The sequence below is a fragment of the Vitis vinifera genome, chromosome 6 (genome assembly GCF_030704535.1).
Source record: "Vitis vinifera cultivar Pinot Noir 40024 chromosome 6, ASM3070453v1".
Taxonomy (NCBI): Eukaryota; Viridiplantae; Streptophyta; class Magnoliopsida; order Vitales; family Vitaceae; genus Vitis; species Vitis vinifera.
This window is the reverse complement of record NC_081810.1, coordinates 287,092-355,987: the sequence shown is the minus strand read 5'-3', so window position 1 is coordinate 355,987 and position 68,896 is coordinate 287,092. Positions and strand designations below refer to the sequence as shown.

At 35.9% G+C, this 68,896-nt stretch overlaps 6 protein-coding genes across 17 annotated transcripts; 3 read left to right on the top strand and 3 right to left on the bottom strand.

Annotated features, from left to right (window-relative positions):
• Positions 1-3,395: 3,395 nt before the first annotated feature.
• LOC100260393 (myb-related protein 2) lies at positions 3,396-6,699 on the bottom strand. Of its 6 annotated transcripts, none has more exons than XM_019220833.2 (7): positions 6,376-6,519; positions 6,096-6,235; positions 5,953-6,029; positions 5,814-5,871; positions 5,601-5,673; positions 5,430-5,496; positions 3,396-4,098 (listed from the first exon to the last, which is right to left on the bottom strand). In XM_019220833.2, exons 2-7 carry the CDS (start codon positions 6,229-6,231, stop codon positions 3,712-3,714), a joined length of 798 nt encoding a protein of 265 aa, XP_019076378.1. In that variant the 5' UTR covers positions 6,232-6,235; positions 6,376-6,519; the 3' UTR covers positions 3,396-3,711. The 6 variants fall into 6 exon arrangements, 5 of the variants coding, with proteins under 5 accessions (XP_019076378.1, XP_010651406.1, XP_059593293.1 ...); XM_010653104.3 differs by having other exon boundaries at positions 5,430-5,499; positions 6,376-6,516; XM_059737310.1 differs by having other exon boundaries at positions 3,396-5,343; positions 5,430-5,499; positions 6,376-6,500.
• A 14,768-nt stretch (positions 6,700-21,467) lies between these two features.
• LOC100255312 (glucosidase 2 subunit beta) lies at positions 21,468-32,233 on the top strand. Of its 3 annotated transcripts, none has more exons than XM_002283726.4 (16): positions 21,468-21,778; positions 21,877-21,996; positions 22,354-22,449; positions 22,713-22,952; positions 25,123-25,340; positions 25,805-25,894; positions 26,016-26,114; positions 29,343-29,670; positions 29,792-29,896; positions 29,986-30,087; positions 30,202-30,259; positions 30,382-30,450; positions 30,984-31,071; positions 31,429-31,490; positions 31,572-31,623; positions 31,701-32,233. In XM_002283726.4, exons 1-16 carry the CDS (start codon positions 21,652-21,654, stop codon positions 31,761-31,763), a joined length of 1,917 nt encoding a protein of 638 aa, XP_002283762.2. In that variant the 5' UTR covers positions 21,468-21,651; the 3' UTR covers positions 31,764-32,233. The 3 variants fall into 3 exon arrangements, with proteins under 3 accessions (XP_002283762.2, XP_010651407.1, XP_059593291.1); XM_010653105.2 differs by having other exon boundaries at positions 21,477-21,778; positions 31,713-32,233; XM_059737308.1 differs by having other exon boundaries at positions 21,477-21,778; positions 31,572-32,233.
• A 561-nt stretch (positions 32,234-32,794) lies between these two features.
• On the top strand, positions 32,795-36,443 carry LOC100255318 (pyruvate kinase, cytosolic isozyme). Of its 2 annotated transcripts, XM_019220712.2 has the most exons (4): positions 32,795-32,940; positions 33,065-33,314; positions 34,819-35,280; positions 35,394-36,443. In XM_019220712.2, exons 2-4 carry the CDS (start codon positions 33,069-33,071, stop codon positions 36,204-36,206), a joined length of 1,521 nt encoding a protein of 506 aa, XP_019076257.1. In that variant the 5' UTR covers positions 32,795-32,940; positions 33,065-33,068; the 3' UTR covers positions 36,207-36,443. The 2 variants fall into 2 exon arrangements, with proteins under 2 accessions (XP_019076257.1, XP_002285763.2); XM_002285727.5 differs by having other exon boundaries at positions 32,795-33,314.
• Positions 36,444-37,073: 630 nt separating this feature from the next.
• Positions 37,074-39,411, bottom strand: LOC100250148 (E3 ubiquitin-protein ligase SIRP1). 3 transcript variants are annotated; one of them, XM_002285730.4, is made up of 3 exons: positions 39,174-39,411; positions 38,934-39,015; positions 37,074-38,378 (listed from the first exon to the last, which is right to left on the bottom strand). In XM_002285730.4, the coding sequence occupies exon 3, from the start codon at positions 38,344-38,346 to the stop codon at positions 37,240-37,242; it is 1,107 nt and encodes a 368-aa protein (XP_002285766.1). In that variant the 5' UTR covers positions 38,347-38,378; positions 38,934-39,015; positions 39,174-39,411; the 3' UTR covers positions 37,074-37,239. The 3 variants fall into 3 exon arrangements, with proteins under 3 accessions (XP_002285766.1, XP_059593289.1, XP_059593290.1); XM_059737306.1 differs by having other exon boundaries at positions 39,170-39,319; XM_059737307.1 differs by having other exon boundaries at positions 37,074-39,015; positions 39,174-39,323.
• A 1,811-nt stretch (positions 39,412-41,222) lies between these two features.
• Positions 41,223-49,035, bottom strand: LOC100245017 (uncharacterized). Its single transcript, XM_002285732.4, has 5 exons — positions 48,589-49,035; positions 48,098-48,291; positions 44,941-45,256; positions 43,427-43,522; positions 41,223-41,587 (listed from the first exon to the last, which is right to left on the bottom strand). Exons 1-5 carry the CDS (start codon positions 48,682-48,684, stop codon positions 41,552-41,554), a joined length of 738 nt encoding a protein of 245 aa, XP_002285768.1. The 5' UTR covers positions 48,685-49,035; the 3' UTR covers positions 41,223-41,551.
• Positions 49,036-49,186: 151 nt separating this feature from the next.
• On the top strand, positions 49,187-68,398 carry LOC100250144 (RGS1-HXK1-interacting protein 1). Of its 2 annotated transcripts, none has more exons than XM_059737305.1 (8): positions 49,187-49,460; positions 55,738-55,804; positions 56,337-56,414; positions 66,303-66,355; positions 66,733-66,869; positions 66,951-67,015; positions 67,898-67,956; positions 68,075-68,398. In XM_059737305.1, the coding sequence occupies exons 1-8, from the start codon at positions 49,269-49,271 to the stop codon at positions 68,162-68,164; spliced, it is 741 nt and encodes a 246-aa protein (XP_059593288.1). In that variant the 5' UTR covers positions 49,187-49,268; the 3' UTR covers positions 68,165-68,398. The 2 variants fall into 2 exon arrangements, with proteins under 2 accessions (XP_059593288.1, XP_059593287.1); XM_059737304.1 differs by having other exon boundaries at positions 49,188-49,460; positions 67,880-67,956.
• Positions 68,399-68,896: the final 498 nt, after the last annotated feature.

Below are 68,896 nucleotides of genomic sequence, written 5' to 3'. Positions count from 1 at the left end.
CTCACCGATACATAAATTTTAAAAAATAGCCTGTTTGAGGTTGCTATTATATATATGACACAAAGTCACTAGGTTGGGAACAAGGGTTTAACAGGGGAGGAAAAGTTTGAGAGAAAATTGATTGGTTTATAGAGGAAGTATTATATCTTGGCTTCTGACTGAAATTTTATTTTGGAGCACCGAGATTAAGGAAAAGCATAGTTTACAATTCTTTGACTAACTACTTAGTTTGTTCTATCCCTTTCTCTCCCATCCTCCATCCTTCTCCCTCTCCAATAGAAGGAATTTATGAATGAATATACTCTAAAAGTATACAAGGACAAAAAGAAAACAGATGATAACATGATATCAAATCATGGCTTGACACAAAGAATTCACAAAATCAAATAAGGTGGCAAGTAACCCAGAACATATATAGTTGAAAATTGAAAGTTTTCCTTGCTGAAATTAGAGAGGTAAAATCCTCAAAAGGTTTTACTGTTGTTCTCTCCAAATACTCCAGAAGATAAGAAGATGAGCCACTTTACATGAATTAATGAAAGCCCAAATAATCCTTATACTGCCAACATTTCCAATGATCTTCAACTGATTTTGGGAGAACCCAGTATGCACCCAAGATGAGATGTGTTACATATATAAACCTAATTGTGGGCTATGACATAAATGTCTTTCCCCGCTTAATAATATTCAAACTAATGTGCGCAGGGATATAAATGCTGATTGAAAACTTAATTGTAATAAATAAAGGACAGATTCATTACAGTGTCTCAACACTTCCTTGTAACTGAAGCATTTGTGCCTTCCATTCCAGTTTGGGTTGCACGTATGACTTTTAACTCGGCTTTGATAGATTGATTGGGCAGCTGATTCTGACTTAATGAATATACTGTTCTCTCTGGAATCCATATAAAATTATTATTAGTAATATATATGGCTGCCTGGTTGTTACCTTTGACACTTCTATTTATGTATAAAATCTTGTGTTTGTGTGAAAATGCTGCACTAAATACATCCTTTAATCAATCTCATTCCTGCCACTTCCCTGAGGCATTATATCATCAATATATAAAATCAACTCAATATATTTATATTCATGAAGAAACACTGAATTTGAGCGACCATGATACCAGCATGATCGAACATATAAAGGAGGCATTAGGGGAATGCTTTCTTTGGCCTGCACACTTCCTATTAATGAGATGATGGTGAACTGGCAGTGGTGGTGATATGGTCTCAACATTTCATGAAGTTTGAAGAGGATTTGAAATATACAAATTCTAATGAGGTGATCCATGGGATTGGAACAAATTTAGAAACTTTTGTGCCCTAGTTTATTGCTTTTCCAGCTCTCTAGTGTCATGTTTGTTTGCTGAGAACATGGGAGAAGAACCCGGAACTTGGAAGTTGGAAGATTCTAAGTTCTTTCTTTTTCTATGGCTTCTTGGCTATTGAAGTGCATGAAGAGTACAGGATTGAAGGGTAACTCATGCAAGTTTCTATGTAAGGGAATCCATTTCCCCCCCTCTTTTGTTCCTATTACAATTTGACTATTTTAGACACAAGAAAATAGAACTGGATATCTTTGATGTGTTGAACATATGTTGTCACAACTAGGGCTGAACAAGTAGAATGGGGTGGCACTGGGTTAAGTAATTACTTGGTGCCCTGAATATGAAGGTTGGGATGGAATATTATTTGTCAAACTGTGGATATGAAACATACATGCATTTTGATAAAATAGAATGATATTGCTTACATATTTGCTATTTCTGCAATTTCTTTTGGGCATGAGCAATTTTTTCTTTTTAAATGGAGATATTTCTCTTCTTCCTCACAAAATAATTGAACTAATATTGACTTTTAATTACCTTTTTTGAAGCTTGGTGGTAACTAACTTTTGTTTGTCATAGCCATACATTTCTGTTAAGCAGTAAGCTTGAACTTGTTGGCCACAAGCAGGAAAAATGCAGCAATTAGAACAGAATTCTTTGAGTGCTTCAACTGTTCTGCTTATCATTTGTGCTTATGAAATATAAACTTGGGAGTACTGTTCAGATATGACAATTTAATTTCACCTTATGTTTGGGTTGCAGTTAGTCTGATGGATGACTTTCATAAATTCCATGTGGAAACATTAGCTAGTCTTTTGCTTATTTCAAGTCTTTAGAATCTTTAATCATGTCTTTTTTGGGAACTTGGAAATATGGACATGCTTGATTTAATTACAGGTTATGTTTGCACTCCCAATCAGTTTGATGGATGGCTTTAGTTGCAGGTGGGAGCTTAAGCTAGTAGTTTTGCTCATTATCAGTCTTTAGAATTATTTTTTTTCATGTATTTTATGCTTCTTTGATGATTTTGACAATGCAATGTTTCTTTTTCAATATGTATATATATTGCCCTGTTTGATATGAGAAAGTTTTTGATAATTCTTAGGAGCCACAATAAATTTTCAATGGAGATTATTGCTGGATCATTAAAGATTCTTGTCAAATATGGCTGTTGTTGATTGTCACTGGTTGGTGGAGCAAATGGCTGGCACGGATGGTCATCCTTGATTGGTGCTAAGCACAGTATTGAGCATATCATTATAGCTGTATGTGACTGTTTGGAGGATGATCTGGGAAGCAGATGTAGAGTTGTTCATCTTCCATGTGTAGAGTCATTTTTTTACCTGAATATTCTTGTTTTAGAGGGACTTGTTGTGGAGAATTTTCACCATGAGGTAAAAGGGCAAGATGAGCAATTGTATTCTTGCCTCCATTTTCTTTACAGCCAGAAGGGAGAAAAAGGAAGGAGGGTTAGAATTGCTGTCAGTAGAGCTTAAGAATTCTATTTCCTTTATCAACTCGTAACCACTTGAGCATCTCAATTTAGCATCCTACATTTACCTTTTTCATTACACTTCAATCTACTGTTTTTAGTTTTCAAGTATTATTTTGTTTATGAGAGCAATTCTTTTGACTTGAGAAAGGAAGGATTCAGGAATCAGACTGGAATTTTAGAAACTAGCTGAGAGATGATCTTTCACATGCTCAGCCCTCTCTGAATGAAAATTTCATTTTCATGTATTGTTAGTATTTTAGTTCCTATTACTGTGTAGTGTTACTATACGATATTTTGAAAACTCATTGATTAAACTTGACTCAGAGTTTATGTCCATTAGTCAATGTTAACCACTTTTCAAGGAATTCAGGTTAATATATGTGACTGCTTCGCAGATATTACTTCTCTAGTTTTTAAGGTTATTGCCATTTTAGACTACCTTTTTGAGGAAAAGCCTTGTGTTTTAGGATCCACTCCACTCTTTTGATCATGAAAAGCAGTACAATTGCAAAATGAACTAAATTATCAAACATGTGAAAGGAGTAATCATAAACTCTATTGAAATTAAGTAGCAAAGTGCCTTGTTTGAGCAATATCTGTTATTTATATCTTGACACTACAAAGATGCCTACAACATTATGCTTTATTAGCTAAAACCAAATTTATTCTTAATGGCGGCATAATATCCGATTCATAGTTCACAGTACTATCCATTATCATGGTTTTTCTGTTTTATTTTCCTGGTTGATTTTGATTGCTGGCAGAAGTTTTCAGTGAAACAAAGCAACCTAGGGTTTATTGGTATTCTCTTTATTGATAATTGAGCTGCAGGGGTGATGCTGCTGCTGCTGCTTTCTTTATAGCCTTGAAGCCCTATGCTTGTAATTAGTCAGAGGTTCTCCATTTTCCAACGTCTTTTGGTGCTAGGGGTACATCATGGTGATAAGCTTCCAAGTGCACTATGTTGTGGTGCATCTTTTTATCACTTTGATATTCTTCAAACAAGGTCGGACAGCTATTCTTTGAAAAGTTAGGAAAATGGTTCATTTGTGTTTCTTCAGCACACAGACCTGGCAATTCTGTGAACTTAGGGTGCAAAGCATCCTGGTATCTATCTGGAATTTTGAAGACTAGTCGAGAGGGCTGGTCTCTTGCACCTTTACCTCCCTCTAGGCTGGGATTCTCTCTTCCCAGTGTTCGGTGGACTCCCTTGAAAATAGCATGCGAGTATTTCTCCTGGCTTTCCACCTGTACTTGTAAGTGTTGCTGCACCTTTTTGAAGTTCAATACAAGACCTTGTCAGAAAGTACATGTTAATCTTTAAACAACTTATAATTTGGAGGAATAATATGACTGTTGCTTTGTAACAAGTGCTCACCATGGAATGGGGTTCCTCCTCTTCAGGGAACTGAAATTTAATTATCATATTTGATAACATGTTGTCACTATTCCGTAAGGGAAAAAAAAGGACATAAGGGTGTTTGGTAAATCAAGTTAATGATTTAATAACTTAATTTTTAAGTCATTATATGAATTAAGCATGTTTGATAAAATAATTTAATATCACAATTTAAAGTAAAAAAATAACTATAAGTATTAAGTTAAAATAACTAACTTATTTTTAATTTCAAATATCTTTTGCTTTATTTGTTCATGTTAAGTGAGAGTATATTTTACAACGCATCTTTTATATTTATGCATCGATAATACTTTAAATATTAAATATGGATGTTTAACAAATTATTGCTTAAGATTAGTGAAAGTATAAATATTAGTTAAAATTCATTAGGGTAAAATATATCGATTTAATGATTTAAAATAAATTTTAATGAAACTTTACCAAATAACCTTAATACTTAAAGTAAAAATTGAGTAATGAGTTTTAAGTTAACAATTTAAGAACAATTTAACTTAAAGGTATTATTAAGTAACACCCTCATGATGTCTTACTGAATATATACAGGTATGCCTTCTTTGGTTCGTTCAGATGTGGGTGGCATTTGTTAAAATATAAGAGCCTGGATCTTAGGCTCAATAACTACTATGAGATGCTTGTTTCTTTCCCAATAATAATAATTTAAACTTCTCCTGAAATGGTGTCAAATGTAATGAGCTCTAATTTCTATAGAATTTACAGTAGTATTGTCAGTCAACTGAAAGCAACTGAAACTATGTAACATAAACACTTCTAATTTCTAAAGAAGATCTGTGTCTGAAATCCCTGAAAACGTGTTGGACTGATCCCAAATTAAATACTTCTTTTGTCATTCAAAACACATTTTAACGTAAAAAGAATATAGTTCTAATGATTTTAAAACAAGAGAGGAGTAATAATTGCAGCATGTTTGTGTGTTCTGATGAGTGATGTTTTCAAAGTTATGCTATAAAAATTTAGATAAGCTAGTAGAACTTATATATTTGTGGCACCCATACACAAATTGAGTGTCTATCTCCTAGCTTTTCAGGAGATGTAATATTGGGTCATTCAATGTTCCATGTCAACTGTCTGCTATTTTGCTGAAAAACATATATATACATCATCAAATATGGGATATGGTAAATATCAAAGATGTTAGAAATCTAGAATTAAAATTGTGGAGTACCTCAAGCTGTTCATGGGGTCTTCTCGGCACTTCAATTAGCATCTGTAGTGCTGTACTCTTCTGTAAGCTTCTATATTGTAACATAGATTGTTGGTATACAATAGATATGGTAGAAGTATTTAGATACTGAATGAAAACTGTAGTGAATATAAAAAGTTTCCATTCTCTCACTTATTTGTGTGGGAACCTAGGGGTATTTTGTAGATACTCTCTCCATTGGCTTCAAACCTCCTGTCTCCAGTCACTGCAGCAATACCATCTAATATTATTCCTTGGTACTTCAGAAAAATTATACTCCTTTCAGCATGCAAAATTGCAAATTTACTACGTTTAATAAATTGATCTTAAAAGTGATAAAAGAACTTTATGAACTTGTTATGTTACCATTCCTTGTGTTCTCAGTACTAGCTTGTCCAAGGAAATGCTCACTCATTCTGTACTTCTGAGAGCAAACAAGGGTTTAGTTTATGTGATATATAATCTGAGAAATCTTAAGTGAAACAGAGAGTCTGTGATAACGTACCTGAAGATGGCTTTTTATGTGGTTTAGAGTAATTCCCTGAATCCCCATTTGCTTCATGATTGTTTTTGGAGTAGCTTCTGCAACATAAAAATTCCCAAGTTAGCTGAAGTTTTTAGTCTGGGGTCATCATTGTGTACACTTACTATATGCTCCTCCAAGTTGATTGACTGCTTCCATAAAGCGCTCATGAAGCTCTGGTGTCCATTTGAGCCTAGGCTTACTGTCAGCTAAGAGAACCGGTCCTGTATTTCCTTGGTTATGCCTCCTATTCTGGTTCATCTCCCTTCTCGAGTGTTTGACATTCATTAAGAAGTGGAGAAATTTTTTATGAGATTATCACATGTTGGAAATGAGTTCATGTTTATTACTACAATCATAACCATGAAAGATCAATTCTCATAGCTTGGCCAATCTATGCCTTACCTTGTTTTCTTCTGGACCCCAGTACACTACTTCACGAATTCTGGGGTCTTGTTGTGCTAGGTCGAATGGACCAAGATCCACTGCTCCTCACCTGGTTAACTTTCAAATGCTTCACTTTCTCTTCATCACAGCCCCTCACTTATATAGAAAAAAAAATGTAGGGACTGCAACCTAGAGTTACTTTCGGTATAGGCCAAAAGAAGGCCCCATGAAGTCCAATCTTCTAAAGAAAAAGCATTTTACATTCCTACTTTGGGTTACCTGTGGAATGTGGTCCCTGTTTCCATGTTAATAAATAACTTCCCCACCAGTATTTTCTGCACTTACTTTTGGCATGCTTCACATCCTTTGGAATGGTTCAACCTGAGCCTCATATCCCTTATTCCCTTTAGTGAAAGCAGGGACCTAATACTCTGAACAGGATGGAATTTTTGGACATGCAGGGGGGGGATACGTGGTCTGTCATGTGTGGAAACCTTTCCATTCCCGAGATTGTTTAAATTGTAATTTCTATAGGCCCATCTAGAGATTGGGTTTTTGGATTTTCATTTATGATGCTTTAGAATTCCAGACTTACCAACCACTCTGGTGAGGAAAATTAGCCTAGATCATCAGAACACAAAATTTTTGCTGTCTGCGTTAAACTATCACTTGCCCCAAATGCTTTTGTTTAGAAAATTAACATATACAAACAGTAGGGAACAAGGAGATGGGTTGAACTCAAGACCTTTAGACTATGTTTGGTTCCTAAAAAGTTTGAAAGAAGATGTGAGGGAAAGAAAATAGAATGAAAGATAAAGTGAAGGAAAATTATATAAAAAAAAAAGGTTTAAAATCAATCAATTATTTTTATATACTAATTCAAATTCTTTTTAACTTATTTAGCTCTTCTATAGAAAGATTGAATAATTTAAAAAATATAAGTTTCTTAATAATTTAAATTATCTTTAACTTTTATTCATATGTTCCACAGTAAAGTCAAACACGAGAAAATCATTTTCCTTTACGTTATTTTTTTCTTTCCTTGGTACTTTCTAGGAATCAAACATAACTGTGAAAGGAGCTATCTTATCATGTCAAAAAATCACTTGCCTCAAAGGCTTCAGTTGTTGGTAGGGAATGGAACAACAATGTATACAAGTTCAGTGTTTTTACAACCTTGGAGGAAATAAGAAGAATTTTGAGGCTTGAGTTAACAGTCCAAAAGTAGTGGGCAGTGATCAACTAATGCGAGAAAAGACATATCATAAGATACCACCTTTATTTCAAAGTGTCCTATTGTTAAGTTTGCATGGGTCTGTAGTACCACACGTTACTTGTTTGTATATTTCCTCTTCAATGCAAAGACATCCTACAAAACTAATTTTCCAAGTACTGACGTGATAACAGCATTCCAAGATATCCTTAAACTTATTTTTAGGTATTGCCAACAATGGATTAAGTTTCTAAAATGTTTATAGATCTCTAAAACTACTCATTGCACTTGACTTATCGTTGAACTGATTTTATGATTGCATCATGCTTGTTTGTGACTCTGTTTTCTTGTTTTTTTTCTTCTTTTTTTTCAGGATTCTGTTTGTTCTAAAATATCAATTTAGTTCAAGGTGCCCATATATTTCTTTTCACTTTCTGCTCATGTAATGCTTCACTTATGTTTCTGCTTTTGTATTTATACGTTTAGATGTCAATCGAAAATCAATGCAGAAAGTGAATGAACAGATCAGTTAGAACAGTGTAACACCTTTGTGCTCCTGCTAGTTTGGCTGAGAACCAAGGCCTACAGTATATATGCACTACTTCTCAACATATTCTTTGCACTGAAGTTATGCAACGTAAACCCACAGAAATTTCAATTACTCAGTTTATATCTTTGTTACTTAATGAATCTGTTGACACATCAAAATATCTACTGACACAAAATTGATATTCTTAGGGCCTCTGATATTATCAATATCTGTTGATAGTCTGAAGCAATGATTATTTATCATTATTGGTTTATCAGGTGAAATCCAACATCAAAGTGCACAATAGAATAAAGAAAAGTTATTCTTTTTCAAAGAAAGAGGACTTGTTATCGGGTAAAATCCTTTTCAAATGCATTCATTTATTAGCTGTATTGCCTCTTGTTCATTCATCCTAACAGCTTCATGTACAATAGGGTGAGTGTTTTTTAAATTGCCTAGCTATCTTTACCATAGAGCATACCTTGTCTTACTACTACTTTGAAATTGAGAGGTATCTGCAGTCATACATGCAACACACACTTGCCATGCACTTCTCTACTTCATTATCCTTAGAAACCCTGCATACCTTATCATCATCTTCGTGCAGATTTTTTGCAGTCTTTGCAATCTGGAAGTCAGTGTATCCAAGAGTGAGATCACAGAAAGTTCTAAAAATGACATGAAAATGAATCTATAGGTTGGTGCTTGGTATAAGGTAAGTACATAAATATGTTTAATCCTGTTTTAGGAGTTGCCTCTGTGCATCTGAATATACTTTTGCTGCTGACTGAACTCAATGCAAAAGAAGTAATTTCCCTTCACATATTCTTTTAATAGGGTTTTACTTCTAAATGCCATTTGCTGAGTACAGATTATCTCCTAGGTGCATGCGACACCTCATTTCCCTTCCTGTCTTCTTGAGATGGAGGTGGGACAGGTTTCACAATCTGATATATTCTTAGAATATAAAATGTACGGTTACTTTTTGAATGAATATATCTCGGAGTCTTATTCTACTTTGCCTTCCATTCTCAGCAACTCCATCTGGTTTGAATTATTCCTTAAAGTTTGGTATAGTTTCAAGATTTGATCCGATGTGGCTTTTCTCTATTCAATCAGTTTGCATTCCCAATTGCCCCACTCTTTAAAGCAGGAACCTTATTCTGTTATCAAAGACAGAATACTATATGTGAACCAAAATGAAGGAGTGCGCTGCCCTTCAAAAAATCAAGCGACTGCTCACAGCCACATAGCAAGTTCATTAAGCTATGCATAATATCTGAGAATGTGATAAATATGGAAGTTGCATGTTGATGATGGCATGCTAGCCGTGTTATTTTCAGGGAACCATGTTTTAAACGTGCAATTTGGATGTTTATTGGAGACAAGAACTGATTGACGTAAAAGCAATACATACTGATGACTTCCAATATAAGTCTCTTTCTCCTCTGTAGGACCACTGCTAATGCATCCAAACAAACCAAAGTAAAAGCAACTCACACTGATGGCTGTCAATGTGCAAGTCTCTTTCTCTCCTGTAGAGGACCACTGCAAATGCATCCTCTGCCACAAATGGTTTGGGAGGGACATTCTCTTGAAGCTTGGTGAGGGGATGAGTTCGAGTGATGCCGGGCGACCAGTGCCATTCTCTTCAATCCCTATATTTTTGAGATGAAAGGTGAGCTTTCACCTTCCTAATTCATTCCTCTTATTTTTGTCCTCGTTATTGCAGTAATGTGAATCCTTTCAAGAAGCATCTAGGGCCCATGTGGTTTCATTTCTTTATTGGTCCAACTATTCTCCCTTCCTTTTTGTTTGAGCAGTCACCTTCACTATCACTATCCTCTTTCAGTATTTATTTTCTGAGTTGCTGGATTTTTCCTTTGGCCTTCCATGTTGATCCTTTCAAAATTTCCTTATCATGATGATAACATCTCATAAAACTATTCTTCTTGCTTTTTGTAGCTTGTGAAATGAGAACTCTTTTCCCCACATACTTTCAAGGAGATCAAAACCTGTGACTAGGGTTACTTTTTCTGGGATCATAGGTGAGCTATATTGACTTAAATATTGCTAATGTTACTCCTTCCGACTTGTTTTGAGTGTAAATTTTACGGCGTGTTTGGAAACTATTTTTAAAAATAATTTTTTATTCTAAATTTTAAAAATAGAAAACAATTTTCTATTCTTTATTGCTTAAATAATTTTGAGTTTAAAAAAAAAAAAAGGGGGGCATGTTTTGCAAACTTTTTCAAAGATGTTGGACAAACCCTTAATTTCCCTTTTTAAGTTTTTATAGAGAGTTTGAAAAAATAAAATAAGTACAAAGGCCTAACTCATAGCTACACTTTCATGTGTGATATATTACATTAAATAGGGAATAAGTTCTTGGCACATATATTTATAAGTTTATTTTAATCATGTAGACGTGTTTCTAAGTTATGAAGGTCTATTAGGTTCAAAGCGAATAATATTTACATAAAAGAGAACGGGTGGTTATAAATAGTATCGAACTAATCCTCGGTCTTAGTGTAGACTTTTGTTTGTTTTGTCCCTTAAGGGATGTTTGTCTTGTTTGTATGAGGGGATAATTGCGATATTCCATATTAGGTAGGGTACATCCATTGGTAATTTCCGTAGTGATTTTGGGCATTAAAGTACCAGCCATATAAGGTTGTAAACTTAAGGCTAAGTTTTGAGGCCGCCCACGGTAGAGAAATGCCGAATTATATTGGAGGCCATGTTGTGAGCAAAGAACAAACAAATGTGGTACTTTTAGCGGCATGTGGTCACATTCTTTGCAGGTAAAAGTTTGTCTTTTACTGATGCCCACTTCACATGGCCACAAGTGAAAGGTTATTTTGGTAAGGACAAGACAATATAAAATGGCTTAAACCGAATCTTTTACTTTTACAACCCACTACCAGATATAATTTTTTTCCATAACAAAAAGATTGTTTCTTCTTTTGGAAAAAGAATTTAGCATCCCGTAAAAGTAAGTGAATAAGAAAAATAGCGAATAAAATCAATTTGTATTTGAAATAGGGCAGTTATAATCCATCATAGTTTTGTTTTTACAAAAAAGTACACATCTCATATGATATGATCGCTAATTTAGTTCTAATCAAGGACAAGGTAGTTGTCGTATGTTCTTATTTTTAAACTAAGGTTTGGTTAATTTAAATTTTGATAATAAAAAAAATGAGGTTTGAATGTAATAATTTATTTCAAATGTTTTAGGTAAAATGATTTTTGAAGTAATAATTATAAAAATAAATCAAGTTAAAGGAAAATAAAAAAGAAGAAGAAGAGAACTTCAAATAGAAGACCAGTAAAAACCTTTATCCTATAAGGTTGTTAGTGTACTAGGTTTAGATTGCATTATATATATTTATATATTTCAAGTACTTAAAATCATCCAAGTACTTAAATTGGTTTCTTTTATAAATTGGATGAAGAATCCTTATAAACGAAAACCATCTTTGTTTAATTCAATTTATAGTTAAAAAGGTTTTCAAAATGACAAGGAGTTCATCTAGTTGGATTTTCTTAAGGATTTTATGCAAAAGTTGCAAAAACTAATGAATTCATTTATACATCTTTAAATGATTTTTATAAAAAAAAAAAAATTGAGATTGATTGTTTCAAGGATAAAAACTTATGTTTTGACATGTATTTCATTATTAAAAAAGGTTTTTCAATCTTAAGTTTTCATATTGCAACAATCCAATTCATTAAGGTTATGTTTGGTTCTCAGAAAATTTGAGGGAAAATGCAAGGGAAAGAAAATACAAAGGAAAAATAGAAGGAAAGAAAATACAAAGGAAAAATAGAAGGAAAGAAAAAGTGAAGGAAAATAAAAAATTGATTAAAAGTTGATACGTTATTTTTATTTTTTACTTCAAACTCATTTTATTTATTTTAACTCATTAATATAAAGATTAAATAGTTTTAAAATACATAAGTTTTTAATTAGTTTTAATTATATTTGATTTTCTTTTATATTTTCCATAGAACAACCAAATATGAAAAAATCATTTTCCTTTACATTTTTTTTCTTTCCTTAGTATTTTCCGAGAACCAAACATAACCTAAAGGTCATTCATGCATCATTTTTTTTACAAGTTTTCATTTCTCACATTTTTTGTAACTTTAACTAGAGTTTAACCAAGGCAACTCAATTGGTTACTATTCATCCGACTCAAATGATTACTGTTCACTCAATTGGTTGAGATTGTTCATTCAATCGGTCAAGGACCAATCGAGCTCCTATGACCTAACAATTGCTTTCTATACATTCTGCTACCTAATGGCTAGTAGCTAGTTGAATTGATTGGTCAATCAAACAATTCAAATTATGCCTAATGGTTAGTTTTTGAGTTTCCAACTCTTATAAAAAATTAAAAAAAAAGCTTCAAACTTCATTGTTTTATAAGTTTAACATTCCAAAATTTTTCTAAAATATATTTGAACTTTGGAGAAGTGCTTTTTGAGTGCACCTTATTTCAAAACTTGCATATCATTTGTGCATCATTCAATCCTAGTTTATCTTATATTATTTGAACCTAAATTTTGTACTAGGATTTTGTGAGAATATTTCCTATTATTTATTGTAAACCTTTGAGAAGGAAAAATCTAAATGTAAGGTATCAAATAAGAATTTTCAAGTGTGGGGTATCACTTAAGGGATTATTTAAGAGTGAAGTATCTCTTGAAGATTGTAAAGAGTGTTTGGAACTATAAGTTTAAAAGAGTTGATTGGAACTATAATCTAATTGTGAAGCTTGGAGGTTTGGGTTGAAATTCTTAGTATGGTGGTTTTAAGTTTGGATTGAAGATAGTTAAATGTGAATGTAGGTTGGTTGTGTTGAACCACTATAAAATCTTGTATTTACATTCTTTCTTCTCAACTTTCTTTATTTTATATGTAATTATTTTTTCATTATACTTATTATATATTTGTATATAATTGTCTTTTACATTCATATAGTTTAAATTTGTAAAAAGATATTGTCACCCGATTCATCCTCTCTGGGGTGACGACCCTAAGTTAATATGACTAATATCCTAACACTTATAATAGTGGATTGAAAAGTGAACTTGCGATAACTTTGTTGGGTATGCTAAGAAATGAAAATTCTATCAATTTGCATTTATTTTCAATCTTGAAGTACATAAATGGTAATTGTACATGATGATTTGATATTTTTGAAGAACTACACTTTGAAGTTTGGTCTTCACTTTTAAAAACTTCTTTTTAGTGAGCTTTAGGAAAAGCTTGACTTCGGTTGCACCTAATAGCTAGAATGAGGCCAAATATTTTGCTTTGAGAGTTGGCTAGGTAGAATGACCTCAAGCAAATATTAACTTCTGGCGACAATTAACACACCGTCGCAACCAATGGTTATGCTATCAATAGTGACTGATTAATTGATTGCAAGTAAGAACTTGATTTTCAATGGAAACAATTGCTTAGTCTACTAGTAAAAGTACTAACTTTTTAAGCTATATCTGATTCCTACAAAGTTTGAGGGAAAATGCAAGGAAAAGAAATTAAAGAGTAAATATTGAAGAAAAAAAAAGTGACGACAAAATTAAAATATAGATTTAAAATCAATAAATTATTTTTATACCTTATTTCAAAATCATTTCACTTATTTAATTCTTTTATATAAAGATTAAATAATTTAAAAATATATTAGTTTCTTATTAATTTTAATTATATTTGATTTTCTTTCATATTTTTTTTATAATAAAACAATATATGATAAAATAATTTTCCTTTAACATTTTTTTTTCTTTCCTTAGTACTTTCCCAAACACCAAATATAGTTATAGTCTAAGGTCATGAATTAGAGCAAAAGTTGAACTTTTGGTTGTAACCACATCAATGTTTGTTCCCACTAATGGTACTTTTGGTGGCACTTAGTTGCATGGTTGCAAATAAAAGTCCATCTTTTGGTGACAATCACTTCAAGTGGACGCAAATGAAAGCCTACTTTAGTGGTGAATTGACCTAGACCATATCTTTTACTTTTAAAGGCAACACATGGCTTGCAATAACTAATGTTTGACCTCTTTCAAACTTATACATGAAGTTAAAAAGAGAAGTCCATAAATTCATTCAAAATAATACAAAATATAAATCAATATATAATATAAAGAAAAACACACTTTTCTTGCTTTATAATGGGATCCCCGATTCGATAATGAAAGGGTTGTTTCTTTCTTTGGGAAAGGAATTTAGTATCTAGCACAATCAAGTGCATTAGAAAAGGACTTATCATGAGTACATGTCTTGAACAAAATCAATTTGCATTAGTTGTGTGAAATTATTATGGTTATAATCCATTGTGTTTTAGTTTTTATACAAGAGTACATGTCTCATTTGATTTTATTACTTATCATGGATTTACTTGTGTTTTCATAATGGAGTTTACTTGAGGATATAAAAGACTTATTGTCAAATAAACTTTTGACAAATTTTTTAAATGTTCAAGGAAATAAAAGATGATTCTATAAATTTGTGTTCATTTTCAATCCTAAAGGTCGACACATGATACTTATATGCCTTTGTTTGATAATTTTGAGGAATCCTTTAAAGTTTGATTCTTACTTTTTAAAGCTTCTTTTAATTTGACTTTAAGATTCTTTTTTTTTTTCCTTTTTTTTTCCTTTTTTTTTCCTTAACTTTTTATCTATATTTATAGGTGAAATTGAGATAGTCAATTTAACATCCAAATTTTAATCTTATTGATTTAGAATATTTGACCTCTTGATTTTATATATATATAATTTGATTATATTTTAAGACTCAAATTAGACAATTATCACTTTGTGGACCCACATTCTATATAATTCACTTTTGTTTTTGTTGGCTTATAACCGTTGAGAAAGTCAAGACCTTGAATTATTTGACTTGATGACACCAAAATTTTAATGTCCACAAGCCCATCCCTTTTAATATGGGATATCCTCGACAACTTCATAACATTGGACATGGGAGGGTGTAACTTTGTAGGATATAACATTTGCTATGAGAATAAGTTCATCTTCGTTTATTCAAACAAATGTCTTTTTATTTTAATTTTATATATTTTCAAATAATTTATTTAATATGAAATATATATATATATATAGTACAAATAAAATATGTGGAGCTCTTCTTAAAAAGCACACATTTCATGCTTACAATGGGATTTGGAGTTTTTGTTTTATTTTTTTGGAAAATGATTTAGCATTATGCAAAAGCAAGTGAATAAGAAAAATAATAAATAAAATCAATTTGCACTAGTTTTATATATATATATATATATATTTAGTATGACTATAATCCAATGTGGTTTCATTTTCATAAAAGAGTATAGACATATACTCTTTTTATAAAGTATGCTTTTTCATGTTTCTTGATGGGAATTTTTGTTCCAAAACTAAAAGGTCTTTTCTTTTTTTGGGAAAAATAATTTAGCATCCCACAAAAGCAAGTTGTACTCTTATGATGTCCAAACAAGTTATACTCCTGTGAAAGCCAAGCAAGTTGTACTCCTATGATACCCAAGCAAGTTACAATACTCTTATGATACCCAAACAAGTTATAGTACTCTACTTCCATGTTTTCCCACTCTTTGTATCTATACCTTAACCACAAGCCCCCTTCCTTCATCGAGTATCTTTCGTTATTCCTTACATCTCTATTCACCTCATATATCCTTTACAAGTCCATCTTCATCTCATAACTTTTTCCTTTTATGACCTAGAATATTTATAGATATATTTTCAACAATCTTCCTTATTTAATAAGGAAATCTAATATTACATGTGTATATTGACTTAAGAAATATTCTATATAATATTATTTACAAAAAAGGAATCTCTACTAATTAGGAATTTGGGACACTTCCCAATACCAAGCAAGTTACACTTTTATGATATCTTTGAATAATACTTTAAAGTCTAATGTTTGCTTTTTTACTTTTTAGAAATTCAACTTTATAGTCTTCTTTTATTCTTTTCTTTTTAGCTTTGTACTAAAGAAACATCTATATTTTCAATTGAAATTAGGTCATTAATTTAACATCTAAATTTTGATCTCCCATATCTTTATATAGATGGTCCTAAATCTAAGCTTTTTAGCTTTGTACTAAAAAATACCTATATTTTCAATTGGAATTGGGTTATTAATTTAACATCCAAATTTTGATCTCCCATATCTGTATATAGATGGTCCTAAATCTAAGTTGTATAATAATAATAATAATGATTTTTCGTTTCATATCCATCAAATGGATTGATGTTAGAAATGGTAATTGGTTATGTTCAGTTGTATTTGACATAATAATTGTTATAAATGTACTAAATCTCTAAATAACATGTTTGATAATTATGTTAGGATAATCTAATATAATTAGTCCAAGGCTTTTCCCTAAGTTTTCAATTAAATTTTGATGATAATAAAGCAAATGATTACTATCTAATCTTTTTCCTCAAGTGAATGCAAGTGTTAAAATTCAAAGTACAATCATTTATGATTTTAAAGAAAAAATGAAGAGTTCAATGGTGAAAAGTTGAAGAAGCTTGAAGGAAGATTATTTTTAACATATATCTTTAGACCTAAGTGTGATTAGAGTGGTAGTCTTATGCAAATTAATTTTCAAAGCACTTGACAAAAATCCTCTCAAAGATAGGTATTTTCACTTTATGTTAAATTAGTGTGTTTCATCAAAAGAAAATGTGATACCCTTTTAAACTCTTACAAACATCAACAAGGCTTTCAATATTACAATAACAAATAACATACAAGTTAAGGTTGTTTGGGACCCCTAAAGGGCCACCATTTGGAAGTTAGTTGTATGGGTGGTCAACCTTGCAAATGGTCGATTCGTGGGTTAGCTTTCCTCCAAAACGACCATTTTGCTCAACCACTCAATTTGTTTGACTTATAATGATCACATGCAAAACGTATTTATTACTAATGATTAGCTAGTTAGGTGGTCAACTAGTTGGTCAACCTTCTAAGTGGGAATTACTATCTAACCAATAGTTCTTTCACATTTTTATTTTATTTTATATTGAAGACTTTTAAACCTTATTTATAGCACTTGTAACTCTTGAAAATCACTTTTATCAATCATTGTGAGCTTTAAACCACTTCCAATTCAACCATCATTTTCTTATATGTCACTTAGATTTGCTAATTTACTTCAAATCTGTAAGCAATGGCAATAGGGCAATTTTTTTGGGTACTCGCTATTATGATAAGATTAAGGACGTCCGTTTTCTAAGATCCTAGGGCTACTAGATCTAACTACAGAAAAAATAAATATATTTTTAATAAACTCTTAAATATAGGTGCTAAAAATCATACATTTGTTTCACAGATCTCGAAAACCAAGCTTGTCTTCCACATGATGGCATTACTTGGCATAAGTGCAAAGTGGCTGTGCAACATTGAAAATGAGAGAAAAGGGAGAGGCTAGGGTTCATTTTCTTGAAGATGGAAGAAAACAAGGTTTTTAATCCTAAACTCTAAGTGAGTTTACATATAGAATCCCTTGTGGGCTTAAGTGATATAAACCTATTGTAGGCTTAACCACTAAATATAGCCTACAAGTTCTTAATTAATTAATTAGTCCTAATAAACTCAAATTAATTAATTATCTCAATCCGGAACAAATCTAAATAAATAATCATAAATTCTTATGTGGACTTGTGTTTTTACCAAAACGTTCTTATACACGTATATGATTAAATCCAATTTTCCTCAAATGTTTATGTCAACAAAGACTATGAGCTCAAGTAAGGACCATTGAGACCCATAGAAAAATATTTACCCCTTAAAATCCAAGTCTAAAGTTGACTCAACATTCCACTAAAGAAAATTAACTACACTTCAATATCTTATGATATTAAATTAAGATGAAAATTGATTAAATCCAATTTAATCAATTTATCAAGTTTGTGACCTACTATCTATTACATACAAAATCCTTATGAATTGGTGTTTATAATATAATGAAATAGTAACTATGAACCTTTCAAGATTACATTTATAATTTTTGAGTTTTAAATCCTCCTAATTTGTGATCAAACTATCATACTCTAGTCCAGAAATGACATATGTCAAATCTCACTTAAGGAATTACTATGGTCAAATATATTATGACTACAAGTCCTTAAGATCATCCGAAGGGACAAGTTATCTGATTTTCATGAGATATCATGGTGTCTATTTTGAGAATACTTGTTACATGTCATAATCAACAATGACATAATTAGTGAGAAATATATGATCATTTTATGATCTTACTTATAAGTCAAAACCACAAAAGACCTCAACACTAACTCAATATTCTCTCAAGGTTGAAAGTTCATGCAACAAAATACTTTGGTGAAGTTATGTCTACTCGATAGTCAATGTGTAACCATATATACTAGTGCATAAACCATGAAAAATCTAACTTGATAACCATGACAAGTCATATCTCCAACTAAAAGATACACTACAACATTTGATGGATTGACTAAGTTTATGAGTCGACTTTGAATCACTCATCAAACTCGCAAGGAACCCATAACTTGAATGCAAATGATGAAGTCCTGAATGAATGCTCAGATAAGTACAATAATGGATAGAATAGTAGAAACTAATACCATTATATAAATATATTAGTGAAATATGATTTTGTTACATCATGTTATGCTTTTAAGGGTTCTATCTCACTACTTGTCTAGTTTCACCCTAATAGAATGTGTTTGAAATTAAAATAAGTGGGTAATGAATGTGGTTGAGTATTTTTTTTTAAAACCTAGATCAAGTTTGAGGTTTTCTTTGCCCTATCATGCCTTGTTTATATATATAATTAAATAAAAAATTTATTTTATTTTATTCATTTTCTAATTTTATAACACATATAAAATAAAATAAATTATTTTTCATAAAAATAAATTATTAAATATTTATAATATTTATTTATTCTAATTATATTTATTTTTAATATAATTAAAGTTTGAATTTAAAAAAAATAATAAATAAATGGGGCAGAATGGGGTGGGTATGGAAAATTTTTATACCTTTCTCACCTCATTTAATTTCTTTAGGGTTGTGGATGAGAATAAATTTAAATAATCGATGTGGGGTTGAAATGGGTTGACCTATTCTAGACTTGCCAAGTTGCCAATCTTAGACTCCACAATGCAATGATAATATATTTGTTACATGAGCAATGTAATGTCACACATGGATTGTTTTAATAACTATTAGCTTAAGGTTTTTCCTAATCGAGTTTTGATGATGATAAATGATGTTAATGGTACTAATGATTCAATTAAGTTAATCATTTTAGGTTTTCAAGAAATTAAGACTACTTCAAATCAAATCAATAGATGACCTTGTTCAATGAAGACTTGACACTATTGAATGCCTTTGAAGAATTAGGAACAAATTGTACAATTCATTTTGTTAGTGCAATCGAGAAAATTAAAATCATTCAACACTATTGAATACTTTTGAAGAATTAGGAACTATTGTACAATTCATTTTGTTAGTGCAATTGAGAAAATTAAAATCGTTCATGTGCTTAACATCTCAAAATCATTCTTTATGCACTTTAAATTAAATATATTTTTGTAAAAATGGATGATTTCGTATTTTTCAATAAACCTTGGCTTAAACTTTTTTCAAAAGAAAAAATGTTTAAATGGTTTATTTGTTGCTTTGGAAGCATTCTCTTGGGTGTTTATGGCCTTAATCCAATCTCAATCTTATAAAAATAGTTTAACTTGTCAAGGTAGTGGGAAACTGAATGAGTTGATAAGGCTCCATTGGTCAAGTTGCCATTTTGTACACTTGAAGGTCTAGAAGCTCATTTTAGGTGGTTGAGGTGGAAACCTCAATTGATTAAGGACTAGTCAAACTAAGTGCTCAATTAGTTGAACTCTTAGTCCCTAGTGATCACTTGTCAAGGCATTAAATGCCTAATGACTAGTTAACATGGTTGAATTGATTGCTCGATTGGTCAAACCTAAATTGTTGGTTTTGGGGTTCCTATCTGTCAAGCTATAAATTGATAGTTTTAAAAGCATTTAAACATATGAGACCTTGAATATTCATTTGCTTACCTATCAAACATTTCATTGAAAGTTCTTAAGTGTATTCATTCTTTCACTTGCTATTTTCTCTTTTGCACCATCAAATCAATCATAGTTTCCTTATATTATGAACAATGTTTACTTTAGTAGGATTGAAGTGTTCTTCATTTCTTCTTTTAAATTTATAAAAATGTTGTTTAATTGAGATTTATCATTTGAGAAGATTTGTGAGGATCCACTAGAACCTTGGAATCCAATTGTAAACTTTGAAGGTTTGGATTGAAGCCTTCGGAGCTAGTAAAACTTTCACTCAATTGGAGTTTGGGGAGAGTAGATGTAAGACAGGGTTTAGGTTGAACCATATAAAATAGTGTTTGCATATCTTCTTTCCTTTTTTTTTTATTTACCTTAATTTTCTTTATATTGCGTATTATCTTTGTGCTTTTGTTAATTGCTTTAATTAATTTACTTTAAAAGTTAATAAAATTGATTATCACCTAATTCACCTCTCCTATTGGGTGATTAATTAGGTTGGAATTATCTATCTTTCATAATAACAAGTTATTGGGTTATTTATGATTTCACAATTCTAACTAGTTAGCACTATTTATTGAAATCTTAAATAAGCAAAATACTGTTTAAGTTACAACTTCTAAATTTCCTTTTTTTTTGTCTTAATAAGTATACATTTTTTAGGTTGGATTATAAGGTCAACTCCATTAGTTAAATGCATAAAACAAGTTGAAGATTTGAATTGGGGCATAATATCTTTGTTAAATAGGTTATAGTAGTTGACATAATTATAATGTGAACAAAATATACTTAATCCAAACCTATTAATTTCGAGTGGTGTTAATCGGACAAGAAGCCGTCTTCCATTGGGACTCATCACTCCCCCAATGAAGCCCATTTTGAGTTGGGCCCATGGACGGAACCACCATGGGCTTCCTTGACGATGTTGAAAATGGATAGTTTCCCTCGGACTCTTGGTAAGAAGGGTGAATTCTTAATTGTCCCCAATAATAAATGAAAAAAAAAGGCCATTTAGTTTGCTCCCGTAAGGAAAATGCAAATTTGGAAGTATAAAACTGAAAAATAATTTTCAACTATTAAGTATTAACTAACCTTTAATTATTTAAAAAAATAAAAAAATAATCATGGAGTAATTATTGATTTTTTTAGGGTAGAAAAATTTAAATTATTGAATATTTTGTAAAGCAGAGCCCATGGTCTTTTGATGTATTGGGCCGCCTTTTTTGTTGAGTTTGTTTTGGGCTTTGAACTTGGAGCCTAGAGGAGGTTTCATGAGTCTGTGTGAGTCAAAACGACGTCGTTAGTTTCTGCAAAACCTCTCCTTGTTCCCGGATCCCACCCCTCCCTGTCTGACGAAATTTAGGGGAAAGGGGGAAAGGGTTGTAGAATTGCTGCCTCTGTCGACAAGTTGGTGGAGGTTTCTACGAGAAGAATGAAGATATATATAGTTATTCACAACCTCTTCTTGATTTTGGGAGTGTTATTTATATCTCAGATAGGTAGATCAGCATCAAAATCTCTGCTTTCCACAAACCCATTTCTGGGAATTGCTCCTCAAGGTTATCCTCTTTTCTCCGTTCTCTTTCTGTTTCGTTGAAGATTTTTGCTTGTTTTTTGATTAGTCATGGTGGGGATGTGATGTTTTTGGAATACCCAGATGAGAACTACTACAAGACTTCATCAGAGATATTCAAATGCAAAGATGGATCAAAGAAATTGAACAGAGCACAGGTCAATGACGACTTCTGCGATTGCCCTGATGCCTCCGATGAGCCTGGTCTTTCCTCTTTTTGACCTTTTCTTTTGCTCAACTTCGTATTTATTTTATTTTCCATCAAGTGGGTATTTTTGTTGCTTTCTGATATTTTGTTTCGGTTATCTGTTATATAATGGGCTATGGTTTGTTTAATCCAGCCAATACTTTGTTAATAGTACTAGCTTTTCCTATTTCCTTTAGTTCCAACCATAATGTCTTAAGATTCTTAATTTGGAAGGTGGGGATGGTCTAATTACATTCCTGCATTATAAAGTTGGTTTCTTTTGAGTTCATAGTAACAGGATTTGCAGTTGTTTTGATCTTTGATCCTACATAGAATTCTCTTCATATGTTGGCAAATTACCTTGTGGGTTGTAGGAACTTCGGCATGCCCGGGTGGAAAATTCTATTGTCGGAATGCAGGACATGTTCCTCTGTTGTTATTTTCCTCTAGAGTGAACGATGGTATCTGCGGTAAGTGTGCTTTTAGGAAATTGCTTGTGATGGAGTTAACTTTACAGACACTGAAAATGCCCTTTTATAAATGGACTTGTTTCCATTAATGGTCCTTTGTTGGTCAGGTAAAACCATTTACCATAAATCGCCTTCTCCTGTTGTGAAGTTCTAAAATCGTGCCTGATTGATGAAGGCTTGATAGCCTCTTGTCATTTCTTCACCATCATATTGGTAGTTGTATATTTACTTTATTTCCCTTTTCACCTGCTCACAATGACCAGATTGCTGCGATGGGAGTGATGAGTATGATGGTAAAGTAAAATGTCCAAACACATGTTGGGAGGCTGGAAAAGTGGCCAGAGATAAGTTAAAGAAAAAGATTGTAACATATAAAGAAGGAGTCACTCTACGGAAGCAACAGATTGAGCAAGCAAAACTGGCAATAGCTAAAGAGGAGGAAGAATTATCAAAGCTAAAAAGTGAAGAGAAAATATTGAAAGGGCTTGTTCAGCAGCTCAAGGGTATGCTTCTGTCCTTGTTGTTTCCTATCATTGTGTACTGTGCTTTCATTCAATTAAATTCAGTCATAATTGTCATGATTACTATCTAGTTTATGTCCCAATTATTTGTGTTGGAGTATATAAATTCTCTTCCAGCATTCTATATGTATTTGAAAATCCCAATTAAGTATATTTGAGAGATATATGTGTGGTGCTGAAGGGAAAACACAGCAAAGTAATAATATATTGAAACTTTATTCTATTTATGACCTTTTTCAAGAGGTCCACAATCAGTTGTAATCTACTTCAATAATGGGCCTAATCTGTTGCATATGAAATGGTGAAACCCCATGGCATATGGGTGCCACCCTGTATCCCTGTGTACTTAGGATGCACCCTCTTTTTCTAGGTTCAATTCTTTATAGGATTTTCTGAAATACTTAGCTTTTCAGATCAAAAGAACTTCATTTGGCCCTAGTACTTTTATCTTTGCCTTGTTTTTTCATAAAAAGTCTCAAGAAAAAGAAGTCCCCACTTATATTTTAAGAGACAAAATGAGCAAGGAAGATGTTGATGAGTGAGTGATATGCACCTTTTTTTTTTTGATAGGTAAAAGTAATTGTATTAAAAAGAAAAGTATACACGATGTATATAAGGAATAAAAAACAAAAATGCACGGACACACAAAAACAACCGCACTTTACGGAGCTCCTAACCAATCTATCAAAACAAGCATCGATAAGGAGCCATCCCCAATATACAATCTTATCCAATCCCAAAATAGATACAAAAAAGAACTTTTTAAAGAATGATCTGAACATTCACAATTCTCAAGGCTCTCCTATTTCTTTCCCTCCAAATAGACCAAAAAAGGCATAATGGAGCAACCTTCCGAGCCTTTATCCTTTTTCTACCAACAGGAAAGCCTCCCCAACCCAAGAGAAAACCTCTCATTGAAGAGTGCATCACCCATTGTACACCAAATAAAACAAAAATAAGCTGCCACAAAATACAAGCTTTCGGGCAATGAAGAAGAATATGAACACTCGTTTTTTCTTCCTCTTTGCACATGTAGCATCTATTAGGCATCTTCCATCTGCTCTTTTTGAATTGATCTAGAGTCAAAATCTTGGCCCAAGTTGCCTCCCAAGCAAAGAAGATTACTCTAGTAGGGGCCGAGGAGTTCCAGACTATACTGTGAGGGAAAGGATCCACTCCCCTACTAGCCAAGGAGGAGTAGAAGGACCTAACAGAAAAATACCACTCTTTGTGTCAACCCACTCCACTGAATCCTCAGTCTACCTCCTCCTGCTCCCAATCATTCAGTTGTCTAATTAACTTAGGATTCTAGCTACCACCATCCCAAGCATCAGCCAGCCGAGCATCTTTAGAGTAAGCTATAGAAAAAAGGTTCGGGAAAACATCCCTCAACGACACATCCCCACACCATCTATCCTTCCAGAACTTCACCCTGTTTCCGGAACCAACCTTGAAACACATTCTAACTTTGAGATCCTCCCAATCATTTCTGATTGCCTTCCAAACCCCCACTCCATAATTCTCTCTCACCCCATTCTTGCACCAACCCTCATCTTCTTGCCCATTCTTGCCAACAATTATCCGTTTCCAAAGAGTGAGTGATATGCACCTATACAGACTGATGCTACAAAGACAATTCTGAAAATAATAAAACAATAGTGGTCAGTTTGTTAAATGGAAGACATTTTTTGGCTCACTATTCAAAACTTTTATTTGTATACCATTATCTATTCTTATCCCATCTTTTTAAGAATGCCTGTCTATGAAGGGTCAAAATAGTTAGGCTTTGGAGTCACTTGGGATTTTCTTTTTCTCTTTTTCTTCATTTCTTAAATTCTTGTTTATTAGTCTGGTTCCTTAGTTTATCTTTGGTGTATATGCTTGTATGTACATGGATTGTGCTCTTGTTTTCCTTGATTATATATACAAAATTTTTATGTATTCAGTAAATAAAGGGTCAAAATTGATAAAATTTGTTCATCTGTGACATTGTGCCTGATGTTTTAATACACATAAATGTCATCTCCATCCTCATTTTTCTTGATAGACATCATGATTCTTAGATTCATATTTATGTTGGAAGGTTACAACAAGATAATTTAGCTGGTTGATACTTAATGTCACATGACTGTCCTTTTGTTTTTCCATGTAGACCGTAAAGAACAGATAGAGAAGGCAGAGGAGAAAGAGCGCCTACAGAAAGAAGAAGAAGAGAAGAAGCGGAGAGAGGCTGAGGAGGAAGCTAATAAGGAGAAAAGCAAAGCTGAGAAGGAAGCTAATCAGGAGAAAAATGAAGTTAAGGAGCAAGTTGGCAGTGAAGAAGAACCTATGGAAAGTACCCATGATGATAAAATTGGAGTTTTGGATCAGGTTAGAGGGCTTGTTGTTTGCCTTTCATGTTCAGTTATTGCAATCCTTGAATTCAGACAGACATGTACTCACTCACATATGATATATATTATTTTGCTGTTTTCATTCCTTTTTTTATGTTAAACATTTTGAATATTAAAACAGCCTGAATGTGGTAATTGGCAGTCAAATAACACCATATCACCTTATCAAACGGGGAAAAAACACCAAATTCTGTAGTGTTTTTGCTTTGCTCATTGCATGTTGTGAAACTAATTCTCTGTTTGCTTGTAAGCGTGGTGTACATATATGCTATATCTCAATGTTATTCATGCTTATAACAAGTTCAAGTCCAATATGTGGATACATTTAGTGTGCGTGTGTGCCTATATGTATATCTTCAGTTACTCGTGGTACCTCTTCTTTTTTACTGCAAAGCATTGTTTTTTTTCCCCCTAGTTCTCACAATCACAAATATTTGATAGGATGTAGAAGAGGACAAAAGCAACTCAGTAGCTGAAGTTGAGCATACTGATAAATCTGAAAATGCATCTCCAACTGATGGAATTGAGCAGGTGATTGACGAATTTGTCCATCTATTTGTTTATTTTCCACAATCAAAGTTCCACCGAAGGGGTGCTTCCATAGGTTTAACAAAGTTCTTGAACTCATATATGCATTCCCATCTTGATATAGCATGCAGCAGAAGGCAAGGAAGAGTCCCCAGTCGTACATGAAACTGACCTTCATGCTGGAAATGAGGTGTCTCCAACTTCCGATCAAGCTACAAAACAGGTAATTTTCTCTATCTAGTTTCAATTGTGTTTATAATTTGGAAATTCATTTCCTATCCATGACATAGTTAACTTGTAAAACGTATTGTGTATCATTTTTATATTTTTCTGTATCGTGTATCGTATTATATTTTTTTTATATAGTGAAAAAAATAGAAAAAATATGTATATGCTATTGAAAGTACAAAGTATAGAGTAATATATAACCAATTTTATGAAAGATAGTAGGATTTTAAGAGTTAACTATATCATATCATATGAATATATTCAATGTTAAAGTTTTGACAAATTCAAATTAACAAAATATGATTTTAATATATAGATTCATTACATAATCCACAAAAATAAACTTCTTCATTTTTTTCTATGATTTTTAGTTCCAAATTCTAACTAGATATATGTACTTATTTTGTTGTCAATCAATATTTATGTCTTTATGCGTCATCTTCAAAGTTGCAGCTTTTCAGATTTGTCATCATTCCTTTTCCACCAAAAAAGAAATAATAAAAAAGCTAATATATTAATGTTTTATTCACTAATCACTATTATTTTCATTGTCAACATTCAAATGAAAATTCTCTAATATTCATTGTAAAAATAAACTTACTTGACTTTTAATATAACATTTGACAACAAAAATTTAGCTTTTCATATAAGATTGTTTTACCTATTTTTCCTTTTTATGATCAATTTTTTTAATCTTTTAGTATATTTTAAACAATTAATATAATACATTCTTTTAATAAAAAAAATAATTTGATTTTTTCAAAAAATCATAGAAAATAGTTAAAGATGTATGAATTATTGTATCGTAATATCACATATCATGTTGTGTATCAGAATATCACATATCGTATCATGTATCGTAAGATACGCTTTAAAGTAAGATACGGATTGCAATACGTATCAATTTCCATAAAAAATGTATTGTATCATTGTATTGTAAATTTTTAACAACTATAGTCCGCATATTTCCTCACTTATTTCAATTCTTCAACTCCAGCATGCTACATCTATTTTATCAATGATATTTACTTGTGGAATGAATCTCCAGAGAAATTCTAGTCTGTTCAGTAATAATCTACAATCTAACTGATCTTTAGACTACAGATAGAAAATAAAAAGCAAAATTTTAGAATGTCTTACCCTGAAAAGCTGATGTTGTGGACCCAATTCTGAGCAAGCATAAAATCTTTATCACATGTCTCAGGCGACAGTCTTATTTTTTTTTTATCAGAAACTCAAAAGATCTTTTCAATTAATTAAAAAGATCCAAAACGACGAGACATCCTTCCACAAAATACAAATTTAGATTAAAACAAGGGAATGGATACCATTACATGGTTCCATAAAGCTTAACAAACAACAGAAATTACAAAAAGTAAAACAACATTTGAAACAATTAAAACAAACATTAGATAGATTCAAAAGAAGTACATAATCTCTAACAAAGGATACCAATTCCTTTGCTCCTCTTTTAACTAGCCCATCTGCCACCTGGTTAGCTAAGTGAGGACATCGAATGGTGCATCCGAACATTGTAAAGATATCGAAAATTTGGCATAGTCACCTATCAAGTCTCCTTAAATCTCTCTCCTATTTAGTGATCCACGAGATAACAACAACAGAATCCTCCCTCCACCGCAAAATTGGCCAAGCGCAAAACTTTTTCTTTTACAAAGCCCTTGAGAAGCACTGCAACCTTGGCTTCAATTGCAAAACCATCACCTGTAAGTTTAGAGTTGGGCACCTCTTTTAAATGGCCTCCATATTTCCTTCATTGAATTGTAGGCAGTGATAGTAGCAATGAACATTGTTATGGTTATAACAGGTTGGAGTCCAATATGTTGATACAGCTTAGCTTTTGGAGACTCACTTGAATGTAAATCTCATTACATCAGTGATTGTAGTTATACCTGGCTATATTACTACCTATAAATAGTACCATGGATTTATCCCTACAAAAAAAGGGGGAAAACTAAAGCAAAACAAAACCAGACAGAATAAAAAAGAAGCATTGTTATGCTATTATTATTTACACCAAGTATTTGTTTGACTTATAAATAAGGTTGAAAACCAAAAAATAAAAATAGAAGAATATCATTTTTTTTTACCTCCCAAGGTTGAAAATAAACTTGCATCAACTTTGGATGAAATGGTTTTGACCTGTAAGTTAAGTTCTCTAAATTTCTTGGTATGTTCAGTTGCATTCTTCATGACATTCTTTCGGTGGGTACAAGAACTAATCACTTGTCAAGGGTTAAACTTTTTTTTTTTAATGAAAGATTATCTATTTCTTTTTCATTTTTCTTTAAATGTATTAACAATATACTTCCACTACATAAATGGAGCCTGTGGTCAATTGTTAAACTTCATTTAAAATGGAAAATTGGTTGATAGGGGAAGAGAGTAAAAGGCTAAAAGGAAAACATGAAAGGTTTTAGTGGCAGCAACACTAAAGAGTCTCTGGTTGAAACCTTCATCAACTAAGTTTGCCTTTGTTTTATCTAACCTATATTCCCATAGTTGTCTGAATTGAAATACTATTGGCTCTGAAAGTTGCTAGATTATAATTAAAAGCCAAGAATGAGCTTCATGCTCATGTCCATGACACAATGTTTATTTATTTATTTATTTTTTACTACACCAACATATTATAGAACTGCAACAACTCCCCAAAGGGATACATGGCATGTTTGAAGTGCAAACCCCTCTTCACCAGCCCCTCAAGTAGGATGTATTTCCTCTTTGGACTTCCATCACGATATCCTCTTTGGAATTTACCTCCAAAAGGAAAAATGGGGAGAGCATTTGGTTTATTCTGACCATCAATTGTAATTTTTTAACCCACCTACAGATGCTCTTGCCACACCCACTATTTTTAGTGATCTGTATCAGTCAAGTATTAGATTGCAACTATATGATTATGTTGATCTGTTGTGTCTTTCAGGATCATGGTTTTTAAGTTGCAAAGTGATAGGAATTGTGAACTTGCAATCTTGGAAAAATGAATTTTATTAGGAAATTTCAGTTTTATGTAAGTTTTATGTAAGTCTCACAAGTTTCTTGGCATGTCAGTTTATGATATGCTCTTTAACTTGCCTGTCAAAAAGATAAATAACAATAAAAGATATGCTGTGAACTTGCTGTCCTTTTCTGCTTCTTGATACATGCCTATCTTTAAGTTACTTTGAAGTGTTGACACTTATTTTTTTTGTTGTTTCTGCAGGAGAATGATGTAGCTGAAAATACTGAGGGATTGTCAAGGGAAGAGTTGGGCCGCCTTGTTGCTTCTCGTTGGACAGGGGAAAATACTGGGCAGCACACTGAGGAAGTTGATGCTGTGAAACATGATCATCATGAAAGCCACGAAGAGACACCAGAGGACACACATGCTGAGGAATATGACGGCTATGCATCAGAAACCGATGATGACAGCCAAAGATATGACAATGATGATATGGAAGATCCAGTTGATGAAGATTTTGGAGAGGATGATCACTATGATTCAAGCCCTCCATACAAATCTGACACAGAAGATGAATCAGATTTTTCAGGTTTGTCACTGCTTCATTCCCTTTAATTTGTTGTTTATATTTTGTTCTGAACTCAATCTGATATCAAGTTTGAAGCTCATATTCTTTTAAATTACATTTTATAATCCAACTACATGTTCAGATATAACAAGCACAAGTAACCCATCGTGGTTGGAGAAGATACAACAAACAGTGCGGAACATTCTAAATGCTGTTAACTTGTTCCAGACCCCAGTAGATAAATCAGGTAGGAAACAGAGATTTATGATTTTAGTGCTTAAGGATGGAAATAAATATGTGAGGTTTGGATTATCTGTTGCATTTTGGTTTTCATAGAGGCTGCTCACATACGCAAGGAATATGACGAGTCCAGTGCCAAGTTGTCTAAGATGCAGTCTAGAATATCAAGTTTGACACAAAAGCTAAAGCATGATTTTGGTAAGTATATATTAAATTTTTTTTACCTGTATTTATTATTTCTTGGCATTTGCTTTCATGTTAGGGAGTTATTAGCTTAGCTTCCACACACTAAACTGAAATTTAATCTTACAGGGCCTGAGAAGGAATTCTATTCATTCTATGATCAATGTTTTGAGAGCAAGGAGAACAAGTTAGAAACTTTCTTATTTTATTCTTATATTTTTTTTTCTTTTTTTCCTTTTTTCATATATATATATACTTGTAATTTTTCTCATTTATCTCCTTTTTGAACAATGAAAATTCTTGTTTCAGGTATGTATACAAATTATGCCCATTTAAACAAGCTTCCCAGGAGGAGGGCCATAGTACTACTCGTTTGGGGTATGCCTCTGACGTATATTCTCCCTTGCGTTTATAGTCTCCCAGGTTCTTTCTTCATTGAAGAAATTCAATGCTATTGGTTCAGTTGGTCCTGCTGGTTTTGTACAACCGTTTGTTGTTTTTCCATCTGGGAGATCCTTGTCAGAAATGTACTGCAGTAGTTTATCTGTCTTCAATCAAATTGCTCATAGATCACACCCTAATAAGGATTCTAAGATTGAGTCCTCATGATGAAAGATCTCCTTGACTGATCAGACTCATCCTCGTGCTTTTACATCATTAGTCTCTCCTCTTCTTAGTTGACTGGCTGCCAAATCATGGCCAATACTACTGGATAAACTAAATATCCCATTATTCTCCTCCTGACACTATATTCTGGGAATATTTTATTTTACCCCTTACTAATATCTATTGTATGTTCATCGTATGAGGTGACCTGTTTTTCCTACATGTCTTTTTCTTGAAAGTTGCATGTTTTCTTTCGTCTTGATTTGCTTACTGAGCATTTTCTTTCTTTCATTATCTGCAAATAGGCGCTGGGATAAATTTGAAGATTCATACAGAACTATGCTGTTTTCAAATGGCGAAAAATGCTGGAATGGACCTGATAGGAGTTTGAAGGTAACGACCATAATGTTCTTACATTGGATCATGTATTCATTGGTTTATAATAATGGTGACACGACTGCCTTGCACCTTTAACTAGCTTTTGAACTGGTAGGTATACCCCGAGTCTAGTCAGTGTGAAATGTTAAGTTTTGCAGGTATAGCCTGGTGACATCTAATGATGTTTTGGGTAATATCTTTTGTTTTTTTCCTTGAACTGCAAATGATTGGTTATGTTTTCATTTGTTTTGGATAGTGGGAAGTCCTCTGATTCATCTAATAGTAAATGGGTCATGAGCTAATAGGCCTTTGTTTAATGGATGATCTACAATTTTTTTCCCTTTTCCCTTTTCCCTTTTCCCTTTTTAACAGGTCAAGCTAAGATGTGGGTTGAAAAATGAGGTTACTGATGTTGATGAACCAAGCAGATGCGAGTAAGGCTCTATTTTTGTAACTAACCTCTTGTCAAGGCAGATACATAGTGTTTCTCTCTGACTTGTATTTTATCATGGCAGATATGTGGCATTGTTATCCACCCCAGCTCTTTGCCTAGAAGAAAAGCTGAAGGTTAGTTCTTTCTACCAAATGTTCAATTTGCTGTTTCTATCTTCTGCACTGGATAGCCCAATGGTGAAATGTTGCAGGAACTACAACAGAAACTAGAGTTGATGAACCAGGAACAACCTCAGGGCCGTGATGAACTCTAATCTGTCTGGGATGGAATGGATTTACCCCAGACTTTTGCTGACTGCTTAAATTGATTCATCATTGCCCATCTTGAAAGATAAAAGAGACACATATTGGCAGCCCTTCTGAGCAAGGTTGGCTGAAGAAATTTGAAGCAAAAGATTTGAAGTGGATCCTGGAATTTTAATGTTACTGGAGCTCGCTTGATATTGAGGCTTTGGAGTAGTGGTGAGAGTCAAGCTCAGCTAACCTGATCTTGATGTTCTTCACACTGTTCTAATCTTTTCGAATTGAGTTTAGAATAATGACATAGTAATCAAACAATTAAAGGGCAGAAATGTTTATTGGGACTCTTTATCAAATATTCAACATCATGATGAAATTTTCACTTCATCCTCGGTACTTCACCAAGGGTCTATTTGGATTTGGATAGACAATTGTGAACCCAAGGTTCTTTTAATGAAAACTGCGATAATGGTTTGTTTGGTAATATTTTCAAAGTAAAATCTGAAAGAATGCTTTTCTGGCAAAGATGTGTCTGACAGTGAGAAAATATTTTTGAAGAACAAATTTGGAACATTGGTTTGGGGCAGTGGAAAATAAAGAATGTGGGAGGACCAAGACACAATGAGAATGCCTGCCAACGTACAAAATCACTAATCCCCAATTGGGTTATTTGGTTGATAGTGGCTGACAAATAAATAAATAAATAGCATTAAAGATAAAGAAATAACAATATGAAAGGGATCGTGTTTGGCCCCAGGGAAAATGTCAACATAAGCCGGCAAGACGCACGAGTCTTTGAGTCTGACCCCCTTCCAACTCATATTTCTGTACATATACATGTATGGTGAATCAGCTTTTATATTTTGTTGCTTGATTGATGAACACGTCTCCCTTGTTGTTGGTCTGTGTGTTAGGAACTTGGGGGTCGCCCCACATATTTCTTAATAGAAAGTCAAAAGCGTCTCAAACACCGCCTCTTCTTCCCCTTCTTCTCCTTCTCTTTCTCCTTCTCTTCTGAAAAAGAAAAAGTCCAAAATGCAAAATTTGGACCATTACCAGTCGCCGCGTGAAAAAGTTCAAAAGTACAAAACTCACGTGCAAAGCATGTGATGCATCATGCATCATACTCTCATACGTAGTAATGAATTAGAGTTGAGATCCCATAAAAAGGGCGAGAGGCCGAAAACCAAGGTAAGCGCACCCCCTACTTCTTCCTTCCACGGTTCCACCCTTTCCTTCTCTATTCAATAAACCACTTCATTCTTCCTTCCTTCCTTATATTTTTCTTTTTCCCATCCCATCAAAAAAAAACAAGAGAAATGGCGATGGAGAAGAAAACGGTGGTGGTGGATGTGGAGAAGAGGCCCAAGACGAAGATCGTGTGCACGCTAGGGCCAGCGTGTAGATCGGTGCCCATGCTCGAGAAGCTCTTGAGGGCCGGAATGAACGTTGCCAGATTCAACTTCTCCCATGGCTCCCATGAATATCACCTGGAAACCCTTAGTAACCTCCGCGCCGCCATGGACTCCACCGGTATTCTATGTGCTGTTATGCTCGATACCAAGGTTTTCCATTCTCTCTCTCTCTCTCTCTCTCTCTCTTCTTCTTCTTTTCATTTATTCATCCATCCATCCATTGCCTTTCTCCCTTCTCCTTTGTTTCCGTCTGTTCTCTTTTTTAGATCTTCTTGGAAATTAACGTTTTCATCCATCTATATACATATATCTGTGTGTCTATAGAAATTCACAACAGTTAGAGGTTTCATTCATTTGAATGCAAATGATTTCTCACAACAGCTTTTCTGTTTGTTTCCCTGCATCTGCGGGCTGAGGATCTGTTTGAAAACGTTGATAACAGTTTTACGTTTATCAGAACCAAAAAAAAAAAAAGCATTCTTCTTTTAAGAGAATATATTATTTCGGGAATTTGTTTCGAAAATATTTTGTATGACAAATTTAAGTTGTTGTGGATTTTCTCCATTATTTACAAGCGGACAAAACCTTTGTGGAGAATTAAAAAAAAAAAAAATTGTTTTTCATATTTAAAAACAGTAGAGAATGGAGAACAAGTTGAGAAAATGGTTCTTCATATGTAAAAAGTAAAAAACAATTAAGAATGAAGAATAAAGTTAAAAGAAACAATTTTTCATATGTAAAAACTAAAAACAGTAACAACTGTTGTTGAGAAGTGATCTCAAGTGTTTTAAAAAGTATCATCAAACATGTCCTAATTTTCTTCTATTCTTGTTTCCCTTTACTAAGCATTCTGTATATATTTCCTGATTAATTACTTTTCCACTTGTCATGCCAAGTTTGAATTTTGTAATCATAGAAGGGGGTTTGGTTTCCATTTTCCTAATCTAGTCATGAATGAAAACAGAGTCTATATGTATAATCCTAATTCCTGAAAATACTGTGGCTGACTGTTTGGTGAGAAAATGGGCTTAGCAGTAGTCATACCCCGATGTTGTCCACTTGCTCAATAGTTCACCACCTCTATCAATTTCACCCCACTGCTTCAACATGAAAATAATCTCCTGTTTTGCCTTTTATCTCCTTTTGTTCTCCTAGGAATTGACTCATAAACTCAAATTTGACCATCTGCCTCAGACTGCTTGATTGGATTTCAGTTATTTTAATCATTGTTGTTGCTTATTTGAAACAAGCATTAGTAAAAATGTTATCGTTTATGTAGGATTAAAAGCTTATTAATAAGGGGCCAATTTAAGTTGTTGTAGTACTGTTGGCTGGTTTTTTGATTCCTAAATCGGTAGCTTTCTTGGCAATTGCAATCAAAACATTGTTAAATCATCAAGCACCAAAAGCAGTTTTTTGCAGTGTTTGAGATGATGTTGGAAGCAGGGGTGGTGGTGTTTTGTTATGTTATGTTTTTTTTGCTTGTTCTTTGGCCCTGTTGTCTGTTTCTTTGGTTTTTTCTGTGATCCAAGCTAGCTAGCCTAGCCATCTCTCATGACGAGCTTCTTTGTGGTTATGGTATCATCAAATTGAGAACTAAAAAATTAAAGTGGAATTTTCCCAATTGTTTATTTCATCTGCAAATGTCAAACAGGGTCCAGAAATTCGAACCGGGTTTTTGAAGGATGAAAAGCCCATCCATCTGAAGCAAGGCCAAGAGATCACCATATCCACTGACTATAACATAAAGGGTGATGAGAAAATGATTTGCATGAGCTACAAAAAGTTGGCTGAAGATGTAAAACCTGATAGTGTCATACTCTGTGCTGATGGCACCATCACATTCACAGTCCTATCTTGTGATAAACAAAAGGGTTTGGTTTGCTGCCGCTGCGAGAATTCTGCTGTTCTTGGCGAGAGGAAGAATGTTAATCTTCCAGGGGTCATCGTTGATCTTCCAACTTTGACAGAGAAAGACAAGGAAGATATCCTAAACTGGGGAGTTCCCAATAAAATTGACATGATTGCTCTGTCTTTTGTGCGCAAAGGTTCAGATCTTGTTGAGGTTCGGAAGCTGCTGGGGAAGCATGCCAAGAATATCCTCCTCATGTCGAAGGTAGCTTGATTTTTACAGAAAAAAATTGAAGGTTTAATTAAGTTGTGAATTTACAGTAGAGTAATCTTTCTCATTTCTGATGCCTGGTATTTGCTTTAAAATTTGTTTGGTAGGTTGAAAATCAAGAAGGGGTGGCAAATTTTGATGAAATCCTTGCAAATTCAGATGCATTTATGGTGGCACGAGGTGATCTGGGAATGGAAATCCCAATAGAAAAGATATTTTTAGCCCAGAAAGTGATGGTCTACAAGTGCAACATTCAAGGAAAGCCTGTTGTGACTGCAACCCAGATGCTGGAGTCCATGATCAAATCTCCCCGGCCAACTCGAGCTGAAGCCACTGATGTTGCCAATGCAGTTCTTGATGGTACAGACTGTGTGATGCTGAGTGGTGAAACAGCTGCTGGAGCTTACCCAGAACTTGCAGTTCGGACCATGGCAAAAATATGCATCGAAGCAGAGAGCACACTCGACTATGGAGATGTCTTCAAAAGGATCATGAAAAATGCCCCCGTACCCATGAGCCCATTGGAGAGCCTGGCTGCTTCGGCAGTTAGAACAGCCAACTCGGCAAGAGCAGCTCTCATATTGGTCTTAACCAGAGGAGGAAGTACTGCAAAACTGGTGGCTAAGTACAGGCCGGGCATGCCCATTTTGTCTGTGGTTGTCCCTGAGATAAAGACCGATTCCTTTGATTGGTCATGCAGTGATGAAGCTCCAGCAAGGCATAGCCTCATTTTCCGGGGTCTGGTTCCAGTTTTAAGTGCTGCATCTGCTAGGGCTTCTCATGCAGAGACAACAGAGGAAGCACTGGAGTTTGCCATTCAACATGCCAAGGCAAAGGGATTCTGCAAGAAAGGAGATTCCCTCGTGGCTCTGCACCGCGTTGGTTCTGCATCTGTGATCAAGATCTTGACCGTGAAGTGATATTGTTTCCGCTATGACCAGCTATCTGTTTTCCCTTTCCCTACTGAAGGGGAAAAAGTGCTTCTAATTTTGCCAGTTTGCCACAATTTTTTTGGTGGAGAAGACTCCATATGCTGAATAGTAGTTTCTGTCCGAGTCCTGAACTAGGGCTTTGTCCTGGTTCCAATTTTTTGCCTAAAGGAACTCTGATAGTTGTTATCAATGTGATTTTGCTAACAATAGAGTATTCTTTGATACCGTTGACTGTTGGGTCATCATTTGAATGGGAATTCTGTGTCTTTTCTTTGTTTTGAAAGCAAAGGCAAGGCACAAGAGCAACCCCTGTACCCCTGTACCCCTGTTCTGTTCTTTTCAGTAGCCAAAGGCAAAAGCAACCTAAAAGGAAAAGCGACCTGGAGCTGGAGGGAGCCCAAAGGACCAAAGAAAATGAAAATGTAATAAAGAAGAAGGCGGTTCAAACTTCTAACCAAACAAATTGACAAGACGGATTAATTAATTTTTTTCAAATGAAAAATGAAAAATGGAATTCAAGAATGGTGGAACGGTTGTGGGATGACGACTTTGCCTGTCGGCAACTTGAGGGGTTTTTTATTTGTGAATGGTAAAAGGTTAGGTAGGGAGTGATGGAGATGTGTTATTACAAACCTTTCTTTCAAGTTTCCACAAGAAAAAAACAATTAAGAGGTTACACAGATTCAACATCTTCCAGCTGGGGAGTTAATGGGAAGAGTCAGAGACGACTCTCTTCGGTGCTGAAGAGTCTGGTCCACTTCCTTACCAATTCAAAGAGGAAGATAATCAATCCATTCGCATTAACAATATTTGTTGAACCTTTCAAAGCAGCCGTAAGTACAAGCAAAGAAGAGGTGAAATCCAAGGGCAAAATATGTATAGATACACCCGATAATCACAATTTGTTCTTCCATTCAAGATTCATTCATGTTTGGCAAGTGAAGAAAAAAAAAAAAAAAATATGTACACAAGGCAAACAACATAAAGGGGGAGAAGATGATAAAAGTCAAGTAAGATGTACTCAATTCTCATTCGCCCTAGATGCACTCCCTGGTGCATTTGCTCCTGATGATGAGGAATTCCCATTGCTAGTTTGTGATCCTTGGGAAGAAAATAAACTGGTAAAAGGCCACCTGAACGTAGACCTTCTGCCATTTCCACTTCTCCCATCCCCATCTCCCTCTTCACTGCTACCATGGCCATTGTTACTCCTCTCGCTACTGTTACTGCTAACATTCGGAGAAGCATCTGAATCAAGCTTGGATTCATCAGCTGCTATCTGAAACCTGCAGACTGGACAAGAGCTATGAAGCTCCAGCCATGGCAGAATACACCCACTGTGGAATTTATGCTTACATGGCATCTCCCTTGCCTCAGCGCCAATCTCAAAGTCATCCAAACACACTGAACACTGCAAATTCTCCTTAATTTTCACAGTGGGCATTGCTTCAATTGCATCTTTTTGCGCCGGTGGTGTCCCATATCTATTAGGATCATTTTCTGCTAAATGTTGCAGCAACAAATCTAAACTGGGGCCAATGAAATAGTCCCCCAGGGAGCCAATGGTGTTTTGATTCTGATTTTGGGCCTGGTTTGAATCAAAAGAACCCTGAACAATTATAGTTTGATTGAAAGGATTTATTAGAATCAGGCGCTCTCTTTCCCTTTCTCTTTCTCTATCCCTATCCCTATCCCTATCATTTTCAGAATTCTCTGATTCAGAGACCATTCCAGCTCTAATGCCTTGAAGTAGTTGGAGAATAGTAGCAGAACTTCTCCTTCTCCTCCTGATTATGGAATCAAGTTCCCGATCAAGTTCAGTCTCTCCTCCTCTACGACCCTCACCATCTTCATTGTCCTCCTCCTCATCTTCTATATCTTCTCTTCTGAATCTGCGGCGCCGACGAGGATTACCCATCATGCCCAACAAGATTGGGGCCCAAAGAGAGAGGGTTCGATCGGAAGCTAGATCAGAGTCGGAGTCATTATGATCCCTTGAAGCAGTGCCATCGATGTCCTCAATGAATCCATCTTGACACAAGGGGCACTTGGGCTCTGCTTCAGCGATGGGATTCACCACTTGTGAGCAACTATGGCACCAGTATCTTCCTCCCATTGCGTCCTCCATTTTATTCCCTCTTTCCAAACACCCCCTTTTATCTGTCAAAGAAGTCAAACACCAAATTACATAATAAAACAGCCCAAATCTCTACCTCTACATCACAACCAATGAATTATTTTTATTTTTATTTTTGTTTTTGAAAAATTTCACAGATCCAACTTATGAACCCCACCAACACCACCATCACAAAAAAAATTCCAAAAAAAAAGAAAAAAAAGAAAACCCCCACCCCATCCCCATAGCTCCCTTATTGAAAGATTTCAATTTAGGGGCAAGAAAATAGCAACAAAACAAGAAAGATGATAATAAACCATGAACCCAGATAGCAGAAACAACAGCTTAAACAAAGAAACACCCAGATCAACTTGGCAGAGGAATACTTCAAAAAATCAGAGGAAAAAAGAAAGAAGGATGGATGAATATATGAAATGTTTAAAAAAAAAAAGAAAAAAAAAAGAAAAAAAAGACGCCGATGTAATAGATCCAAAAGCAGAAACACCACCACACACCCCCACACACCCCCACCCCCCCAAAAAAAGAAAAAAAAGAAAAAGAAAAAAAAAAGAGAAAGAAACAAGCAAAGGGTTGATTACCTGAAACGAAAGAAGAGCTCGCAAGATGAAGCGATCGATCCAAACAGCAGTCACCACAAAATCAGCTGGAAATGCCCACCCCCTACCACCAAACCCAACAAGCAAAACTAACAAAATTCAGAGGATCGTATCATACAAACCAAGAAGAAGCAATATTCACACGCAACCCTCAATTTATTCACACGTTGAAGCAGACTTTTTTTACAATCAAACAATTTAACAATAAAAAATAATACCCACAGTAGTTGTTTTTTTTCTTTGTTTCTGATGTGGCTGGGACGGGGGGAGGGGGGACGGGGGACGGGGAAAGAGGGAAGAGGGAAGAGGGAAGAAGGTGCAAAGGGATGGAGAGAAAGTCTTTTGTTCTTCTGAAATCTGTGGCTTTGAATTTGGATGGATGCGATCCACCAGTCACCAATTTCAACCCATAACCGCGTCCTCCCAACACCCTTTTTGGTTTTTATTTTTAATTTAGAAGCTTTTTGTTATTTGGGTAATAATTTGATTAATTAACTATATTTGCTTTTCCCAAAACGCGTTTCCTAGATGGGCTGGCAGCCTGGCACTCTCCTATTGGCCCCTCTCCAACAGACCAAAACCCTGGAATTTGAAACATTTTTTTTAATCATTTCGATTTTTTTAAATATAAAAACGAAGCTAGAGAAGTAAAGATGATCAAATTTTTAATAATTTATATTTAGATTATTAATATAATATATTTGAAATAAGTTATAACAGGAGTTATTCATATCATATTATGGATTATATGATATGAAATAAAATAAGTATACTTAAATCGCTTATTATTATTATTAAACTAAATTAAATTGAGTTTATTATTTAAAACCAACAGAGAGTAACGTTTGTAGTGATGAGTACAGTCTACGGTCATTAAAGTGCCACGCAAGCATGCAAGAATAGCCACAATTTTCTTGAGGCTTCACTCTCACATTTTTTCCGAATCTGTTTGGCCTCCAAAGATCAAGGACCAATTAGGGGGCGATATGACATGTCAAAAAAGTGAATTCATTCCATTCTCCCACATCTTTCAAATTAGTGGTACTATTGAATAATGTTGTCAAGACTTAAACACAAAGAAATAAAATCATTTACAAAATTTTATATGTGACAATTTATAATCGAATGACACTTTTTTTTTTATTATTATTATAGATTATAGAAAAAATCCCTTAAAACTTTAGTATACACCTTTTTCATGTTCATATTTTGTTACCTTTTGTATCCTAAATTTTAATTACTCAGAATAAAACTGAAAGAGGGAAGTAGGCTTTCAAGGACACTTCCTTGGACTCACAAAAGGGAGAGAAAAATACAAAGAGGAGAGTGAGGAACGAACGAGCTGGGAGTAGTGGATGAACAGATTTCATGTACACAAACATACTAATGATAAAAATAATAATAACGATAATAACATTGTCTAATTCATTATTATTTGCTTGCTCTTTAGTGCGCATTCCACGATGCTGCTCTCTCTATGCGTTACATTGCCCATCCACATCACGTGGCCTTCACACCCTTTCAGCCCCACCTCCTTTTGCTCTCATCATCCATTAAATCCCACAACCACAACGCCCAACACCTCCCCACCCTATCACCAAAATCTCCACCTATTCACCCCGATGGTTAACCCAACCACTACATGTTTTTCTAACCTTCCCTCTTTTTTTTTTTTTTTTCCTTTTAAAAAAAAAATATTAAAATACGATAACAAACTACCACCCAAAACTCGAAGTCGTGTAAAACGTGGTTCATATCAATACTTCAAAGACAAATTTCAATTCGTTTTTTTTATATTGAATTTGTCATTTTCAAAGATAAGCATGATATCAAGATTCTATTTTACAAAAAATTCATCTTTTCAAACAAGAAATTTATGGTAGAAACCAAATTAGTTTTTTTTTCCTTAATATGAAAAATGACCAAGTCAACAATAACATACTAAAACTGTTTTTTACTATGAATCCATTGTTTCAAAAGAACGTTACTAAGTCCCATAAACAACGTTACTTTTTCAATAGTTTTTTTAACAGCCATTCTGTACATATCCTCTGTTAATTGAAAAAACAATCAACAGAGAGCTGGCTGAGAAACAGGTAAAAAGTGTAAGAGCTGAGCTTCAAATTTAGGGAAAGAGACGTGCACCAACCTGGGCCTCTTCACCAGGAAAGGATGCTCAAGTAGCGGTGCAGGTGCAGACCTACCCCAACATGCCAATGTGAGTGCATGTGACATTTAGGTCCTGATCCGATCCGCGTTTAACGTACATGATTAGAAAGTGAAATAATGACTTTTAATATGGCAAAACCTTTGGAATTTACGAGTCCTTGCAGGAGGATAAGCAGGACGGGTTTCTTTTACACAATGAAATATTAGCAGCACTTGTCCTGGAAAAAAGAATGAAACAAAAAATGATGACTGTACAAAGCCCACTTCCCCCGTCGCAACCCTGGCCGCATGGAGTTAAACCAAATCTCAAAACAAATGGATGCGTGCGAGGAGTGGGGCCAAGCACGTAGATTTCACACATGACATACTCCCATTAAAATCTCCCTTCGTTTTTCTTTCTTTCTTTTTTCTTCATTCCCCCCAACTCGAATTCAGTTCTTCTGCCGATTGCATATGGCAGTCTCAACCTGCAAACATGGAGTATAGCAATAAGCAATAATGAAAAGCAATGAGCTTCTTAACTGGGCTGAAAACAGTAACAGCACATAAGGCCATGAATTGACACTACAATAAATGGAGTTTTTCAGTCAATCTAGATTTCAATTACACAAGATATGTTCTTGTTGAGGATTAATAATTCAGCAAAATTTAGATGCATATGACAGAACCCACGATTAAATCCATCATGCCAACAAATACCAACTCAGTGATCGAGACCAAAAAAATGGTGGGGCTTGGAATTTCTAACCCGAGTGCTTCAGTTACAATTGACATGAATAAAAGCAGGGCAATCACAAACAATTTTCTCTGCTCCCTTGCTAATGAAACTAGGAAAACTGAAGCAGCATATGAGATAAGCAAGCAAAAAGCAGAGGCAGCAGTGTGGATTGTAAAACTGGATGACTAAAATGAAATCAGCAGATGATCCTATTTGGAAGATTCATAGCTGGTCATGGAACTACATGGCTATGTTTGGTTTTTGAAAAGTTTTTGGGAAAATGCACAGAAAAGAAAATAAAGAATAAAAACAAAAGGAAAGAAAAAGTGAAAGAAAATAAAAAATAGATTTAAAGTTAATAAATTATTTTTATATCTTACTTCAAGCTCATTTCACTTATTTAACTGTTCTATATAAAGAGATTAAATAATTTAAAAATATATAAGTTTCTTATTAATTTTAATTATTTTTTACTTTCTTTCATATTTTCCATAATAATAACAAACATGAAAAAATTATTTTCCTCGATGTTTTTTTCTTTCCCTAGTACTTTCCAAGAACTAAACATAACCCATGCAAATGCAGTTTGAAAATCATAGCCATCTCAAACCATCAACTCAAACACCTATTTCAAAAATGAAGTGTCGGAGTCATGTTACCTTAAAGCCAACCAATACATAGAATACCACCATTCCAAAGATTTCTTAAGCTGGGGTCACTCAGGTTAATCAGAACAAGGTACTCAAGTCAAGTTCAGACAAATACAACATATCTACTAATAGTCCTGGGCATTGAAAACATTTTCCTTTTCTTGTTAAATGAGAATATTGACTCTTATGAGGAAGACAGGATAACTAATTGAGTTAAATGTGAACACAATGTAGTTCCAATATCGAAAACATGGAGAAAAATGACTATAGCCATCTCTTTTAAATATACTACTTGTAGGTTCAGAGCATATCAGAAACTCAGAATTGAATTGAACATGAAAATTCATCAATATGCATTGCACGCATAGTTGTGACAAGAATTAGGACACCCCATGGGTAAATTTTTTTTTTTTTTTGATAGGTAAATAAAGGGCTTGTTATAAGAGGCTCAGAAGGTTAGAAACTACCATTTTAGATCAATAATTCAAATTAGCATGCTTATAATAGAAGTTATAGAATAAGAAGAATATGATGTGAAAAAATAAACTTCTCCCTCAATCTAACACTCAACTTTGTCTTTGATCTGCATCAGAGATCCTTTGGTTCTGGAGACAGAATGCTGGGTTTGGTTTAAACTGATTCCAGGTTTCAGTCATACTGGGGAGATAATGACAATGAATAAGACTAAAAAAATAATACAAAATTGTGGGAAATGACAATGAATTGGTGAATTCGGGTTTATTTTGATCTTGTTTGTGTCATAACCATAGCCACCTACTTGATTCTTTTATAATGGGTACTATTCAAGATAACCATTTGACCATGGTGTCTGGTGGGGTTAATTTTAAGATCAAAATCTCATGGAACACAAAAATCCTATAGATTGACATCATGACCAGAGGTATATAAGAAATTAAAGACAGTGGATGGTTACTCACATCTACAGCCTGGAAAGATCTGCCTATGGATGCTTTCAGTTGAGGAGAAGATCCAGCAGCAGACGTAGAGCCAACCTCAGCCATATAATTCTGACCCTGCACTCCAATCACAAGAATGGCCTCAAATTGATAGACACTTATTTATAATGAAAATAAATAGCAAGCAAGATTTACAAGTTTGAAAGAGAACTTGTAAAAAATGAATAACAATCAAGATTTACATTTATAATGAAAAATGTAATTCCCTGATTATAAAATGGCAAATTATGCAGGAATTGTGTGATTGGTAATGATAGTTTGTTGGTGGCACAGAAGGCAGAGGTGAAGGTGGCACCAATGGTTGAGACAGCATCAGCAAATAGCTCAAGCAACATAGTTGGTGGTCACGATCATGATCATGTTAGTTGATGATCCAGTGTTGTCAATAAGCATGACAGTAGCGGGGTATGTGACATTGGCAGGCCTTTGGTGATGTTAGCCAGCAATGCTAATGGTGATGATAATAGTTAATAGTGGACAATAACAATGGCTGCAGTGGTAAGCTACAATTGGCGGCATCAGGAATCACAACTGTAGTCATTTGAAGGCACACGGCTGGGGGGAGGGAGCAGATGGTAATAGTGGCAATGGGCCTGGTAGTGGAAGTGGTTATGGCACTGTGGCAGTGGCAGTACCTGTGGTGATACTAGTGGAGGCAGGAGGCAGTCACAGTGTCTTTACATAGATTAGACAGACCTAAGGTGTGAGATTTTCAGCTTCCAGTCGAGAATAAAAATAAGTGAGATTCACTAGTCATTCTCACACATTTCAGAAGAAAGAAAAACTTTGCTTTTGGAAATTTTAAAAATCCAATATAATCAGAGAATTTATTCTCCAGAACTGAGTCAGCAATTTGGCTAATCTGATGGAATTTTGATTGAAAATGCATAACTTACCATGATTCATTTTATTGCAACACAAACAAGCCCTTTGACTTAGTAATGCTTTTCCTAGAATGCTCAGCTTTATAATGCTATCGTAGCCTATAATTTTCCTAATTTTTAATGTTTTTAGTAATTTCTTTGATTTTTCTTTTCTCTTTCGATGTTATAACCCATCTTCTGTTTATTTCCATAAGAATTCACAGGTATACTAGGCCAAGTTACTGATGCATAAATCTGCAAAACCAAACTCTCAAGACTTATGACACTAGTTTGTGTCTTATTGTCCTATCCATAAAGTATCTCATTATAAATGAAACCCAAATTTTCCTTTTGGTAAAACATACAAGTTTGTCAATGTAACAAAAATGGCCCAAAAAAGTATGCCCTTAAACAAAGAAGAAGGAATTCAAGAAACAAAAGCAGAACTGAAACATTCATTGGCAAGTTGCATGAACTTGAAAAGTACTAAATTAAAGCACAATGAGCCAATAAAATCTCAACCCAATAAGTTGATAGAAACTTTTGACATAGAAGCATCTAAGCAAGCTTAAATATGCATATACTTTTACATGTCAATGGAGGATACCCTACCTCATATTGATTACCATGACCATCTTCAAAAAGTGATGAGTAATAAGCAGGATCATATATAGAGCCTCCTAAAAATTCATCGGAGTCTGAGGATTGTCTAACTATAGTAGGAGTTGTAGGATTCAAAAAACTATTTCTTAAATCAAAATCTGCTTCTCGAGAAACTGTACTGTCTACATATGAAACCCCCAACCTGTACATCTGAATCCATAGGAATGAGGAAGATAATCTCACAGAAAACCCAATAATTTCCATTGACAGCGTGAGTTTCACTGAAAAGATAAAAAAGTGGCCAAAATCCTTAGAAGAAATGTTCCTGCATTCACAAATATGTCTTTGTCAAACAACAAATTACAACAATTACCACAGCCAAATATTACAGAAAATATAAAAGTTCACTCCATCAGATATGTGATTATCCAATGGTTATGCTCACAAATAGTTTGCTGGTAAGACAACATTGTGACAATGCAAAAATGCAGATAGCATTACTTGATTTCTTTCACTAATCATGGTTGTTTGAGGTCAATATTGCAATATCAACTAGGATTTATTATATTTTAAGGATGAAAACAACGTCTTAGGAGCTGCAAACTTGATTAGAGCTTGTAAGAATTTTAGTTAAAATTGTGATGGTGGATAGGTTGATAGTAATGATTTAAAGGAAAGAAAAAAAAATGAGGAACAAGAAAGCATATATCAAAACAAAAATAACATATCTTTTCCTCTAAATGATCTGGGCGTCAAACGGATAAGGATGCAATTTGAAGTGTTCTCAATCTATTTGCAAGGATGCAATTTTAAGTGTGTTCAATCAATTTGTAGGAAGTGTTATGCACTGCAGACAGATAGCATGGATTCTTATGATTTGGGTAAGAAACACAGATTTAATTACTATTTTACAGAACTTGACAATACATATCTAAGAAACTTTTTCTTTAATGTAAACCTGTAAAACCAGCGACTAAGGACCATTTTATCATTTGGGAGATTAAAGGGTCTTGAGCTTGGAGTTGAAGAAATGGGATCTCATGGCAAAATGGCATGATACTCTTGGACATTATGTGATTTAAGCAAATATACTCTTCAGAACAACAGTTAGCTGCAAAAAGTCTTGTAGGGAAATTATAGATCCCTTTGGGAAGCAATTTCCTAGAAATAACCAGATCTTTTCATCATCCCAGATTCCAATGGAGATATATCCAGAATTTGTTTGTGAGATGATCCATGTTACACTGATCATTCTCTGAAAAATTCTTCCCTTGTTTATTCAGATACACAAAAAGTTAAGAGGCTTATATTGCTAATATGATGCTCTTTTCTACCAAAACCACCTTTTAGGATTTTAGATTTTTTTAAGAAATCTGCAACATTGAGATTCAAGAACTTTGTTCCTCTGTTGTTTGCGTGAGATTTATATTTCTGGTTTTCATATAAAAAAAATCTATATTTCTCAAATTTCCTGGATGATAGGTCTTGATGTCTCAAAATTAGTAGATCCTTTTCCCCTTCCTTTGGGTTTCTGGATCTTATCAAGGAAGATAGGTCTCTTACCCTTTGTTTTTGCTGCCACACATAGACGGGGGTCTCAGAGTTAAATAGATAGTTTTGTCACAAACAAATAATTTTCTTCTCCATATTCTTCTTTTTGTACTTCTTCTGTGTTGAAAAGCCAATTCTTTATTTCTTACACACATAGTTTAGTTTTCTGTGAAAAGGCAACCCTTTCTTTCTTCTCATGCAAGGTTTTTCTGAAAAACACAGAATTTGGTTGAGACTCAAATATTTACTTGAGCTTCCTATGTTAAATCCATCCTTTCTTTGTCTTGTTAATTATGGATGTGAGGATTAGCCAAATAGAGAAGAAGAAGAAAAACCACACATGATGCAGTTTTCATAAAAACACAGATTTCTCTTCCAGATTCAAAGACAAATAGATCAATCCATCCATCTGTCCACCTATTAACTCACAGAAAAAGATTGAAAGAAACAGAAACATAGCTTATGCAATGGAACTTTGCTTTATTAACTTATAGACAGACTGACAGAAACAGAAACACAGCTTATTCTAAAGCCTGTGTTTGTTTTATGTCGTAAGTATTATTTGATGAGCATCTTATATACTCAAACTAGGTTATATTATAAGCCAAATTTTCTTGGGATAAATTTCTAGTTATTTATGCTGGAAAACTTTCAAATACAAAAAGGAACCTGCAAAAAGATTTAACTATAAGAACCTGTGCTTAAACATCATACTCCCAATGTTGGACCACCTTCCTTTTTTTATCATTGCTCAGACTAGACTACTCCACTAGGAAATCTTTTGGGCCCCAAGATACTTCTGTCACCTATCAGCTTTGTCATTGGAGATTTTCAAAATCCAAACTAGTAGAGAAGAAAGGTCACTAGCATGTTTGATGACTGGAACCCAACCATCTAATGCAGTTAACACCCTTTGCTTGATGACTTGAAGCAACCAATATCTGCCTATTAAATTCAAATGAGATAGCATAGGAAAAGCCAAAACCCAGAAGTTATATGCAGAGATATTGGTCAAAGATATGGAGAGCAAGGCTGAAGAGCACTTTCAATCAATAGTGACAAAGGAAAGGAACAAAAATACATGAATTTTTCTTTTAAAAATGTAGAACTACTAGAATACTGAGAATATGCTAGAATAGCAATTTCCAATGCTATTTCTCTCCAAAATCTTGAGGCCATAAAGGAAGGAAACTAACAGAGTGGTATAACTAAAAGGTCAGAGTTGCATCATGAACTTGGTGGCATTTTTTTTTTTCTTTTATTAGCCTATAAGGATTTCAGGTCATTTATTTCCCTATATTTGGGCTTAGTTTACATTTTTAATCCTGGGAAGGACAAACACAAAGATATATAGCTATTGATGGCAATGCGTTATCTTCAACCTGTACTCGTATAAACATAATTATTAGCAAAAAAGGAGAAAAAAAAAAAAACCTAAAAGCAGAACGGTTATGAGATATACCAAGAAACAACTCAACCTCTAATACTAACTTGTCATCCCCTACTAGAAAAAGAAATGTTTAACTTGCAAGAATGAAAGCTCGATTTGTGATTTCCAATAATTCAGGCGTATTAGAACAAAAAATTAAACAAGAAAAAGAGATTAGGAATGCACCATATCTCATGAGAGAAGAGAGTGAACCAAGAGATGTCGAGCAAAATGGAGAAGAAAAGCAGAACGGCGTAAGTTCGGCCAAGGCTCTGACTGCTACTCTCAATTGCGACAAGAGCGAACAAAGCAACGGCCAAATTAATCAGCAAAACACCATTGTACAATGCTCCAAGAGATCCAACCAAAGCGCAGCCAATCTTGAAAAAACATCAAAACGTTCAATCAGCACAATTCTGAGACCAGATCAACTTATCAATTACGATCCCAAAATTGACTCAACAAACAAACAAACGAACTCTAGTTTCAGATCAATGAAAAAACTGAATTCTTTTTCTTGAAATTAATATTTATTTTCCAAAATTTGAAGAATAAAAAAAGGAAAAAAAGAAAAAGGGAAAAAAAAAGAAAACAAACGATGGCGTTTGCAACATCCCTGGTTTCAGAAAATTCTACGAAAATCCAAAGAAAAAGGAAACAAAAAGAAGTACACATACTTGAATGTAAATGAGAATAACAGCGAAGAACTGAAGCCTATCATAATCACGAAGAAAATTCTGTATCCGACTTCTGAATGAAGAACAAAGCATCATATATCCGATTCAGTTTGAAACCAAACCTCCCAACACTTTGCAACAAAGTCAAACGAAGAAAACCCTAACCCTAGCATCTACATTGAAGAAACGAATCTGAAATCCACGATTCAAGTATGAATAATCTGTTTTTATTAGTAGCTTGAGGGAGTGTTTTTCAACTTTCTTGTTTTTTTTTTTTTACTTTTGATTGAGAAAATAAAATGGTTTGATTGGGTGTGGGGGAGTCGGGGACACTACTATGTCCCACCAATGATCTGTCGCGTTAGAAAAGAGAGGCACCGTTGGGATTGTGGCCGGAGATGTTTTGGTCTGATGTACGATCAAAATCCCTAGGGTGTAGCTATCTTTTTGTGGGGCCTTGCACAGTCGACCAATTTTGTTTTTGGGAAAATGAATATGGAGTCCGTATTACTGGTCTGTACCCCAACTCTTTTGCCACGTGGCTAAAATGCAGTTAGGATTTCAATTAAAAGAAAATTAAAAATTTTTACTAGAAAATTTAATAGAAAATATATGGTAAGAAAAGTAGAATAGAAGCATGGGAAATTGATCTGCGAAGAGAGAGCATCAAGGTAGGGAAAATGGCGGAGGCGACGCCGTCGTCAGCTCCGGCACCGGCAGATGGAGAATCGATATCGCAGCAGCAGCAGAAGCCATGGCACATTTCATTTGCGGAGGATTTGCAGCGTACGGTCAGCGAATCGGCAGATTCCGCCATTCGCTCAGCTCTGTCTCTCCAGCAAAACTCGTCCTCTCATCTTCGCTCCTTGCAGGTTACTGTTTCATCCTCTTCTTTCTTTTCTTCCTTTCTCTTTTGTTTTCAGATTCATCTGAGTCCATGGATTTTTTATTTTTTTGTTTATATGTATGCTATGTATGCCCTATGTGAACATCTTACCCCCTCCTGAAAAATTCATCTGTTTTGATGCTCGTCTTTATGATATCTAGTGTGATTAAGTCGATTAAAAAAGTGATTGGTTTGTATGATCTTTCTACGAAACTATTGCTTTACCAGAGATCCTTTTCCATAACTTTTATATATAATGTGTGTTTCAGAATCCAACTGGTTGGAATTTGTAGACATTCTATTTGTTTCAAATTCCTTATTATGCGATGAAAAGGAATCGGTAATTTACCCTGCCCTGCTGTTTAGATCATGCAAATAGCATAGAAACCTGCTATTGATCCCTCTTCCTTCTGTTTGTCCTTCTCTTATCACTTGTTGATTTCATGTATATGGATTACATGATGAACTGGGTGAGATCTTGGATATTGCGTCAATAGGATCATAGCAAATTGTAGAGACCTGTTGAGCTTTTGACTAACCGGAGGCTATTTGTCAGTCAACTTCTCTATCAGTTTTTTCCTTTAGCTTCTCCCAAGAGGTCTTGTTAATATTCCCTCTAAGGTTCTGATACAGTGATACCACATTTTCTTCACTGGCCCAATATTAGAGAACAAAGTGGAGTGCTGCTTCAATAACCATGTTTATCTTTGGAGTTCAAATAGATGCTGCCTTCTGGGAGATGAATGCCACTCATCAAAGATCTGAAAAACCTATGGCATCTCAATTTCTTAATGAATGAATGCAAGGACAAGTGGCTTCGGAGGTCAGTCGTGCCTTTCAACTGTTAACAACAAAATTAGAAAAAGTTTAGCCCTTGTGGCTTGACTCAAGTAGAAGAGATTGGGGGTGGGGATGTAAGAGTCTCCATGTTCAAGCTTGTGTAACAACAATTTATATATATATATATATATATATGGGAAATGAAGATTGTATTAAAAAGTGCAAAAAATAATGCACTAAAGTACATAGGATGTATACAACGGTCACCAAAAGATGGTAAAAATGGGGGGGAAGGGATAAACAAAAAACTACTCTCTCTCTTAATGAGAACCCAATCCATCAATGAAGTCACACAAAGACATTGGGCCTTCAACTATGCGCGATTTGGTCCAAGACAACAAGTTACAAAGAAACAAGTTTTTTCATTTTTGGTTAGGGAGCTCCTCATTTTCAAACAATCATCTATTTATCTTCCTCCAAATTGTCTAAAAGAGGCACAAAGGAGCTAGTGCCCACACCTTTTTCTGTTTCCTTCCAACAAAAGACCCATGACATCCTAACAGGATCTCTCTTACCTAGGACGGTAACACCTAAGATATGTCAAAAAGAGAGAACAAATGTTGTAGTTGATGGTCGGATCCTAATCCTAAAAGATGTTGTTACAAGTGGTAAGAAGTTTGGGTGTTGGAAGGTTTTTGAATTGGGGTGTAGTTGATGCTTTTTTATTTATTATTATTATTTTTATTTTTTATAAGTAAATGCATAGAAAAATATTACACATAAAGAAAGAAAAGGGTGTCTAAAGGCCGACCCAAAGCATGCAAGGGGTATACAAAAGGCGCCCAAAGGCAAGAATGAAAAAGAAGAGGGGATACAGAAAATCTCACTAGCCCTCAGCTAGAACCCTACCAATAAAAAAAGTTGATTCAATGTAAGGTAAAGGTCCTTCATCTATAATCGATTTAGTCTAAGACCAAAAATTACATACAAAAGAATTTTTGTAGTTGATGCTAGAGGAACATTAGGAGGCATTTTGATTTTTTTAGGATAATAGAGTTTTGGATTTGTTGGAGCTAGAGTGTGGGGGATTCTCCATTTCAAGTCACATTACGAAGATGGTTTTGTCTAGGTGTCCAAAGGTGTTTATGGTCCAATTTTAATGAGGAAAAAAGAGGATTTTTGGGATGAATTGGGTGCTATCAAAGGTCTGTGGGACGATCCTTGGCGTGTAGGAGAGGATTTCAACTCTGTTAGATTTCCAGGGGAAAGAAAGAAAGAATTCATATTAATAGTTGATATGAGGAGATTCTCAGATGTCTTAGAGGAGTTGAGGTTGAAGGACCTCCCTTTTTTTGGAGGGCAGTTTACGTGGTGTGGAGGACTAAATTCTTAGGCGGCTTCAAGGGTGGACCGTTTCTTAGTCTCTGATGAGTGGGAGGACCATTTTTGGGGTATTTCTCATTTTGCCCTTCCCAGGCTTGTTTATGACCACTGTCCCATTGTTCTAGAGGGTTCAGAAGTCAAAAAGGACAAGACTCCCTTTAGATTTGAGAATATGTGGCTCTTGTCAAATGGGTTCAAAGAGTTAGTGAGAAATTGGTGCAGGTTCAGGCAATCATTGCCTTGTTGAGAAATTAAAGGCCTTTAAAAAGGATCTTAGAGTGTGGAACAAAGAAGTTTTTGGCAATGTCTCCTTCAACAAACCAAAAACCTTTTCTCACATTCAATTCTGGGACTCTAAGGAGAGAGAATGTCCCTTGTCTCTCGAGGAGGCAGAGGCCAGAAAGGGCATGTTGGAGGATTATAAGAAGTGGACTTTAATGGAAGAAATTTCGTGGAGACAAAAATTTAGGGAGATTTGGTTAAAGGAAGGAGATAGGAACACCAAGTTCTTTCACAAGATGGCCAATGCCTGTCAAGAAGGAATTTGTTAACCAAGGTGGGAATTAGTGAGGCTACTTTGACTGATGATGAAGAGATCAAGGATGGGATGTGTAAGGCTTATCAATTTCTTTTCTCAAAAACGGGGGATTGGAGACTGAGCATTAGAGGTTTGCGCTTTGATCTATTGGGGGAAGATAGGTCTAGAAGTCTAGAGGTGCCTTTTTCGAAGGAGGAAGTTTTTGAAGCCCTGTGCAGTCTTTCTGGTGACAAAGCTCTAGGCCCAGATGGTTTTACCATGGTGTTTTGACATTTTTGTTGGGATTTCACCAAACAAAAAATTATGGCTTTCTTTGGAGAGTTCTTTCTAAATGGTACGTTCCAAAGAAGCCTTAACTCCACTTTTTTGGTTTTGCTTCCAAAAAAAGGGGGAATTGAAGATTTGAAAAACTTCAGGCTAATTAGCTTGGTAAGGGGATTGTACAAGGTGCTTGCCAAAGTTTTGGACAACAGGCTGAAGACAATAGTGGGGGAGGTGGTTTTTATTAACTAGCATGCCTTTATTCAAGGTAGACAAATTTTAGATATTGTGTTCATTGCTAGTGAGGCTGTTGATTATAGGTTAAAGAGCCATATCCCCAGTTTCCTTCTAAAAATGGACATCGAGAAGGTTTATGATCATGTCAATTGGGATTTTGTATTGTTAGTTATGTCTAAAAAAGGGTTTGGGTAAAGGTGGATAAGTTGGATTAATTGGTTCATTTACACAGCTAGCTTTTCAATTCTCATTAATGGAACTCCTTTGGGCTTTTTCCGCAGTTCTAAGGGTTTGAGACAAGGTGGCTCGTTATCCCCCTTGAGTTGACTGCACTCTAGTCTAAATGTCTTCCCACCCCAAGGCTATGCACAAACCCAACAACCATTTCTTTAATTTTGGTTTCCTTCAAACAAACCACATCCACCCTTTGAGATTTTATGACTAAATTTATTATCTTCCTTTTATCTTTGTCATTTGCCCATTTAACATTCTAAGATAATAATCTTATCTTCATTTGCACCTTGACATAGAAGCCCTCAGAGAAAAACCCAATTCGGTATCAACCCTAGTTTTTTTATAGCTCATTGTCCACTTCAACTTCTTGAGTTCCCTGACAGATTTTGAAGATGGTGACTTCGTCTTTCTAGACACCCCATCTTGCCCCTTTTGATCAATCCTCCCCTTCATTCTCCTCAAAAGGTACAAAATTTCCTCTTCAAAACCTCTCGTCGGCATCCCAATGCATTGACTGAACTTCGCGAGGCAGCTAGAGTTCCACCCTTCATCTCGTCCCCCCTCTTCCAGTTGAAAATCAGTCAACTCTGCCAGTGGCCTCACAAAAACTGACTCAACCGGGACAATTGTGAGGTCAGTCACACCATCACTGCCTATCGAACCACGAGGAAGCTCTTTTCGGCCGCCGAGGACCATAGTATCTTCAAATGGCACTACCCGCTGAGGATCCTAGTCCATCGCCACTGCCACTGAACCTTCTAACCCACTGGAAGCCCTCTTCGGCACAAGTAGAGCTTCGTTGGGCCACAAGAATAGAGTAGAAGAAAAATCACCCCAAAACCCCAAAGAAAAAAGAGAGCGGGAGTGAGAAACGGGGTACCTGGAGGCTTTTGTCATTAACGCCTCGTCGGTGATCGTCGGTCAACTTGAGAGCGATCCCTCAGGGGTGAAGTCTTCATCAGCCAGCACCACCAACTCCATCCTCGTTGCTCCCACATCGGTCTCTAAGGAAGCCCTAGGAGAAAAGAGTCACCCAAATAGGAAAAAGGGATGGGCCTCTTTAAACTTAGGCCTAATAGGCCCCATAAAGCCCTTAGCCAAGCCCACATCCATAGGATTGGAGGGGTTAGAGCCCACAGCCCAGCCCGCTCCACTCGTGGGCTTTTCTTGCTCCCACTCACTTGAGCCTAAAACCTCTTTTCCCTTTTTCTCCACACAGCTAGCTGTCCTAGAACCAAGCCCAAGAAAATCTGAGTCCAGAACAGTACCCTTAGCTGACCTACCCGCTACACCAACAACACCCCTATTTCTTCTTCCATACTTGAATTGCTCCTCTGACCTTAATTTTTGAACACTAGGTTGACTCTCCCTCACGTTCTCACCAACGTGTGAACCAACCACAAAGTCATGCCTAACCTCTCGCCCTGCACTTCTACAAGACTCAGTCCATGACACTACCTGAGAAACCCATGGAGGGGCTTCCCACCACAGACGAACCACAAAACAAGTGTGACCGACTAGCACCTGCAGTGAACCTGGCAGATCCTTCCTAGTGGTTTTCACCAAGATATGTACCCATTGTAGCTGAGAAAAAAGAGTTGTTTCCTCATCTACAGCTACAAAACCCCCACAACTCTGCCTGATCCTCTTGAAAACCTCTCTACTCCAAAAATGGAGAGGGAGTCCTACAATCCTCACCCAAACTTCCTTGGCATGGCTCCCATTCTGAAAACACCCCACTTCGGGTCCCCATCTTTGCAACTGAGACTCTCTCTCCTTAAATCATCTATTTCCCCTTAAAAACACCATATCAACCTCAAATTTATTCTCAAACTCAAACAGCAAAAGGGCCTTACCCAACTTGGAGATTTTTAAACCCCTCCCTTCCTCCCCCCTCAAAGCCCATCGTGCAATCACCCACCCCTTCAAGGATGATGGAGGAGGAACCAAGTCTGAATTGTCGCCAAAACAACCTACCAAGCAATGACTTAACTGCTCTTCCTTGCAAAGAAGTTCTCGATCCCCAAAATGCAGCCATAAAGACTCTCTTGGTTCCCCTGTCTTCACCCTCATAGCATCTGCATAAGTTCTTTTCACTTTCTCTTTGAAACTACACCCAACCTTTTCAAAGATGGGAACACCAGGAAAAACTTTGCTCACTGTTAGAGTGGAGACTCCTAGGGCCCTCAACTTCTTAGCCAACAAGAACCACCCCCCAACTAAATCTTTGCCCTTAGGAAAAATGAGACAATACTTCTTGGCTTTCACATCTCGCACAGAGCAGAGTAAGAATCTACTAGCTTCATTTAATTGACACTCCAACCTGAACTTTCTTCCCCCATCTTCCCAAACTTTTAGACACCTCAAACTTAACTTTTTCTTTACACCAAGCTTCCCCACCTTCCAGCAGATAGCTCAAACTTCTTTCTAAGCCTTTGCTCCTTTCCAAAATAATTCCTCTAGGTTTACCTTAGACTACTTCAATGGAGATTTCAAAGGTCTTGGACTCCACTGCAAACCAACATTTACCACCTCTCAAGCCTTCTCTCACCTTCGAAGCAACCATCTCCCTCACTCAATCTTTGTTGGATATATCAATTGAGAGAACTATAGTTATCTATAGAGCCAGATTATCATACTCTCTTCATTAAGCATGCAAAGGGCATAGTCATTGCTTTACAGTTTATTCATGTTCATATCTATTTAACTTGTTCTTTATAGTAATATCTTTGTTTTGCATTTACCTATAAAAATGATATTTTTTAACTTCTTCTTTATGGTAATATCTTTGTTTTGCATTTACCTATAAAAAAATGTCTTTGTTTTGCAGGAATTTATACCTCAAATGGAATCCCAGTATAGAACTTATGAAGATGCTTTCTTCAAGAAAGTTAAAGGTGCCTAGTTGAATCCCCTTGAATTGGCTTCTCTCCCCCAGGACATGATGCATGATTCTATATAAATTTCCTTCTTGCTGGAAAAAAAAGAGGAAAATAGAAAAGGAAAAAAAAAAGGAAGAAAAAACCTTCATGGTATAATAGAGGTGGTCCCTGGGTTTAGCATCCTTGATTAATCAACCTATTCTCTTGTGCCTTTCAGCAGATCACTGATTGAGATTATCCCCTCCTTGTTGATAGGAAATTGGCCCCAAAATTCAATATGACTTTGTCAAAATTTTAATTTCTCAATCAATGACCTCTTTCCTAGGAACCAGATTTCCTACTCTATATCAGACTTCTAATGCCCAATGGTCAGTAACTCGGTTTGATATATGGGCAATAACACATTGTACAGGTCACTTCTAATATTTCAATTTGAATGATAATTTGATTATTTAATCAGCTATGTGTGGGGGTTATTTCTGTTGAGAATGACAGAATCAAGCATGATTCTTTTGATTTTTCATTATATGCTACTTATTTGTTGTAGATGAGTTGACGAGTGCAAAAGAACACCCAGTTGTGGTTGGTGCAGTTGCTGTTACAGCTGGCCTCATCTTCCTGCGAGGTATGAAATATATCTTTTTCTCTGCTGGGTTGTAGAAGTTTTGTTGATCTTTTTCGATGTTTTGAATTGTTTTCTTTCTATAACCATGTAACTGGTGTGGCTATAGGCCTTAGATGATGCTTACATGGCTTTTCCCTCCTTTTATGGAGCTTGGAAATGTATAGGGATTAAGCAGGTGATGAATGTGTTTTTTGACTTCCTAATATTAGAAAATAGTTTTTTATTTTTTATTTTATTTTTTATTTTTTTATTTTTTTTATAGAAACAAAAACAATTTCGTTAATAGAGTAAATAAGGAAAGAATGAGAAATCATTTTCTAATACAAAACCTGATCAAAACAAAGGAAAAAAAGTCTTAAAGACATCAAAATGTCTTGATATTACTATTTTAATCCTTTTGATTCACATATTGAAATTCAATCAAGTTGAATAAAGTTGAGAGAAATGCCTTGGAAAGCTATAGTAGTAAAGGCCCAAAAAGATAAATAAAAATAGACTAGGTCCCTTAAAGTTTCAAAAGTCCTCCACTTGCTCTCAAAGATCCTTGCATTTTTTTTCCTGCCATACTATCTAAATCAATGTAAGCCAAGTGATTTACCAGAAAACTTTGCCTCTTACAGTGCTCCTCAATCCCCTAAAAGAAATGGTAAACATGTCACTGACACTTCTAAGATGAACCTAATCCAAGCTAGCTGGTTAGAATAACTTGTATCATAAGTCCAAAGTTGTCGAATAGTATAGAAAAGGTGATTTATCAATTCTCCAATACCCATACATAGAGTGTAAGAATATGGATTAAGGACTTTGAAAGGTCTTCTCACTTGAAGCAAGTCGTTGTTATTTACCTTTTTGTTAGCCACTAACTTGTCAAAATATTGTGTGAATGACCGAATGCCTTGGCCTTGAGTTTTATATATTATATATAGACTTTACAAGGATGCTATATGTTGAGCCAGAAAACCACCCACGCGCGTTTTTCCGACCGACGACTGCATCTCACGTGCCGGCGCGTGAGGGCGCGTGAGCCACTTTCCGGCGACGCGCTTCCTCCTCCAGCCTCGCTTGACGCCGACTAGCCACCCTTCATACCTGTTTCTGCCATCCGAGCCCTGCACGTGCCTCTTTTGGGGTTCTTTTGCCTCCGCCGGCCCTCCGAATAGTTTTTCCGGCGTCCTCCGGCTATTTTTTCTCAACCCCAATCCCTGCACGTGCCTTGGGAAGTGTTCTTCTACCTTTCCGGTGGTACCACGATTGTTTTTCTTTTCTATTTGGTCTCTCACACGGGCGATTCTTCAGTTTTTCCTTCTTCAGCCGCATCTGAAGCCGTATTAGGGCTCTCTTCGATCCAAATATACTTCATTCTCCAGATAAGTGGATATGGCTACTAAAACTTCCATTTTTTCCTCTGTCATATCTGGATCTCCTATGATTACTTCGGAGAAATTGGTTGGCAGTGAAAATTATCTTTCTTGGTCTGCCTCTGTTGAACTTTGGTTTATGGGACAAGGATATGAGGATCACTTGGTTACACAGGAGGCAGATATCCCTGAGGTTGAGCGCGTACAGTGGAGAAAGATAGATGCCCAGTTATGTAGTGTATTATGGCAATCAGTTGATCCCAAGATCCTTCTTCATCTTCAGGCCTACAAAACTTGTTTTAAATTTTGGACTCGGGCCAAAGGATTATACACGAATGATATCCAACGTCTTTATAAGGTGGCTTCTGCTATTGTCCATATCAGCCAACAGGACTTGGATCTATCTACTTATATTGGCCAGATTGCCTCTCTTAAGGAGGAGTTCTTGACTGTGATGCCTCTTACTCTTGATGTTGGGGCTCAACAAACACAGCTTGATAAGTTCTTCATGGTCCTTACTCTTATTGGCCTCCGTCCGGATCTTGAGCCTGTTCGCGATCAAATTCTTGGTAGTTCATCAGTTCCGTCCTTGGATGATGTGTTTGCTCGCCTCCTTCGTATCTCGTCCACTCAGATTTTGCCATCTGATAGCATTTCAGATTCTTCTGTGTTAGTTTCTCACACTACCTCTCGAGGAGGACGCAGTGGTAACCGAGGTAGACGTCAACGTCCTCATTGCACCTATTGCAATAAACTTGGCCACACTCGTGATCGTTGCTATCAGTTACATGGACGGCCTCCTCGCACTGCCCATGTGGCCCAGTCCTCTGATTCTCAGCTGCCTCAACCTCTGAGCTCCTCTGCATCTCAGGCATCTCAGGCTTCTGTTGCCTCTGTTGCCCAGCCTAGTAATGCTTCTGCCTGCTTTACCCACACATCTTCTCTTGGACCCTAGATTCTAGATTCTGGAGCTTCTGATCACCTATCTGGTAATAAGGATCTTTTCTCCTCTATTACTACTACCTCTGCTTTACCTACTGTTACCTTAGCTAATGGTTCTCAAACTGTAGCTAAAGGTATTGGTTTGGCCCTTCCTCTGTCTTCTCTACCTCTCACTTCTGTCCTTTATACTCCTGAATGTCCTTTTAATCTTATTTCCATTAGCAAAATCACTCGTACTCTTAATTGCTCTATTACCTTTTCTGATAAATTTGTGACCTTGCAGGACCGGAGTACGGGGAAGACGATTGGCATAGGACGTGAGTCTCAAGACCTCTATCATCTCACCTCGGATTCATCTCCTGCAGTTTGCATTTCCACTGATGCTCCTCTCCTCATTCACAGTCGTTTGGGCCACCCTAGTCTCTCCAAGTTCCAGAAGATGGTCCCTCGTTTTTCCACTTTGTCATTGCTTTCGTGTGAGTCATGTCAGCTTGGGAAACATACTCGTGTCTCGTTCCCAAAGCGTTTGAATAATCGGGCAAAGTCTCCTTTTGAGCTTGTCCACACTGATGTTTGGGGTCCTTGTCGGACTGTGTCTATTTTAGGATTTCAGTATTTTGTCACTTTCATTGATGACTATTCTCGATGTACTTGGTTATTTTTAATGAAAAATCGAGTTGAGTTATTCTCTATTTTCCAGAAATTTTATGCTGAAACCCAAACCCAGTTCAATATTTCTATTCGTGTGTTACGCAGTGATAATGTCAGGGAATATTTTTTAGCCCCATTTACTTCATTTATGTCTCATTATGGGATTCTTCATCAGTCTTCTTGTGCTCATACTCCTCAACAAAATGGGGTAGCTGAACGCAAGAATCGACATCTTGTTGAGACAGCTCGTACTATCCTCCTCCATAGTAATGTTCCTTTTCGTTTTTGGGGGGACGCTGTTCTTACCGCTTGTTATTTGATTAATCGTATGCCCTTCTCTGTTTTACATGATCAGATTCCTCATTTCTTTCTCTTCCCTGACCAACCACTTTATTTCCTTCCTCCTCGTGTCTTTGGTTGTACTTGCTTTGTTCATACTCTCACTCCTGGACAGGACAAGCTTTCCGCCAAAGCCATGAAGTGCCTCTTCTTGGGATATCCAGACTTCAGAAGGGTTATCGTTATTATTCCCTTGAGACTCATCGATACTTTATCTCCGCTGATGTCACTTTCTTTGAGGACTCACCATTCTTTTCCACCACTTCTGCGTCTCTTCTTGTTTCTGAAGTCTTGCCCCTTCCCATTGTCTCCCCATCTGATGTTGTGCCTCCTCGACCACTTCAGGTTTATCATCGTTGCCCTCGTGTCGCTGCTCCTCTCCCTTTTGCTGAGGCACCTACTGACTCACTTCCTATCCCTTCGGCTTCTCCTGCCTCGACTCTGCCTTTTCCTGATGATTTACCCATTGCTATTCGGAAAGGTACTCGCTCTACTCGTAATCCTCATCCTATTTACAATTTTGAGTTATCATCGATTATCTTCACCCTATTCTGCTTTTGTTTCTGCTATATCCTCTGTTTCTCTTCCAAAGAGCACCCATGAAGCTCTTTCCCATCCAGGCTGGCGACAGGCAATGGTGGATGAAATGGCTGCTCTGCACTCTAATGGCACTTGGGATCTTGTTGTTTTACCCTCTGGTAAATCTACAGTTGGCTGTCGTTGGGTTTATGCAGTTAAGGTTGGTCCTGATGGTCAGGTTGATCGCCTTAAGGCCCGCTTAGTTGCTAAAGGCTATACTCAGGTTTATGGTTCTGATTATGGTGACACATTCTCCCCTGTTGCCAAGATTGCTTCTGTCCGCTTACTTCTCTCCATGGCTGCTATGTGTTCTTGGCCTCTTTATCAGTTGGATATTAAAAATGTCTTCCTTCATGGTGATCTTGCCGAGGAAGTTTATATGGAGCAACCTCTTGGTTTTTTTGCTCAGGGGAAGTCTGGTTTAGTGTACAGGTTACGTCGTTCTCTATATGACTTGAAACAATTTCCTCGAGCATGGTTTGGCCGTTTTAGTTCTATTGTTCAAGAGTTTGGCATGCTTCGCAGTACAGCAGACCATTCAGTTTTCTATCATCATAACTCCTTGGGGCAGTGTATTTATCTGGTTGTTTATGTGGACGACATCGTCATTACAGGCAGTGATCAGGATGGTATTCAGAAACTAAAGCAACATCTTTTTACCCACTTTCAGACCAAAGACTTGGGGAAACTCAAGTATTTCTTGGGAATTGAGATAGCTCAATCCAGTTCCGGTGTGGTCCTTTCCCAAAGGAAGTATGTTTTAGACATCCTGGAAGAAACTGGTATGTTAGACTGTAAACCGATAGACACACCTATGGATCCGAATGTCAAACTTGTACCAGGACAGGGGGAGCCTTTAGGAGACTCTAGGAGATATCGACGGCTCGTAGGTAAATTGAACTATCTCACCATTACTCGTCCAGACATTTCTTTTCCTGTGAGTGTTGTTAATCAATTCCTACAGTCACCATGTGATAGCCATTGGGATGCCGTAATCCGCATTCTTCAATATATCAAAAGTACACCAGGCCAAGGTGTGTTGTACGAGAATAGAGGTCATACTCAGGTTGTTGGTTACACAGATGCAGATTGGGTTGGCTCACCCACAGATAGACGTTCCACTTCAGGGTACTGTGTTTTTATTGGAGGTAATCTAATATCCTGGAAGAGTAAGAAACAAGATGTAGTGGCCAAATTTAGTGCTGAAGTTAAGTATCGAGCTATGACTTTGGCAACATGTGAACTTATATGGTTGAGACATCTTCTTCGAGAATTGAGATTTGGAAAGGATGAACAGATGAAACTCATCTGTGATAACCAGGCCGCATTACATATTGCATCCAATCCAGTCTTTCATGAAATGACCAAACATATTGAAGTTGACTGTCACTTCATAAGAGAGAAGATCGCATCAGGATGTGTTGCTACAAGTTTTGTTAATTCAAATTATCAACTAGCAGACATCTTCACTAAATCTCTCAGAGGTCCTAGGATTAAATACATTTGTAACAAGCTTGGTGCATATGACGTATATGCTCCAGCTTGAGGGGGAGTGTTGAATATAATGAATTTATAGTGTACAATCTTTCCTTTTTTAATATAGGTCACATGTATGGTAGTTAGGACTCCTAGCCTTGTATATATATATTTTCTCAATTGTAAGTAGACACTACATGAATGAGAATCAGGGTTTTCTTCTCTCTCTCTCTTAACACTATACATGGAAAGCAAATAAATTCCCGCATGATTCTAGCCCTATACATGTAAACTATAATCTGTCAAATAATGTATGCTAACTGTACAGAATAATAAATGGAGAAATAAGGAAACAATTGTGGGCTAAAATAAGGAAAGAAGTGTGGACAACAAGCGTGGGCTAAAATAAGGAAAGAAGAAGTGTGGATAGCAAGTTGTCCTTTGACAGCCCCCTCAAATTGATGCAGGTTGATCAACAAGCATCAATTTGCTACTTAGCAAGCAATGTCGATGACGAGGGAGAGCTTTGGTGAAGATATCAGCAACTTGTAAGTCAGTGGAAATATGTGAAAGAGTGATAACACGAGCTTCAAAGGCTTCACGGATAGAGTGACAGTCCATTTCAATATGCTTTGTGCGCTCATGATAGACAGGATTGGCCGTGATCTGAATAGCACTTGTATTATCGGCATGTAGAGGTGTAGGATCGGTCTCAGAAAAATCTAACTCCGCAAGCAAACCTCGAAGCCAAATGATTTCAGAAAAGCAAGTGACATCGCCCGGTACTCAGATTCCGTAGATGACTTAGAGACTTTGTCTTGCTTCTTACTTTTCCAAGATATTAATGCATCACCTAAGAACACACACCAACCAGTGATGGAGCAATGGGTATCCGCACAACCAGCCCAATCAGCATCACTATAAGCAACAAGGTGAGTAGAATTGCCTGCAGGGAAGAACAAGCCACAAGTAGAAGTGCCTTGAACATAGCGTATGATCCTATGAACAACAGCCAAATGAAGATGACGAGGAGTCTGAAGGAACTGGCTGACTTGCTGTACAGCAAAAGAAATGTTCGGTCTAGTAATGGTGAGATAAACAAGGCTACCCACCAACTTCCTGTATAAACTGGGATCAGCAAGTAAGTCGCCCTCCTCTTTGCGAAGCTTGACATTTAATTCCATGGGAGTATCAACAGAAGTAGCCCCTTGTAGACTAGCTATAGCCACCAAGTCACTCGCATACTTATGTTGATTGAGGGAAATACCAAAGGGACTATGATGCACCTCAAGACCAAGAAAATATGTGAGAAACCCAAGATCTTTCATATGAAAGGACTCGGAGAGATGAGTTTTGAGCTAACCAAGTAAAACAGAATCGGAACCAATGATCACAATATCATCAACATAAACCAAAAGAACAACAATACCCATGTCTGATTTCCGAAGAAACAAGGAAGTGTCATACTTGCTCTGCTTGAATGAAAATTGTAATAAAGTGGTGCGGAATTTATCAAACCAGGCCCTCAGAGCTTGTTTGAGACCATAAAGAGAGCGACGAAGCTTACACACATGTGAAGTCGGAGAGGGAAACAATCCCGGGGGTGGCTTCATATAAATACACTCTTTAAGATCCCCATGAAGAAAAACATTTTTTATATCCATCTGATATAGTGGCCAATCACTGGAAGCAGCAAGAGCTAGAATCGTACGAACAGTAGTCATTTTAGCCACAGGAGCAAAGGTCTCTTCATAATTGACACCATATTCCTGATTATTCCCAAGTGCAACAAGCCGAGCTTTGTAACGATCCAAACTTCCATTAGATCGGACCTTGACTGAGTAAACCCATTTGCAACCCAGAGGAACAATAGTGGGAGGACAAGGTTCAATGTCCCAAGTGTGATTGGCCTCTAGAGCGGCAATTTCTTCTTGCATAGCTTGTCGCCAACAATCATGCTTGGTAGCATGTGAGTAGCATGTGGGAATATCAAAATTGGACAATGCAGTAGTAAGGGCTGAAATCATTTGCAATGAAATTGAAGTTAGCCAAGATTTATCCACCACCCTGAACTTCATTCTAATAGGCTGTTGCTCCTTTTCCTCATAATTCCATTGAGAGTCTCCCATCTTAGAAAGAGAAGAAGCCTGAGAAACATCCCTTAGCATTTCCAAATCCTCTAATAAGGAAGGCAGTCTTGGTCGTGAAGCTTCATTTGATAGATCAAGAGGCAAGCCTCACAATCCTGAACTTCAATTTCTTCACATAAAAGTCTCCACTAACCTAGGATAACTCCAACTACTTGAAGACCCCATTTCACAATGTGTAGGAGACGGGTTTAGGTCCACAATCCATTGTAGATTCTTGGAAATTGCTTTTTGACATAGAAGCAATTGAACTGGAACTTATCCTCAATCAAACCCTAACCCCCACCACCATCTCCTCCTCCTCCTCCTCCTCCTCTCTAAACCATTCTGAAAGCCCACTTCCATTCTCAATGACTTGTGGGCCCAGGATGTACTGGACACTTCTTTAAAAGATCCAGCTATTCTATTCTAGCCCAACATCAAAAGAGCATCCTTCTCGTTGCAGCCCACTTACTATTCACCTCCTCAAATCTTTTGGGCTCACCCAACTCTCTAATACAACTGCATCCAAGACTCTTAGAACACTGCAGGCCAACAACCTCCTGCTTCTGGCCTAATAACCACAATTGCTAGTGACTTTCCCTTACAAGCCCAAACAACCATCCTTACCTGAGTGGCACATGCAATCCCCATTTTCTTCTGCCCACTAGCATGCTTCATTGAAAAACTTTTGAGAGGACATTGGATTCTATCTACCATCAGAGTCCAAGGGAAGGCTGTAGAAGCCATAGCTTCTCTGCTACACTCCTTTTTAGACATGTTTCATTCTTTGGACCCACCCCCATCTTCCACATGAATCACGGCGTGAGTCTAACTTCACTTCAACTTCAACCTCAAGACTCCCTTTTTCTTTTTAAAGAACACCTGATGGAGCTCTCAATACTACCAATATCTTCAAAGGTGAATACCACACTAAGTTTTCCCATGGGATAGAAAAGGATGCAAGACCTGTCACCACCTTTAACTTAGCACCTCCCTGCCATTGTTTATTTATTATTTTTATTTTTATTTTTATTTTTATTTTTAACTAAGATTCCCAGGCACAACAAATACCGGTGAAGGTTTGTTTCTTCATCCACTGCTATGAAGCCTCACACATGCATCTCCACTTCCTTAAAAAACTCTTACTCTCACAATTGCACCAGCAAGCCTAGCTATTTCACCCGATTCTTTTCTCTGAATGTTCAAGCTAGAGCATCCCACCATGCGCACCACCTATCCAAGATGAACTAGTTTCATTTGAAAACAAAGCCTCCCTTTTTCCAAGACTTTTTGTGCTACCTATAGGGATGATAACTAAAAAATGAACAAGGAGTCAATCAGCGCTGCCACTTTCCCTGCTACATAGAACTTCCAATGAAGGTTTGCCCATTGTTCCACATCGGTCATAACTGGTGCAGAGGCACTCTTAACTTCCTACCTGTCCACCAAACAACAGTTGAGGACTTTCACCTTAGGGGGATGCTCAACATTTGTTGCCTACAATAACAGTGCATCCCCTACCCTCTTTGGATTTGTCTTGAAAGTCTGCAAAGTTGAATTCCTCTAAGACAAAGACAAAGGAAGAAGCCCTTCTTGGACTGTTCTACTTAACCTTCCCTTCTTTTTCACTATTGCCACCCACTATTACCAAGTCTTGGATCTTTGAAGCCATTGTTTCCCTCTTAAAGGGCCAAAGTCTGTTGGAAACATTTCAAAGTATCTTCTAGCATCCTCAGACATGATTGAAACCCTGAGATACCTTTTGGCTTATTCTGTTGCATCTCTTCCTTAAAATGTCTCTGTTGTCTTTCAGCTCTTCTTGGAACCACTTTTTCGCCTTCCACAAGCAACAACATCCCCTTTACCTCATTCCTCAACCTTGACTTCAACATGCTCCTTAGCACCACTTGTGAGAAGCTCAAAGATTTTTGAATCCACATAGACCACTTTTGATCTTGTCATCTCGGATCTTTTATGCTAAGGAGTTAGACCATAGAAGCTATTTTCTTTGGTGATTGACTCTTATTGTTGCAAATATGACACCTATAAGGAGAAATGATATGATACTTTTCCTTTGAGGTACGTCTCTTGTATTTATCTCTTCATAATCTAATTCCAATAAAAGATCTTTAAATTGGAAGTATGAGAAGGCCAAACAAGCTTGGAGAAAGGAAAAAGGAATAAGGCTGATCCGATGGGAAAGGGCCATAAATAGCTTTGAATAAAGAATTGCAAGAGAAAGTAATACTCAACTATATTCTAGTATCTTAAATAATGAGACTGGTGCAAAGCATGTTTAGAAGAGAAGGAAAAATTGGGCTTCTTTGGAATTTTCTTTGCGTTGAAAATATTATAGTCTATAGTTGTGAAGGTTATGTCTTAGTTTTTCATCCAAGACATTTCATCATCTGCAGGCCCAAGAAGGTTTCTGTTTCATCATACATTGGGGCGATTTCAGAGTGAGGAGGTACCTTGTTTCATTCTATATAAGTTTTTTTGATTCTATGAGATCAAGAAGTTGCTTGTATTAATCCATGTTGCATAAACTTCCACTGAAATTTGTTTATCCAGGTTTTTGAAGGGTTTTTTACTTTTTTTTTTCATTTTACATGCCAAAGTGGGGGTGTATCTTCCTTGTATAAGATGTATGGTCTTACCTTACTCTATCAGATCATGAAGAAATTTTGTTTGCATTTTACATGTGCCAGATAATCTTCAAAAACTTGTTTATCACACAAAATCTAAAATCTGAGGTGCCAGGTTCTGTGTGGATTGTTGTTAAAGAATTCATCTTATATTTTTTAGCATTTTCAGCTTTAATTTTATGCAAAACTATCTGTGCAGGCACAGTTTGTAAGAGCTGAGAAAAATGTAAAAGAGTTGAATCTTTCTGTTGACTTAATGAAGAATGAGAGCAGAAAACTTCTTGAAAGAGCAGCTCTTGCTGAAAAGGATATGAAATGTGGCCATACTGAGCTCATGTAAAAGTGATTTTAAGCTTCTTGATGTTGTGCTTAAGTGATGTTACATGTCTCTATCTCATTATTCCAAGTGATCTGTAGGAACACTGGAAGTCAACTCAAGCGCCTTGCTAAAACAGTTTTCAAAGTTGAAGCCCAAGCTGCAGGTAATTTATAACTGAATCTTGTTTTCTTTTTTCAGTTTTTCTTTTCTTTTCTTTTCTTTTTGGTTGTAGGACCCTTGAACTGTCTGTTCAAGGATTATTCATCCCTGCATTAGCTGTGAATTGTGCTTTCATTAACTCTGTTAACCTTATCAATTCTTTCACTTTTATGGTTGGCAGTTTCAATAATAGGAATAGAAAAGGATGTTTCTTTACAGGATTGGAGGATGGAGATTTTGGAATGAAAATTTTTCTTTGGTAACCAAAATGTGATAAGAGAAGATAGAATAGGGTTTTTCTTCCTATGGTCACCTTGTCTGCTTCACTTTTTAACTACTGAAATAGACCCCAAAAGAAAAATTATGAGAATCTGGATGAGACTAGATCCAGAGATATGTTTATATTGTTCTGTATGAAATGTTGTTCCTCAAGCTTGTCTCTACTATAAAACACAATTTAATAAAATAGAGCAAGAAAGGTGCTATAAAATTACTGCCTCAGCAAGTTTTAAGATTTGCCTTTCAGTGGGTTACTAAATTAGAGTGCTGTGGCAAAGCACCTTAATTTTTATTTATTTATTCAATTTTTTGATATGTAACCTTTTTCTTTTCTTTCACCCTGATGGGATTTGGACCTAGAACTTCCCACATCCCTGCCCCAACCTTTTTACCATTTGAGCCAGGCCTTGAGGCCATTAAATTAGAGGGCTTGGAAAAAGACCTGAATTGTTTGGTGGCCCAAATTCTGACCATGAGTTTTTTTGTTGCATTTGTTGGTGTGTGTATGTGTGTATAGGGATTTAGGTTTGTTTATTGTTGGAGGGAGGACCAGTTGTACTTCTTTGGAAATTTTATTTCATCAATGCAGTGATAATACATTTTGTAGATTTAATGGATGGGCTGCGAGAAACTCCTGGTAGGGAGGCTTTAAAACTAAGATCAGAGGTAAGTCTGATACTGTTCTATCCTAGGGAATTTTTTGTTCTTTCTCAAAGCTTTCTACAATTCTCAATAATGCTTTTATTGAAGTGGATCTCTATCTTCTTTCTCGTGTTTTAATCAGGTTGCTTCTATGACATCACTTTTGAAGCAGCAGAGGATAGCTCTGGACAAAAGGATAATGAAGATTTCTGAATTAGGGGTTCCTGTTTGATAAACTACGAAAGATCCTATGGGGATTCAACCGGGTTATTATTTTTTTCATGTCCTTCTATCTTCTTCTATGGGTGCGTGCCAGGAAGAGTAGTTATGTAATAAGAGGGAATTTCACTTGTTTTCTAGTATTTGACATACTAGTAGCCACATTGATTATGGTAATACTTGGTTCAACCTGTAAGCTTCTTCATTATTGAGAATTTTTCTTGCGGCCGCCAGGAGAGGCTCTAAATTGTCTTACGAGTGCCCCCACCCTCTTTCTATAACTTAGTGCAGGAAAACGTGAAATCTTGTTGTTTTCTTTGGAAATTTGATTGGTTTGGTGGAGTGATATGTCCAAGTTGGTTCTTGCTAATTAAGCTATTGTTTTGGATTGGGGAGTTTGCTGCCAAGATTGGATTGTAAATTGGAAATTAATAGAACTTACGGCCATCTAAGTTCTGGGTTGTGACATTGTTGGAAAAGATGGGGTTGGATGGAAATGGATTGATTGGATTGAATTCTTTATTTCTACAATTAGAATTTTTTTGTATTCGTTAATGGGCTGCCTTATTTTTATTTTTATTTTTTTATTTTGAAGTTCACATGGTCTAACACACAAGGAGATGTCTCTTCTTCCTATGTATTTTTGGGTGATGGAGTTGAGTTGCTTTGAACTTAGGGCTGGTGAGACCTTGTGGTAGGGAGAAAAGGCAATCAGCAGATATTTCACAGTTGTTTGCTAATGATT

Coding starts and splice junctions, on each gene's coding strand:
- LOC100255312 (XM_059737308.1), top strand. CDS start 21,652: ATGAAGATATATATAGTTATTCACAACCTCTTCTTGATTTTGGGAGTG. Junction 25,341..25,804: donor AAATTGGAGTTTTGGATCAG/GTTAGAGGGCTT, acceptor AATATTTGATAG/GATGTAGAAGAGGACAAAAG. Junction 31,491..31,571: donor GATGAACCAAGCAGATGCGA/GTAAGGCTCTAT, acceptor TTATCATGGCAG/ATATGTGGCATTGTTATCCA.
- LOC100255318 (XM_019220712.2), top strand. CDS start 33,069: ATGGCGATGGAGAAGAAAACGGTGGTGGTGGATGTGGAGAAGAGGCCC. Junction 33,315..34,818: donor CTGTTATGCTCGATACCAAG/GTTTTCCATTCT, acceptor AATGTCAAACAG/GGTCCAGAAATTCGAACCGG. Junction 35,281..35,393: donor ATATCCTCCTCATGTCGAAG/GTAGCTTGATTT, acceptor TTTGTTTGGTAG/GTTGAAAATCAAGAAGGGGT.
- LOC100250144 (XM_059737304.1), top strand. CDS start 49,269: ATGGCGGAGGCGACGCCGTCGTCAGCTCCGGCACCGGCAGATGGAGAA. Junction 55,805..56,336: donor TTTCTTCAAGAAAGTTAAAG/GTGCCTAGTTGA, acceptor TATTTGTTGTAG/ATGAGTTGACGAGTGCAAAA. Junction 66,870..66,950: donor TGTGGCCATACTGAGCTCAT/GTAAAAGTGATT, acceptor AGTGATCTGTAG/GAACACTGGAAGTCAACTCA.
- LOC100245017 (XM_002285732.4), bottom strand. CDS start 48,684: ATGATGCTTTGTTCTTCATTCAGAAGTCGGATACAGAATTTTCTTCGT. Junction 43,523..44,940: donor GTCATGGTAATCAATATGAG/GTAGGGTATCCT, acceptor ATTGGAGTGCAG/GGTCAGAATTATATGGCTGA. Junction 41,588..43,426: donor GATCTTTCCAGGCTGTAGAT/GTGAGTAACCAT, acceptor CCATGTTTGCAG/GTTGAGACTGCCATATGCAA.
- LOC100260393 (XM_010653104.3), bottom strand. CDS start 6,231: ATGAACCAGAATAGGAGGCATAACCAAGGAAATACAGGACCGGTTCTC. Junction 5,674..5,813: donor TACTGAGAACACAAGGAATG/GTAACATAACAA, acceptor GTATTGCTGCAG/TGACTGGAGACAGGAGGTTT. Junction 4,099..5,429: donor GACCCCATGAACAGCTTGAG/GTACTCCACAAT, acceptor AACTTCAAAAAG/GTGCAGCAACACTTACAAGT.
- LOC100250148 (XM_002285730.4), bottom strand. CDS start 38,346: ATGGAGGACGCAATGGGAGGAAGATACTGGTGCCATAGTTGCTCACAA.